The following is a 66,269-nucleotide window of genomic DNA, read 5'->3' as shown; positions in this document are numbered from 1 at the left end:
TTTTGGTTAAGAAACAAGCAAATGCAGAGGAAGAATTCAAAGTGAGACAAAAATCATTTACACATACACACCACAACCCAGGCATTCTGAAATTCCTAGCTCCTGGCTCCACAGCCAAAAGTATGGCAAGGCACGCAAAAGTGATGCTTATCAAAGACAGCCTCTAAAATCTATATCTGGGTTTTATGGTCTYCTGATGAGCTCTGATCACACCTGGTCTGCCTGCAAAGAGTGCTTGCTCCAACACCCAGCTCTGCAATTTACACCTGCTTTGGCCCTTTTCTTTTTTCTTTTTTATGTATCACTGCTGACAAAAATCTGCGGGCAGGATCTGCCCTTACTGAGGTTGTGCAAGCCTATCATTTCTGGTGGGTGATCTGAACGCTGATAACAACCTTGCCAGTGATGGGTAAGGAAGTGCACGTGCTGGGTTCTGCATTAAAGTTTGGTCATGCAACACCTTTGCGTCCAGCAAAATACTTCTGTACATCATTAAAGTTTAACTGGATCAGACCAAGGACACCATAAACCATAAAGATTTACTCTACAAAGTTGTTTCTTCATAAATTGGTAACTTCAATGGTGGACGGAAACAGCTTTTTGTAGGTTTTTGAATACCTTCTCACCTGTCTCATTAGTCAGCCTTCAAAATAGGTATAAACTTCCCAGACTTACCCATGAAATAAGTGGCAGTTTTGCAAACAGCACTTCCGAAAATAAAATCTTTTAGCAGATTGGGAATGAGGGTGAAAGGCATGCAGAAAAGGCAGAGCATCAGGTCGCTGACTGCTAGTGACAGCAGAAATGTGTTGGTGACTGTTCTCATCCGCTTGTTTCTTATCAGCACCGTAATCACCAGAATGTTCCCCAAAATGCTGAGCAGAAATATCAAACAATACAGGAGGATCCGAATTATCTGATGCAAATCTGAAAATTGTGACAAGAAAAGATCAGTTATGTAGTGCTCAACTCGGATTAATATCATATATTTCAACCTTTAATCAGAAGATAAAAGCCTTTCTGTATTCAATTTTATGAAGGTTTATGTCTTTACCAAAATCAGTGAAAGTGCTGAAATCCTAAAACATATTCTGATCTACCTGAATTGTACAGCATTAAACTACAACATAAGCAATGGAATGTACATTTGGAGAGTCAAATACAACTTCTTAAAGTGTGTACTTCTCACACTACTTGTTGTGCACCACTTACTCTCCATGTGAGTTCCTCTTTTATGCAAAAGTAAGAAAAGGTTTAACAATCAGAAAACATTTTAATACATGGATTTTTTTTCAGCCTCAGAGTTCTATAATTTCATATTAAATCACTTTCATACATGGTGTCAGATCTGATCCATTGTTATTGAACTGAGTAAAACTCATAATTCTCCAAGTCCTTACCAGAGATGTTTACATTTTGTGCTACAACAGCTATATATTTCCATTATATTCAATTTTGTCGTCGTTGAATTTTTAATTTGAAAAACCAGCACATACTAAATTTATGGCTGCCTGTTTCTCTTACTAACCTAAAATCAAGGATTTTGCACTCCCTTAGAGAAAATGCCTTGCATAGCTTTCTTTCTACAGCATCTCTATATCCAGCTAGAACTAAAACTCCCTGAAAAAAAGTCAATTTTCCCATACATACCTTTAGAAGGATAAGGTGCATCGTCCACACAGAAAAAAGTGTCATTTTCCAAGATGATATCGCAGAGGAAATCAGTAATGTTGGTACTGTTCCCGAGGAAGCTGCTGGCATCAATGATTTCCATCCTTCAGTATCCACAGGTGAGCTCTGAGGAAGGAGAAGGTGGGTCTGTAACTATCTGCCCATGCTTTCASTAAACAAACACGTTTCTGAATGAAGCCTTCAGGAGAAATACAGGAGAGGCAGCTGTGCAGGGAAGCTGTTCTGACTCTCCGACAGGAGCACCCTGCACACAGAGTCCTGTTCTGGCTGAACAAGATTTATTCCAGGGGCACACAAGGCAGTTCAGAAAAGCCACGAGTGTGTGCACAAACTCACTCACGTGTGTGCACACACACACACACACACAAACACACACACAAACGTATCCCCTCCGGTACTTTTTAGATCCACCCTCTTCTGTTACTGCACYACTGTTGGGATTATAAACAGGCTAGAAAAAGATTATAGCATTAACCCCTTGCAAGATTGCTTCTACTCACGTCTCTGCAATATTTGTCAGTYAGTGTGTTATGTCACCTCCTATAAATGAGACCCAGTGAGGGATGAGAGTCATAAATCTCTCTATTAACAATATTTAAAATTATAAGAGTAGCTTAATTAAAGGRCAGAGAACAGAAAAACGTAGTGAAGATTTTGCATTCCTTACATGGAAATGATTCTTGTCTTCATATTTTTCAGAGTAAACTGAAGATAGGGTAGAGTCAGAAAAATAAAAGCAGTTACATTTATCTCTTTTGGTGAAGTGCTAGCTTCATACARAAGTGCTGTGCATGCCTGATCCAAACCCCAACAAGTCAATAGCAAAACTGACTAATTTCACTTAGTGGATCGAACCTTCTGAAAGTATATTAAAATTGTCAATTAATACAAGCAGAAGCCTGCACATTTCCTCTGTGCTAGGGTTTGTATATGAATTGCATACAAACTTGATAAAACAGATAAACCYAACATGGCACATTAGTTACACATCAGTGTAAAGCACAAAGATCTTGATGGTTTAAAAGTTCTGCTCTTTTAATACATAAACATCATCCTCACTGGTGTTTTCACAGAGTCATGGGCTTTTAATTTCCAATCTATAACTTGTTCATGGCCAGAAATGCAAACTAATATTAGAAATTATTCTCTACTATAAMTGAATGAAAAATTAATTTCACATTWAAAATCTCTTTTACTTAAAAGCAGAGCAGAGCAGTAACAGAATCTGTATTCTTTACAACAAGTCCTGACCCCTCAAAGCTGAAATACACAGATTGGAAACCCAGGGTTTCTTTTCCAGCCTTGGCAGTTTTGCTTTATGGTATGAACAGGAAAAGGTACAAAGGAAAGTAGATTTAAAAGTTACATGTAAAGCTCTAATTTCTCAATTATCCTGTGTACCTCTGGGAGTCCTGGATGCAGCTGGCCTCCAGTGGTCTGTACCACTGCATGGTCCCACTGACCATCTTGCTCTCAGGGGGTGAGATGCTGGCCAGGCTGCACRACACTATGACAAACGCTGTAAAGCCAGTGCAGGTCTCTCGCATTGGTCTCAAACGTGTGTGGGATGGGGTGAAGGAGCAGCTTCCAGGACAGCAGGAGCCCATTGCAGTGTCAAGACATCCTTGCTAAGCACACACGAGATGGGTGAAGCCAACGAAGCAGCAGCCACGGCTGGAGGCTTCATGGAGTGGGCAAGAAGGCAAATGGCAGCAGGCTGCCCCAGACACAGCTGGATTTGTGTGCTGTGCAGACACAAAGGAACTGAGAACACAGTGTTGGGAGGCAGCGAGTGCAGCACGGGCTTGAAGGGTTGAGGGATAAGTACTGAGCCATGACTGACTCCAGAAGGCACTAATTTCAACCAAAAGCAATTGCAGAATGAGTGAGGGAATGATATCCTGTGCAAATCCCAACAACTGTGGAGTTACTCTTTAAAGAAGCTGGATCAGCTGGATCACAGCTCAGGACTCTGAATTTGTAAGTTACAGCCCTCCTCTACAGATTTGTCCAGACCATGTGTCCAGAGATTTGTATCTGTTATTAGAGCCCTCACCAGTTTTCCTTCTCTGAATGCCAGGCTTACAGACTGGCTCGCAATTCCAAGGGTTTWGTTCCCCTGGAGTCTTTTTTAAACACTGGTAGACATTTACACAATTTTTTTTCCCCTGGCAACAACGTTGATCTAAACAATACATTGCACATCATAGTTAATAATTTYACTATTTCCTTTAGAAATTCTGGATGAACACCATCTGGTCCTRGGCTGAGCTTGATTCAGCATCTGCTGGTTAAATTGCCACAGCAAATGGGGAGGAATTYACTATGAACTCTTTACTCCCCTTTTGTGGTGGATTTCAGCATGAAACATATCAAGATCAAAGACTTTTGTTCTTCTAGATTTTTTTTTTTTTACATAGATTTACTAAAATGTACAGCCAATAGTCCTCATGTTTGGAGCTGCTCTGAGTTGCCTTCACAATATMATTTCTCCCCACTACATTTAGGTAATTGCCTGATAGATCCCTCTCCATGCAGATCAGTATCATCTCATTGTCTCCCTGTACGAATCAGGAGAGGAAAAAAAAGGAGGTTTTAATGAAATGCTTGCTCATGGCAAATGTAATTTTATTATTGAGGAGAAACAAAAACCTGAGTGTCTGTCCCACTTGAACTTAATCATGCATTATTTGGGATGTTGAAAGTTTTAGGCAAGAACTTCCCTTGAGCTGGCTGCTTCATTAACAACACTGCTTTATTAATAAAATTGTTTTTTAATTAAGAAATCATTTACGTACCTTAATATGACTGGGTAGATGGTTTGGACAAAAGCATATGAAAATAGTTTTCCCTATGTTTGGAGGAGGCTGGCTAATCCATGATAATAAAAGAATCTGYCTGKTTTTTTTCTTTTAATTCTAGTMTTARWMYKTYWTMYMCTGTAATGTCATATACTGAACACACKGGCTTTGCAGCCAAAACAGTTGCTGTGCTCTGTCATTTCCTGTTATGTGTTTGTATCTTTTCTCATCCAAAACTAAACCCCATCAATTTAAACTCACCTCATTGTTTTTTTCCTGAAGAATAATCTGTTCTGTTTTTTTCAGTAATTTGACAAAGATATTTACTTCATTTAAATTGAAAGGCCACTTGTAAAATGATRAATTTGGAAAAGCATATCTTTATCTGGTGTCAAACTTACAAATAGTTTTAGTTTTGTTGCCAGGTCTTTTTTGTTCTGAAAAGTCAAATAAAATAAACTAATTCTAAAAAAGGATATGAGGAAAGTCACGGTCTACCTCTGTTCTCACTTGCCAGGTTTATGCTGGCATTAGGGCTCTGATTCAGTGGGGTTACTCACAGGGGCACCAACTGCAGGGAGACCGGGACTAGACCACACTTTTGGAGAACACAAAATTCTCAGGAACACATTTATTGTAAACTTTTTCAAGGTGATCTGAGACTGAGTCCTGTCAGTGTCTCACAGTAACTGCATTTAAAGAATTTATTTCACACTGCTCTGAACCCAATAACATAAGAATGAAATTCAGTTCAGAGCACCGTTTTGTACCATCCGTGATTTCTGRAATACCATTTCACCAGCCCTAGATGGGATCAAAGCCAAACAAGGCTACTGCTGCTGCCCCTGCAGTGCTTCTGCAAAGGTCACATATTACATCACGTGTTGCTTCATAAATCTCTGGGAGACTCCACGGGTCTTCAGCGATGAAAGTCKGTGTATGTAGGTCATGTTGTTATCTAGACACATCTCCAAGTATCTTTTAAATTGTTTGGGGGTGACCACTTTTCATTCTTTTGAAGTGCCAGTTCATAGGGTTTGAACTGCCTGGATGTTTGCAGCCCCAKCTAGCTGACCCAGCTGTGAGATGCAATGCAGCTGGTCCTGATGCCTTCATGGGCATCCAGGCAGCCTGTCCYACCACCTTCCTCAGCAGAGAGGAAATGAAACCTCCCAGGTGAGGGCTGTGAGTTCTGCACAGTGCTCAAGGCTCTCTGATGACAGGGCTGAACAAAGCATATTGTCTCTGTAAATCCTCAGGTCCAGTTTCCTATTCATGGTAAAGTTTCTATGGGCTTCCAGGATGAAAGGGATTTCTGCTCCAGAAATTTCTATGTGAGTGCTGTTTGCGATTTAGGGAAACTGCTTCAAAGAAATTTGAGTAAATCKTGTGTCTAGTGTAACATAAGATGTCATAAAAATCCTTCTGACATCCTGTGACATTACTGAAGTCTGGGCTGAGTCATTATCCACTCATTCCTCCCAAATGGTTTACCGTGAATGCTGGTACWCATGTTGGTGTTCCTCAGCCTGTCACAGAGTTCAGCTGCATCTYCTCTCCCCACACTATTAAAACTATTAAAAACTGAGGACAGAAGTTACATCAATGCTCCCTGAACAACTGGAGCTGATCCCTTTCCTTTGTGTCTTACCATAATCGATACACAAATGTTATGAGGAATGAATACACACCCATGAAAGAGGAACACAGATTTTTTTTAAAAGGTGCTTGTTTTGCAGGCATGATGTTGTACAAACCTTTTTGTTCCTTCAGCCTATGAATAGTAGTTTGCTAGAAAAAAAGCTTTCAGGATTCACAGAGATGCAAAAAAATAGCTCTGCATACCCTTATACTGTGGGTATATTATGTGCTAGCATCCCTTGCCARGTAACCTGCATCAAGGTCCAAGAGATCAACATTTTTTTGATTATATTAACACCATCAGGTGCTGGTACCATTAATATTCTCCTTTGAGTGTATCTTTGCATACTAGACCAACATCAGCCAAAGTCAGAATCCATCACAAGTTCTAAGGCAYTGGTCATCTTGAGGCTTTTCTGAGGTACAGTCATGACATGGTTTGTAACAAACAGATAAAAGATCAGGGCTTGCCACCAGAAGAAACCCCAATAGATTATAATGTCAGCAACAAAATGGAATAACTCTTCTTGACAGTACTCAACTCCTTAACAAAGCTCAAAACCACAACAGGGGGCTTAATAAACCCCCACCTGTAACAGCTGAGAACCACTGTCTTTTATTTTAAGATCCCAGTTAAGCACATAACAAAAGAGTCAGAACTGTTTTACCACAAGAAATTTTCATTAGTATATCTTACAGAGATATTACAGTATATTARAGAAATTATTAATATTAAGCGCAGYCGCTGTGAGGTTCAATTTAAAGATGAAAAAATAAAGCAAAGTATTTGGCACAGGCCACTCAGTGGGAGAGTGGAAGAGTTGGGAAAAGCAACAAAGTCTTTTCAGCCTGCTGCTGTGTGATGCTCTGCTCTCAAAAGAAGCCACRCTATCCTCATGATGTTAAGGTCAAATGGATTTCCACATTTCCACAGAATTAGATAAAGAGATGCTAGTTTCACAACACCAAATAAGTAATTTAGAGACTGACTACGCAATTAGCAGGGAGGAAATAGAGAACGTCATCTGACGCATTATTGGGTGAATTGGTACCAGCATGTCTGAAGCCAGGGCTTTAAGTTTCCAAAGTTTCTGTGTCTTACTATGTGCAGAGAGAAATTACTTTGTGTTCCATGACATCTCATCGAACAGTAAGGTCAGGAGTATCAGATTCTGTTGATGATAAATTCCTTTAAGGTAATACTACTGAAATTTGTTCACTGGCACCTGAGTTCCCAAGAGTCATCTAACCCTTTTTTTAAGGAAACCCAAGATATTGGAAGCAAGGCAGGCATTGTCTCCATTAGACAAATACTGAAAATTACACTTACATAAGAAGAATAAATTTAATCAGCAATAGTGATTCTTGAAAGTTTCTGGTTTTTATAGGAAACATAAACTTCCTATGAGTAGTCATTTGTTTTGACATAAATTTACGCAAGTCTGCGCAAGAAATGGAACAAACAATTTAATTATATTTTGCTGAATTCTCTGTTATTCAGTAACTGAAGAGGGGCACATAGCCTCACATTTTAAAAGGTAACTACTTGCTAAACCTCTTTTCAAAAACTGAGTATGAATTTTAGTAATTTGGAACAATTCAAAACATGAAGTGAAGGTAAGGAACAAAAATTTTAGAAAGCATTGCAAAATGTCTCTCAATTAGAAGACCCATCTACCATTATTACTGGTACAACAAAGACAGCTACTGTGCTCTATAAACCCCTACCAGCAAAGTCCGCAAGGAAACAACACTTCTTGAAAGTACATAACCAAAGTAGGATTTAGATCTAATAAAAAGAAAAATGAAAGACTATGTGGTATCTAGAATTTTGTTGGTTTCCCATTGTCAGGATTTTGCACAGAAGGGTACTCAGACAGCCAGACGACAGGTTGTCCCCTTCAGATGGTGGGCTTATATAATGGAAGCACGATTTTAAATTAGGCTCATGGCCTGTGTCTTGTTGTACACAATTAAGTATTTTATTGTTTGACTCTTGTTCTTTTACTGTGACAATCTCCAGGCCGGTTTTTTCGGTTAAATGGAACTCTGCTAGCTGGCAGTTGGGACTAATTATTGAACCCTGTAAGATGAGGTACAAGGAGACCTTCAGGAGCAAAGATAAATTACCCCAGCTGAAGTTCTCTTCTAGATCTTAATTTCTGGAATGTTTAGATTTATTTGTAAATTAGCTAAATGGTCTTTAGCTATTTGGACTTCTTTGATAGGTATTTTAATTTAGACTGAATTTTGGACTTCTTTGATAGGTATAACACTGTCCAATAACAGTATGTAGAAAGTTGCGAGTTATAATTTTCTGAGAAACTGAGAGAGGTGGGTCAAGCCCATAGTGGTAACAAACACTCCATTTTATTTCAATTAYTGTGCTAAGTTGTCCTGGAAGTATTTGATAGTGATTCCAAAACATTATTCAAATACTGAAACACTGAAAATAATACTTTCCAGAATTTCAGCACAGATGGGCTGTTAAAYGATAGTATTGTTTGCCTTACTTGCCATGCTTTTGTCTATTTAATCCTTACGAAAACATATTCTGAGTAACAATTGCCATAGTTAGTTTGGACTATTTGCTCATGTTTATACAATATTACATAGTGCAGGGAGTTAATGTGACTGAAAGTATGTAAGTTTTAAATGAATTTTCATTGTTTAGTGTGTGCTTACATTACAAAAATTGTTTTAAATCTGCCAAGAAGTCTCAGCTCTCRAAAGAAGGGAGAAACAAAAGTCCAAGGACAAGCTCTGCTCTGAATTCTCTACACTCACTTTTCTGACTCTTTGAGTCAGATTCAGTCAGGCTGCTGTGCTGTGCCCAAAAATCTATGGTTTTCAAATCAAGCATATCAGAAGCTGGATCTCTGGGAAGTAATTCTAATATATAGAAAAGCTACATGATACACTCTCAATTCTGCTTTAACAAACATTTGAAAATTTGCAGTTCATCTGGATGATTTTTTCTAATATTTTTGTGTGTGTGCCTGAAGTCATTATCTCATATTTACAATTGCATGCATTCTGGTTGGTCCCTTTCTGGAACCACTGCACTGGTGCTATGTGTGCTTTGTACAGACAAAGCAGAGCAAAACAATCACAGATCATACACAAATTGTGGCTACCGTGTGGCTTCTTGGATACCTTACTTCTTCACAATGTTCTCCTTTTATTCTAATGCATCCATTTTGCATTTAGAAAATGCATCCCTGCAATGTGGGAAAAATGAATGAATTGAAGTAGGAAAGGTATTTCCGATGACATGACAAAAGATCAGTAACASAGTTTTGTTTTTACAAGCTTTGCTTACTGAAATGCCTGGAGCGAGTAAACCACTGCATAATGAATCCAAAGTAAAGCATTTTTCTACTTGAATATTTGATTATAAAACCAGTATCCATATATATATTTTCTCCTCCAAATCCCTTATCAAACTTGTTCTACAGGCAATTTTAAGTGTTTGTCTCATCCATATTCTTGCTGCAAACCTCGCAGACATATCAGGAAAAATTAAAAAGCAACTCTACATTTTAAATGTAGCTTCCTTCAAAGATCATCAATGATAAGTTGCATTGCTTTATGACTGCTTMCTTATATTAATGACTGATAGTCTCAGCTATTGTTTTAGGTGTACCAGTTTAAAAACTTGTCTCTTCACTTCCTTTTTTTTGCAGTAAATACAAATTATTTCAACCCTTCCTAAGCCTTTTAGCACATTCAACTCTGTGAATGTTTTCTAATTTTCCTTCCTGGTCTTTCTGGGAACATGTTGCAWTATAGATTGTAAGATTCAAGCCTGYATCCTGTTAATTAACAAAATAATACAATTTTTTAGGTACTACCTCTGTCCTTTTTTTGATTTAGCAGATTTGTTATGCATTTGAAAGATTTTTTTTACAGAGCTCTAAGCAGTGATGCAAAACAGAAAACCTAACTGAATTTTTATATTTAAAATTTTTTGTTTTAATGTGCAGAGCTTCATCTGAAATCAAATCATTTGGGTTTGTTCGTGCTCCCTAGAGCTGTGTATAATATTGTGGTAACATTTTTCCTCTAAGCAGATCTATATATTAATTTGTATGTTTTGGGTTTATGAAAGTATTCTGCTACTCAGTGGCTCTGAATCCAGCCTTCAGAGCTCTGCTTCACATAAATGTGCTTTTCCATCTCACTGGTTCGCCCTTTTTGGGGTGATTTTTTGAATATGTTGTTATMATGAACTTAGTTACACAGGAAAAACTTGATGATTTAGTCATGTTCCATATAGGCAAAATTCCTGTAACAGGCAGTGTTAGTAATCAGTATTTCAGATCATTTTCTGCAATAATGCGTTCCCGTATATAAACAGAGAAACAGTAGAAATTTAGAAATTAGGGCTCAGTTTCACATTTTGACTTATCTCTTTTGAACTAATACAAGACAACCTCAAGTATTTCAACATAGGATTCTTCAGGCCCCCACCACGGCCTGAGATCTATCAGAGAAGATTCTATTCCATAGTTGGTGATGATATTTAATCAGAGCCTGCTGTTCCCYTTTGATGATATACAGCATTTATCCATACAGGGAAATGAAAGCACCATCAGTGGAAACAAAACTACAAGAAACTTGTGAAGGTTCTGCTTGCTATGCTCTGCTCATTCAGCATTTCTTTTCTGTGGCACTTCCAGCTGTCTTTCCAACAGAGCAGACATCAAGTTAAGGAAGCAGAAATCAAAATAAAKGATATCTGAAAAATCCTTTTAATGGAAGTAAAAATCTCCATGACCCAAACTGGAGTGTTCCTTTGAACACTTACAGTAGCTGGTTAACCATAACCATTACAAAAACCCTTCAAGAGTTGCTAGTTCCTCTTGGTTTATTCTTCACTTCTGAATCTTCCATTTGAAAATTTATCAAACAAGGAAATGAAACAACAGAATAATCCTTTACATGGGGAAAAAAAAGAGAAAAGAAGGATTAATCCACTTTTTCATCAAATCTTATTCAGAAGAATAAAAGGTACGCAAGAAGAGATTCTTGTTCTGCCACTGACGTTTATAATTCTACCTCTTAATGATTAAGGAGAAGGCAGCTATGATCTAGAYACTAAATAATGTATCCAAGGTGGTCTGCTGGTTGTTGAAGACTTGCAACACACACTGATATGACTGTGTAGTAAATTGTATATATTCCAGGCAGTGAATAGAAGTATAACAGACTGCCTTAAAACATTTATTACATTTTCCACAGAAGACCAATTTCCCTACTGCAATATGTAGGATATAGCATCAACAAGATATTTCAGTGGAATCATGCTCAATATTRTGCAACAAAGAAATAGAAAATTAGAAGGTTTGACATTTTTCAAAGGTAGATATAAAACATCACCACACATATGTTTTTAGATATTTTCATAGAATCATAGAAATGCTTGGATTGGAAGAAACCTTAAAGACCATCTAGTTCCAATCCACCCCTCCAAGGGCAGAGATGCSACCCACTAGATCAGATCATTCCTRCTTTTAAAAGGAGAATACTTGTGACAGACAAGACCCAAGTTCTGCTTGCATTTAGRTCACATAGACTCACTTGAGACAATAGGCTCAAAAGGAACACAAAATCTCACCCAAGCACACCTACATACTGGTAAACTCTGACATGGAGATGTTAACTAAAGATCTACTGAGACAGTTTTGTTTTTTTTTTACTGCATTTCATCCTTACAGACCAGTTGGTTAAAGTTTGTAAAAACCTTAAAAGAAATAGCTAAAATAAGCTGCTATGTGTGAACTGAGAAAATGCTTGTTCATGAATGCTGAATCATGCCTTTTAAAAGGTTTGGGGAAGTACAATAGCTGTGTAAATTTCCCAACAGGTGAATATACAATTTGGTCTCAGGTGAATGTACAATTTAAAGATACAATATATATATGCCATGCCTGAAGTGCATGAACTACAGTGTATAAACTGTATCTGTGATTCAGCATGTGTTTCTCTTCAGTGTGTATCTAGATCAAAAGATTCCATTTTGGCTTTAAGTCCAAGAAATCCTACATCAGCATAACTATATCTTAATGCATGTTAAGTGCACACATGGGATTTCACCAACCAGAACACACAGAATGCTACTGCTAAAAYCCCTGTCACTTGACTAATTAAATAGAACAAATGAAAAAATGGACTAAATTGAACTTCTGAAGCAACATGAAACTCCTAAAACGAGACTGATAATCTTTGACGTCACTGGTAGTCAAAATCTAGCTCTCAAGTTCAGCCACATGTTAGAGAAAATATATTACTTCTCATAAAGAACAACAGTCTGCAACAAGAGATGTTTTCTGTCCTGATAAGTGAAGATACATCATTTAAGCWTCCCACATTCTTCAGATTGCATCAGTGTTATTAGGGGGGGGAAAAAAATCTCATTACTCCACGGGAACTGATTATTTTAAAGAAAGTATTGAAACTTGTCAAAATACACAGTGTCACTTTTTGGACAGTAATTTGAATAAAGTTTGAAAATCAGAAGGGTGAGTCACTGACAGAACTTTCTTCTTTTGTCATACCTCTGTTATCAGCTCCAAACAATTTATCATGGTTCTGACTGCACAAGGAAACCAGTGGATATTATAAAGGGGAGTTGGCAAGATTGRCCCATAATAGAGATTAAAGTTTAATATACATTTGTCTAATATAAAAAGTGACCACACCGAATAAAAGACTGAATATGATGTTCTCTGCAAGAATCTGCTTGGATGAGAAATGTATTGGAACTTGGCACTTTAGTTCACAGGTGAAGTTCTGCTAATATCTTGAAATGGAGATTGGGATTATGGATTTTAAACCCTCATGAATTAAAATGGTTCCAAGTGGAGAAAGAAGAAATGAAGTTTTGGACAGGAGCAGCTCTTTAGATGAAAAAAAACACTAACCAACTACATAAAAAATCCAGTTTACCTGAGAGGGGATAAAAGTACCMTGTCTGAAGAAAGGGAGATTTGGAGCGTTTGGGGGCTAAGGGAGGGGGTGTGTGGCTTTTGTTTGAGTTTGTTGGGTTTTTTTCCTCTAATGTCTCATCCCTTTGTGTTGGTAGGAAACAGAAAGTTGTTGGGTTGGGTTGTTGTTGTTTTTTGGTTTTGATTTGGTTTTGATTTCCTGTTTGTTTGTTTGTTGGTTTGTTGTTTTTTTTAACCTGGGTTTCTGTGGCACTTGGCTGATCTGGGACACAGATCAGATCTGGGACATGCACCTGACCCAGACTGCCCCTAGGGTTTGCCCATGCTGTCATCCTCCTGGTAGCATCTCATGTAGCACAAAAAACAGGGAATAACGTACAGATCGACACAACATTTATGACATATATTATCAGGCTGAATGCAGTATGCAGCTGTTCCTGAATAGCAGTAACTCCCTTGGCACTCAGGATACAAAGGAAAGGCTCACCTACAGCAGTAAATCCCAATATTGCATGCTTACCCCTGTTCCACACCATGCCCCGTTCCTTTTTATTGCCAGCACTGAGTGCATGAAGACACCCACCCTCAGCACAGATAAGGGGGCACTGTTCCCACTCCAGGCCCCCTGCAGAGAAAGCAGCCCTRGGAGGATGGAGACTCCATGACTTGGCATGTCTTGCAGCAGCAGAAAGGTGAATGTGGGACCAGGGCAGCGTGGTGAATTGCAACAGGGAAGTGTCCTGTGAGCAGTTGACTGCAAGTGTCAGGATTTGGTTGATCGCTGGGATTTTGTGATTGGGACTGTTGGGATTTTATTGGCCTTGCTGGGATTTTGTTGACTTCCCTCATCCTTTATCTGTCATCCAGCACCACTGCCTCGTTTGGTGATTCCTGCAGGCAGCCCTGTTTGATATGAGGTCAACTARCATAATACATGGAAAAAGCCAAGATGACTATGTAATTTTTAATTTCCATTGCCAAATTTTTGATGCTTTCCAGACCTGCCGTGGCAGATTAATAAAAGACACTTGGGATACCAGAATCGAGTACAGCTAAGTGAAGTAACTTGACACAAAACACAGTAAACAAAGGTATAACACTGTAGAACACTGCAGCTGCAAATGGAGGAGGAATAGAAAGGGGAAGAGAATTAGTGTTCAAGGGTGTAAAACTGAGACAATGAGAGGGAAAGGCCAACAACCCAAAACAGAGAAACTGTGACATCCACACCAGACCTCCTGATAAAGCCAATCACCTCTGGTATGTGGCACTGGAGATCATAAAACCACTCTCTACTRAGTGTACTGCAGTTGCTTACTTGTCATTTAAAAGTAAATCATGATGAAAAAGCTGTAATTGTCCAAAACTTATCACACCAACCAAGTTAAACCAGTAGAGTGATATCAGACTAAAGCACTAGTTGGGATTTCTGCCAGTGCCCRTTACTTAAGTGATATTTTTTAACAATGACCCTGTATTTCTCAAGCTGCTATGCAGTACACTCCTTGTAAGGAAACAAAAAAGAAGCACRCACTTAAGCATGAGATTTCTTAACTAGATATGGTAGGGATACAAAAGAAGCTGTTAACAGCCCCCAGTAATATTCTGTAAATTATCTCTTTATATTGCCCTTCTTTTTAGCTCCGATTGGCATTTACAAGAAGTAAGTTTTCCCACCCCTACAGGAGATGTAACTGACCAAAGGGAAATGCAGTGGAAGGAAAACAGATTGGAAATAGCCAAATAAACAGGGAATGAAGAGTGACAGATGTGCATAAGCAGATGTGCACCTTGGAGCAGAGGTGGTCAACTGCAGAAAATTACTCATCTGCAGGTGACATTAGATTTTTGTCCTGTTTTCTTGACCTATAGAGATCAGGATGGCTTTTGCAGGCCTGCAAAGTCTTATGCATTACACATGAAACTCACCCGATGAATCATTTCCCCATATTCCCCAGTAGCAGGGGAACACACATTTCTAGTCAGCAGGTGTTGTGGCTGCTGTCCCACCCCATGACCTGCCGTGTGGCCGAATGTGGCACCTGCAGATGACAGCATGGAAAACAGTCAGAGACCGCRTTGTGCCAGCAGTARGAAMRTACCCAACCTGTGAGTCCTCACATRTCAAGCAGCTCTGACAAATAACATGCTCATCAAAGACAATGTAGGATTGCCATCCCTGTGGCAGTCCWCATGTTCTCTCATAAACTGGAAAGGAAATTGCTGCTGAGGACTGTGCCAGACAAGGAGGGAGAGCTTTCTCTCTCTTGCAGTTGCAATGTAAAACTCTGGACTTCAGCTATGGACTCACAGAGCTTATGGTCAGGGTCRTTTTCTGCATGTGCTTTTCTTAGCAGGTGAAGCTCCTCCCACAAAAAAAAAAATTATCTTCATCAATTTCTTAAAAAAATAACCAACAAAACAAACAAACCAAAATGAGGAGAGGTACTCTCTGCATGAGAGTATTTTCTAGAATTTTTTATGAACTAGCACAAAAAACTATTACACTTATATGTTTATTCAGTTTGGAATGTAGACAAAAATTTTACTAACTCTTGCAATACACAGAGAAAAGAAAACGTGCTCACTGTTGTCCCTAACTTCATACATGTATGYAAGAAAAGAACTTAAAGAAAACTTGATGTAAATCAGAACAGACATTCAATGCATTAGTAGACAACCGGGCCCTTGATCTCCCCATGCTCTCTGTAAACTGAGAAGTGACCTCTACTCAGTATTTTGATTAGCATAAGCGACTTCTTCAGGTTTCCCTACAGTCCATTAAAGAACTTTCTTCTATTATTATTCTTCTTTAAACTGCATTTTATCCAGAAATGCTCACAGATAAATCAGAACTGGTAGCAGACAAATAAATTCAGGTACATATTCATACTTATTATATCTAGTTGTTTTTTCTGTTGACAAAACTGATGAGAACTGTCATTTTCTCTGTTACTCCTAACAGTAAAAAAGTTACTCCTGATGTTTCAGAATCTTGAAACATTCTTTGTTTTACAGAACTGATCCTCAGAGTTGAAAATGCATACTAATGCTTGGCTTTGGYGGTCAGTGATCAGCTTTTCCATGTTGCCTCCTCTCTTAGCTTATTTGCTAATCGCTMTGGGACTTTTAAAATGAGTATTTTGATTTAGTAAATTAAATTTATTCACCAAAAATTTTATTACACGGTTCTGTTAGTGATTCACATAGGAATAGATTTTCCCAGAAGGGCTACATAGATTGAGGTTCCTTCATGCGGAGAGGTTCACATGGTGCCACACACCTGCTCTGCCCTAATGGGGACTGCGGCGGCTCCCGGCACCGAGCCTGAGCCAATGCCTCCCTCACCCTGCTGAGCAAACAAGGGGAAAACACAACTCGCACCAGTACGGGCCGACTTGGATCCCTCAAGAAGCTCACAGAAACTTGTACTCGGGGTGGAGGAACCTGCGCATAAAAAGGTTTTTTATCCCCCCCGGACGCTGGTCACCCCAGCAGCTGAATCCATACGCTGGAAGCAGCACTGGGCGTCTCGTTCTCTTCCTTTCGTTCTTTCTTTCTYTCTGTGCTTATATAGTAGGTCAGGACATAACAATTTCCAGTACTTTTCTAATAAAACGTTCTGATTGTTTGCGGACCCTCTGACTTTTGCCGCTCCTTTCGACCGAGAGCGTTTRCGACTCTTGGGGGCTTCCCTCCCCCTCAGGGCGGGGCGGCGGCGCCGCGGAACCTTTCAGTGCGGCGCCTTTTCCCGGCCGGACGCAGCCGCGGTGGCGCTCGCTGCCGCCGTTGCCGGGTAACGCGGCGGTGCAGCGGCGAAGGCGGCCCGGGCGGCCCGGGCAGGCGGGGGCCGCGATGCTGGACCCGGAGCGCGGGCTGTCCCTCACCATCGCCAGGGTCGTGCAGCGGCTGCAGGGCTCCAGCCTCCACTCACAGCTGGAGCGACAGGCCCGGGTGAGCCCTGACCTGCCGCTGTGCCCCCACGCACGCCTCCCTTYCCCGCTGCCCCTCCCCGGTGCTTTGTTCCCGGCCGTCATCCCCGGGCTGTGTGGCCTCCGCTTGGGCTGGGGCTCCGGGGCCTCCCCGCACCACTCATCCCCTCCCGCTTTTCCTCCTTCTCTCCCTCCTCTCCCTCCTCGGCGGGGCCAGAGAGCAATGTGTTTGGTTGCTAGAGCTGTGTTTATTGTGTCTCCCCTTGGGACCCAAGGATTTCGCAGTGAAGATGAAGACTATCCGTCTGAAATCTCAGTGCTTCAAATATAGGTCCTGAAACGAATTGCTTTTTTAATCTTTAATTTGGAAAGCTTTAAATTCCACCCTTCCTCCCCCGCTCCCCTAGTGCTCCTGAGAAAATGAGGATTTGGTGAAAGGAAGTGAAAATAAATGAAAAAACACTCGTGGAAGTACATTTTAGTAGCTGAGAAAACAGTTGCTTTTTTTTTTTGTATTTAATAACGTATCTGCACTTGAAGCCAGATTTTCATATTTCAGCTGAATTTAATTTAGGATGTTTCAGATTAAAATTGCATCAATTTTCATGATCATAATAGTCATGGTGCTGTAACGAATATTGTGCTTTACTGAAATATTTTGGGTTGGGTTTTATAAAATCTTGGGTTTGGGTTTGGGTTTTTTAAAAACATTATTTAAAATTATACACGTTGGTTTTTTTTTTTTTTTCCTAGGCTACAATGTCCATTGTCCATCAGTTCTGTTGTGTCTTTAAATGAAACATGCTTTTCCTCTTTGAATGTCCGTAAAGCTTTCCATAGTGAGTGGCATGACTGCCTGTCTTTTGTCGGTTTTTTTTTTTGTTTGTTTGTTTTTTTTTAATCTAAATTTGCTGATTTGGTCTCTAAATGCTTTTATAAATTTGTGTCTGCTTTGCTTCTGTTGACAGGGCTTTCTAAATATTTGAGTAAGCAAATGTGCGTGACTTGAAGGGGGCTGGAATTACGGAGGAGATGATCGGCTGGGTTCTGCTAAATGTTGAGAAAATGAGTGTCCTAAATAGCCTTACACGAGGAGTGGAGAGTCAGACCTTGTCCTCAAAACAGGCAGTGAACAGGGCCCTCTTTTAACAACTCTGTTACTGCTTACAACAAACCTGTATGACTCCCTTGTGCGTGCATGCTTTTATCCCTGTCTCTGGCGGGGCATGATTCCACAGTCATTTGRTACTTTGCGTGGGGTTTTTTGAGCTAGGAAGAAGCTTGGTGTCTTCAGGACTTGGCARGGTGTTTAGAAGCTGAGTGGCTGTTTCATGGACCCATTTTGTCCAGGTGGACACCAAGGACCTGAGCAGTGCTCTCCCATGGTTGTGTTTGGGGTCTGAAAGGACAGTGAGGTGSCTAAATCCCTGCTGGACTCGAGAGCAGATTGGTTATCATGGCTTGGCAGAGTACTGTTTTACAGATTTCTTGGAGAAGACGAAAGAAGTGTTTATATAGGTCAGATGATCATTCTAGTCATATGAAGTGCTAAGGGGAAAGAAAAGAAACAGGGCAACAAATATTCAAGTTGATTCTTAGAGCTGTGTTTGAGGGATTTGTAATAGAAGGTTAAATCAGAGGTATAGTTCAGTGTAGTGATCTGAAAGTTTATAGATACATCAACAATGGGACTTCTCAGTCAAATTAATTATCTCTTAGAGATCATAGTTTAAATTAGTAGGGACTAAATGTACACTGTGTTTGTCAGGAATCTGTGTGTTCTTGATATAGAAGGTTTTTTTATTGGCCTTACATGCACTTATGTTCTTTCATGTACGGAAGACTTGTTATATTTATAATGCTTGGATAGTCATGTCAGTGCAATACTGAGCAGTTGCAAGGGCCCTTCACTCAGCGGCTTTTCTTGTGCCCATCCTTTTGCAGCTGTACAGAATTCTGAAGGTTTCTGAATTTTGCTTTGCTCTACATTAAAGTAATGCTTGATTTTCCTCCCATTATGCGGGGTATTGCTGGATTGCATTTTCAATTATGAAATCTTAGCTGTTGCYGTGCATCCCACCCAAACTCCTGTTTGTTGGTAGGATATGATGGGTTTTTTTTTGTCTGATGGTGAACAATGCGCCAGGTTTGATTTTGGTCTGCACCAGTTGTGGTTTTGAGGGGTGATCCCCTTTTAGGGGATTTTAAGCTATTTTGGGAGATGCACACTGTATTTTGACAAGTCTTTTGAATCAGTGCATCCAAACAACTTGTTTGTGTTGTGGGTCAAGATTAWACTGCAGTTATATTTCACAAATTTTCTTCATCCCTTAGCATAGAAAATGATGTTGCTGATATTTGTTCCTCAAAAATATTTACTGTCTCTGAAAATATGAGAGTCAGAATAGATTGTAAGGTCCATTATAATATTACAAACACTATTTTAACTGTTTACAAAAATTACGTTTTGTAAATTAGTCTCTTCTTGTCTAGAATGGAGAGCTCAGAATGAATGGTTTCATTTTGGGGAAAACACAGTATTCTGACATTATTTGTGAGAGGTGATAGAGTAGCCCTGTGGTTATGAACTGATCAAACCAGTGCTTTGCTTGGCTGTCACTGGGAGCCTGAGCTAGTGTCAAAGGCTGTGATACACAATCTCTTTGAAATAACTTTGGCATGGGCATCAAATGATTTGCTGTCACAGCTTGACCTCTGGGGATACCACGATAATCACATTTTTATCTCAAGGATTGAAGGAGAGGTGGTGTCACATGCTTGTAAGTGATGAAGAAAAAAATAAATAAATGTTGGGTTGTTTYTTGTAGGTTGAGTTTTGATAATGTTACTGTACTTAATAAGAGAGATTAATGCAGGAAATAGTGTTATTGTGTCTATCATTTGCTTTGGAATTTCTTCTGAACGTGTTTTGTAGTGTGTTTGAAAGAAAAGAGTAACAGTTACAGAGAGACAACATATTAGTATGTTTTCACTGGGTGGAATTGCTGCTGGAGCTAGTGGAATAACAGAGGAGATATCTCATTTTCTGGGCACAACTTCACTGTGCAAGTTTATAATCAAATTTGTTTGTTTTTATCTTAATTTTTGTCTTCCCTTTCTGAATTGTAGGTGTTTTTAAGGTAGAGATTAGAAGTGGTTAGAAAAACTAAGACATGGGCATATTCAAGGACAAAATGCAGTTTTAAAATGAATTATTTTGTGAAATCTTGCCAGAATTCTGGTTTTGGGGAAAATCTATGTCAGTGAACTGACAATAAAAATGAAACTATTCAGAGACATGAAAAAAGTGCTACCTTTTTAGCACATTTTTATTTGCAGACAATTCAGAAACTTTGTTTCTCATAATGATTGAGGGAACTTGAGTTTTATTAATAATTTAAGATTAATCAATCTTAATTTTTGTCCCATGCAAACCTCTAATAGAAATCAGTCTGAGAGTTGCCCAGAACCTCTAGTGACCAGGGGCAAATGACAAGTAAAGTAAAAAAAAAAAAAAAAACAACAAACCAACCAACGAAAAAAAGCTTCCATAGTTTATTCCTAAAAAATGTTTCTAAAACAGGAGTTGACAGTAAAATTAAAGATAGATGTTCTAAATTACATTTTCAATGGAACAGGAGAGACTCACAGTGGAAGGAGTCCCCCAGGCATTGCCTGTGTAGGGGTTCTCAGATCTGTTTCTGGTGGATGTGTCTGAAGAGGAACAACCTGAAGGGGCATTTGTAAAAAAGCACAGTAAGGGCTGTTTAAGTAGGCTAAAAGGGGTAAAGTAAGAGTTAGATTCAGCCCTGATACCCTATCCCATCCCATTGTAGCAATTAAGTTTGGGAGTGAGAGTAGACTGTAGGAGATTCCTGAAGGTATGAAGAAGGGTGGAGAGGAGATGTCATGATCAGAAGCACTGTCCAGAGGAGGGGGATCTGCCATCATTCTCTGAGCAGACCTGGGATAGAACCAGAAGGGTTTAAAGACAATATTGGTTAAAGTGAGAGGCAAGGGTCTTTGCAGGCCTTCAGATGGGGCCAAGGAGGAGAGGACTTGCTTTGGGAGTGCTAAGAACATTGGAGCTGAAGTAATGCCTGACTGTGCTTCTAAAGAGAGCATAGGGAAATAAGCTTAGAATAATTTATGTGGAGTGAATGGTTTGCAAGATATCTTAGTATATTGTTTTCATTACTTCTTTCCCAAGTTAAAAAATAAAAGAAATTGATGCCAATCTCAACTTAAAAGATCAGATTAAGGAGGAGAATGTTTCTGTGCAATATAGCATTTATTTAATAAAAATTAGCAAACAAATCTAGGTTTAGGAGTCATCATAGAGAATTAATGGYTCATTTTCCTGCATTATATTTAACAAAGGACTTACTATCCCTGCTGATAGAGCTTGTACCTTTGTTTTGAGTGGTTCAGCAGTAATATTGCATTACAGTGAATTTTAAATTGAATGCAGTTGAGTATATGTTGATCAGATTATGGAGTTCAGAAACAGYGGAAGCTTGATTGACAAAATAGTACATTTTTTGTAATGTAGGTTCTGTGCTTTTTCTTGTGTGTGTAATTTATTTGAATATAAAATTTTATATTCAGATAAAACCAAGAAAATTTATGAAACATTAAAATTACATCATTAGGCTATGCCCTCATACCTTGTAGCACAGCATAACACTTGAAGCTGTTTACTCCTATATGAGGCTGATGGAAGCTCTCTGTATCTGCTAGGTTATTTTTACTTGCATAAGAAAGTTCACARTACTTTTTCCCTTAGTGTAGTTTGTGTAGAAATACATGGAAAATTGTCAAATTCCTGACACCTACTGGAATTTATTTAGTTAGGCTCAGAATGATTSTTCTTTCGGTTACAGAAATGTATAAACCAAACCCAAAACCTCTCSCTTAAAGTTGCAGGGTTTTAAGTTTTTAGTAAGCATTTATGTTGAAATTGTTCTGGTTGTGCTTGGAGTGTTTTTAACCAAGTCAGTTTCATCCTGAAAAGGTCCAGTTATGGCAGAATGGAGTACATAAGGAGAGATGAATATTTATTAGCTTTCATTGAATTTACTTCTTCTAAAAATGGATTATATTTGGGCATTGTGCATTATTGTAATTTGGGAAATAATAGCCATAAAAACAAAAAAACATTGTGCACTWGTGCAAAATCATAATGAACAGTAATAAATGCTTTGAGAGGGTACATGTTTATCTAAACAGAAAAGGCTTTGAAGGGAAATTACGGTTGATAGCCTGTAAAAATATTTAGATTGTGAAAGTTATTTGCAGAACTGTTTGCAGCAGGATAAAAATATGTGTTCACCTGATGCAGTTCCACATTTCAGTATAGTTGGATCACTTCTCTGCAGTGTTTATTATTGTTGAGAAAAGAAATAGTYTAACACAGGAGTTATGCTGGAACACTTTGTTCTGTCAAGCCTCTTCGTTGTAGTATGTTGCTGGTCCTCTTGCTATTTTCTTATACTTCTTTGAGGGCTGTGTTTGGTGGATCATCTTCCCTCTTACGTGATCAATGCTGCTCCAGTCATGATGACTAAATGCCATTTTCAAATTTAGATGCTAATCTGCAAATAGGTCGAKCTCTGTGTCAAGTTGCTCTGTGAATCATACTATTTCCACCAACGTTTTTATTTTTCTGTTGTGTTATCCTTTTTCTTGCTTTCAGACACATCATTGTTGAGTGTCTGGATTTTCTTCCATCTTGACATCTAGGTACAGAGAGTGTACATTCAGAGTATCGTTTACCATGGTGACTGCCCAGATCTCAGCAGGATACCTTGCTGAAATCAGAGGCAAAGATGTACRCACAAGATTGCTAGTGCTGCCTTAGCCACCAGCAAATTTGGCAAAATTTTGAAAGTCTCCAAACTATCCTACTGTTTTGAATGGCTGAAGAATGGAGTGTGCCAAGGAATGTTGTAATGATATCTTGTTTTATGAGGAATGTGCAAGAGACAGATSGGTCTTGATTTGCAAGAAGTTGACCAAGACTGTAGAAAAACATAGATATTCAACACCTGGACCTTGGTGCCCTATCCATAAGAAAATGCACAATGCTAGTTTGACAGGGAAAGACTAGGCATTAACATTTATTTTTAACATTTATTAAGAATAATTTGTTACTTCTTGTTGAAATGTGTTACTTTTATCCATATTTTCTTTCAGGGCTCTGTGTTGGCCTGAATCAGCCTCTGAATATTTGACTTCATCCCTGTTCTAGCTGTCACCCTTTGCCTTCATGGATTATTCCCCTATATTGCACACTTAATATTGCCTTGCTTGTTATAGTCTTCCTATAGTAACAGATATTATTTTTCTTATAGAAGTAAGACACTCTTTCATCAAGATGTRTATATTGAAATTGCTAGTTCTACCTAGGGGTTTGCCACATTTTTTATCATGCAGGAAATTAATTCAGTTCATGAGTTTAGGTCTCATCAATGTGGGTTTTTTTCTCCAATAAATCTTAGCCATGCATTTTTATCTGTGTAAATTTGTCATAATGCTTTTTATATAAATAAAATTTTGTCAACATATTTTTCATTCAACCAAAAAATCACAGGGTATGAAAATGCCAATGAGACTAAGTCAGTATGTTGTACGAAGCAGTTTAAAACGAACCAACCCTCCCTAAAATATAAACACCTAGATGTGTTTTGCAACACAGTACAACACAGAAATTAGTTAAATCAGTTAATCCAAAGGAAAAACCAGATTATGTGTGAGACCTGGGCTAGTAGTTTTGGAGCATCAACTCTGCTAAGTCCCGTTGATTCCTCAATTTAGTTCCCATAAACACCCATATAAATTCCAGAGAGGGACCATACTGTTAAATTACAGCAAAACAGTTCTGAAGAGTGTTCCTTTCACTTACCAAAATCAGTATTTTTCCTTGTTACACAGAGCTAGAGGGTGGTCTCTGTTAGAGCCGCCTGCACCTGCTGGCTGGACCGTTTGCCACATTCTCCTTTCAGATATCTAACTTCTGATTTGAAAACTGATCAGCAATCCAGTGGGCAATGAGTTCCTAACAGTTTTTGTGGCTCTCTTGTTCTGCTTAGCACTTAAAAAATTATCGATCGTAGTACAGAAGTAAACAAAAGGGAAAGTATAAATGGGAGGAGGCTTTTCGAGTTGAATCCTGAATTGGCAAAAGTGGAGACAAAAGTGACCCCATAATTTTTTGGGGGGACTTTCACATTTCTTATATGAAAATTTGTCTCGTAGGGCTTTTTTTCAGCCAAGAGAAGAAAAAGAACACAGGAAATATGCTTGAGGTAGATGTTTTGATAAATTATGGATTAGCCAAGGAATATTGGCTGCAGCTACAGCAGGGCTAGGAATAATGAAATTGAACTTGACTGAGTAAATGGGCACAACGAGGTGAAGGTATCTGGTGGAGGTTGATGCACTAATGTAATTCTTGGAGAAAATTTTCCCCAATGTGCTGTCCTGTTTCCTTTTTGACTGCCTTTCTGCTGCATAGAGAAGAGACATTGGATCTCATGTTGTGCAGCTGGGGAGCAGGCTCTATTGGGAGCATTGGCTTACAAGAAAGACCTCTATTGCTCTTTTGGCCTGACAGGGAAAATGGGAAGTATTTTGTGGACTGAACTCCTTATTGCCCTATGCAATATRCTGCATCAATTTCCCTAATTTCCAGGAATCTCCAAAAAATCTCCTAAAAGTTATCAGTAGGGGACTGTCAGAWATTCCTTAATAAGCCAAGAGCTCACAGGTGTATGAATGGCAGAGAGCTAACATATTGTTCTGATTGTACCTCTGTCATTTCTTGCACTGTTTACAGTGTCATGACAATTAACCCATTTTTGGTAGATTGTACAAGATCCTTCTTTTTCTATGTGATTCATCATCTGTCAAGGAGTTGTATTTGTGAGCAGATTTTTTAGCATATATAAAAAGCATGTGTWCCAGACCTGACAGGTAAACACCCTGTGGACCTTGAGGTTAGAATTAGCCATATTTAACCCAAAGTTGAACATTTACAAAAGGGTGCACAGAAATTTCTAAGGAACAGAATGGCAAAATCTGYCCTGCTTGATGTTTGTTACTTTATTTAAAATTCCTATGGGAGAGGTACAAAACCACTTCCTTTCAGCAGAAAAAAMCAGCAGTCTGACAAATGTCCAAAAAGGACATAAGATTTTCCATCGAAGTAGGTTCAGAAGGAATAAAATACTCCTTGAGTTTTTTACATAAAAGGGTATTTTGTGAGCTGCCCAAGAACTCCCATGAAAATCTTTGTTTTCCTGACATTAGCAATGGTCCTTTCCCAGCTTTTACCATTGTGCTGAATGCAATATGTGTTCGTCATTTGCTATGAGAGTTATSCAATTCACCACACCTTATAGTCTGTGCTTATGATGACCTTTCTTTCTCAGAAACATGCTTACAGTTTCTTTGCTATTGCAGTCCATAAACCAAATATAAATGCATTCCTTACCTGTAATGGCAAGGGGACTTGAAATAAATGCAGAAGTGCTGATGCTGTCAGTCTCTGCATTATTGTCCATTTGTTTTTTTAACTAGGGAAAATGGAAAGGTTTTCTGAAAATTCTGCATTGTGAATTCATCTTGACCAAAATTTCCAGTGCAGAAAGACTCCTTTCTGTGTATAAACTGTAAGGCAAGTTATAGGATTTTGGAGTTTTAGTTGTATGTGATGGACTTAAAGCATGTCATGCTGTCATCAGTGCTGTTAGGGCTGGCAAACTGCACAAGTTGGTGGAAGATTATTTTTTATTTCAGGATACCTTACTGCAATAGAATCAGTAGCTAATATGCCAACAGCATATTGTTGAGTAAGAGATGCTTGATAAGAGATGTTTCACATTTCTATGTAGATGATAYGGCCATATGCTTCTAACATATGCCTGGAGCTGGCATGGCTATGAAGTAAGTTGCACAAAGATTTTCTGGTGTTATTTTCAAATTATCAGCCAGGGCTGCTCTTTGTTTTCTAAACCTTTAGTTTTATTATCTGGTATTAATGAGCTATTGCTGTGTACCATGCTTAGGAGAAAATGTATTAGAAGGCACTTCACAGAAATTTTTGAGTGTCTTCTTATTGTCCTTATGGACCTTKGTGATGCATTCATTTTCTCCTCTTAGTCTAGCTGTAGAAGGAGATGCTGTAGCAGCTGGTCCTGCTGTTGCTGAAAGATCTGCAGCACCATCTGTGTGGTAGTGTCATGATAAGATTGTAAAGCTCGTTAGTTCCTAATTACCTGTGTGGAGAGCATTTCATTACAAGAGGTCATGTATACCCAGTAGTCACAGCTGCAGTGGGGAATGTTCGGTGCTCAATCGTTTTTTTTTTTTTTGTTTGAAAATGGCATTTCTTATCTGGAAGAGATGAACTGWGGGAGGTTAAGTCAGAAATTATGGAATGTTTTCAGTTTTATTTTTTCAGTTGAAATACAGTGACTGCCTTATAGTTTTTTACATGTGCTCCTTATGACCAATTCCTTAATGTGTATTGTCTGGCATTTGTGCTAAGTATGTGGGATATTTGCTTAGATTATTAAACATACGTGTTTATATGCCTTCGTTCCRTATTTTACTCCCTTCTTTTCCCTCCTTCCCCACATACACCTTTTAGCACTGATGTAAAAGGAAAAGGCATTGAGTGAGAAAAGTTAAMTGTAATTTTTGCTTCAAGAGCCACTGCCCAAGGAAGCAGTTTGTTTTGTGTGTAACCTTAGGCATGTTTATTTCTTACTTCGTAACTTAAATAATGTAATTTCTCTCCAGTACTTGATGCTTATTTATGTATTTTTCATATTAGGTTAGCCTACACAAACCAGAAATTAAGCTGGAATCACTAAAAGAGGATATTAAGGATTTTCTCAAGACTTCAGGTTTGTAATACTTCATTGATACATTTTTGAATAGTATAGATTTGATGTGAGGACATATGTGATATAAGAGATTAAAACAGTAGTTTGTGCAGCTTGGTGTGTTGTCACTGACAGTAGCCAAGAAGCAGACATTCAGTGACTCCAGATTATTAAACCAGATAGAGAAAATTAAAAGGGAAAATATTGTTGGATTCCATCTGCATTTTGAAAAACTTACCATGCAAAGAAGTGCTTTTATAATTTTATAAGATACTGTTTGGTTGTTTTTTTTGGTTTTTTTTAAGTTCTGAGTGAAATGAGAGTTCAGTCACTTCTGAAAATAGAAATTAACTTTCATGGAGATACTCTTGAAAATTTTACCTTTAATTAAATTTCCAATTTGCATTGGAAGTTGTAGGCTATGTAATTATAATGTGAGGATTGTAATGAAAAGTGATCTAAAATTTATAATAATTAGGAACACTGTATCTATTAATATTAATTGTTGGTTTAATAAAATTATTATTGGATCTGAAAGAATAGAATGTAATTTTTTAACCAAAACCGTGTTTTAATTATTTGAACAGCAGATGGAAATAAAGAATGTTCAGTCTTTATACAGGTTTCAACTTGCAGTTTTCCTATCTTAATTAGATTAAGATTTCTTTGTCTCTTCCTGTCTGTCTGGTAGGTAGACGTGAACTGCGACCAGACATAAAACTCCAGTGCCTGCRGAGCAACATCTGATTCATGTTTCATTTAGTATTAATTCCTAAAGATGTCTTCTGGTTGTTTTTCTATTTTAACAGGTTGGGAAAAGAAGCTTCAGAATGCTGTTTATAGTGAACTCAATGTGTGAGTTTATTTAATATTTTTACTTAATGAGTTCTACTCACATGATTTACTTTTGATCCATTTGTATATATAGTTGTATGGTGTGTTACTATAATCTGCAAGATCTGTCATAGCAAGGGTACCTGCTTCATTTCTGTTTTCAAAGTGCCATTATTTCTTTTTCATACTAGTGAAAATATTGGACTCAAGTACGTTTTAAAGAATGAGTGAAATATCACATTTTGTACTTACTTTAGTGTTTTCATTTTGCTTTACATTCAAAGGTACCAARGATCTTAATACAATTCTTGTGTAAATGAGATAGTTGCTGCAAATGAGTTTTAATGGAAGAGTTTTTCACAGCATCACAYGTATTTGTTGTATTAATTATTTTTAAAAATCTGTAARATATTGCAGGCTTACCGGGTCAGCACTCATCATGCTTGGGATATGGTTATAAACACAAGAAAATTTGTGAAATTTCCTTTTTATTATTGTTCAGCAAACTTTGGATTAGACTTCTGGGAAGCATAACTTTTCTTTTCATTCTGGCACAGTGGAAAGGTGAATTTCATAACAGATATAGCCATAAATGCAGCTATAAAATAAGAAATGTGTATGCAAATCTATTTGTGCTAATTTAAATAAACTTGTTAGAGTTACCAGTTTAGCACAATGTGTCTTTAGCAGTAGAGGGACTTAATTCAGTGAAATGCTTCCATCTGTTAGTGAGGATTCATCTTCATCATATTTTTGCAGGGAAAAATATTTACCTGTCTCTAGGGCTAATGCACGGAAATAAGCAGCAAAATAATGAAATTAGCCCTGGAAAATTGAAATTAACTATGAACACCATGATTTCATGAGCACTGTGGAAAAGCCAAGAAACAGCATTGTTGAAATCTGTTAGTTTTGATTCCATTCTACACTCTGGGACAGAGTAGTCCAGAAAAAATTTGCAGCAAGTACAAGAATGGGCTATTGTGAAAAATGGGAAGAAATTTGTTGAGGGTTTCCCAAAAATGTATGACAGGAACTGATGGAATATATTTAAGCAAATTCAGATTAATTATTAGAAAAACTATATGTAAATTTTGTTTCCTGAAAGGCATTTGAGACATTTAAAATTAAGCTGGATAAAATGTTTGGAAAAAACTCATTAAAAATAATCTTCACTACTAAATGATAAATCAGTGTTTTGGTTTAGTTTTTAATTTTTGTTGCAGCTTTTATATTTTGGCATAATGCAATTTGTGACTGGATAGTCAACTTTGCTTAAGTCAACACCTCAAAGTTCAAATTAGTTTGGACATGTACATGTTCACTATTGATTTTTAAAAGGAAGTATTAATAAAAAAATGTGTTGCCTCTTGAAAAAATGTAATGATTTGGAGAGTGAAAGTTTCTGGGAATGATAAAGATGGCATCATGGGAAGGGAATAAATTTTAAAATACCCGATTTGTTAATGTAATTTTTTGATTTTATTTTACAAATATGTGAAATTGTAGGGGAGCAGTATTTTTAACAAGAAAAGCTCATGTTGAAATGTTATTAATTCTTACATATTGTTACCTTGTTTGTATCCCCAGAATGGATGAGGAAGAAATACTTCAAAAATAGTACTTTGTTTTGATCAACCTATACTTGTGTTTTTACAAGTGCTCTCATGAAAGAAGTTTTATTTAGGTTTACAAATACAGGATTAATTAAGCAAAATAAAAAATCAGAATATTTAAAGTTTACTATCTTTTCTTTAAGGTTTCCTTCGCCCTGTCATCCTGCAGCACCGCCTGAACATATYAAAGAGCCTTTAGCCTATATGAGGAAAGCACAGGTTGGTGGTTATCAATTTTACCATTCATATCAGATCTTTAATTAGACTGTTTGAGATTTACTCTGTAGAATGTTATTGTATTTCTAGGTTTTATACCTTAGGAAAAACACAGATTTGTAATTGCATCAAAGTTAATTGTAATGTTGTATATATGACATTTTACATAAATGCAAAAAATGCTCAAGTAATTCTCCAGCCATGAAAGAAGTAGGATATAGTGGCAGGCAGGTGAAAAATGTAGAATAGAGATGATGTGAATATGTCAGAGAAGAGAATTTGGTTTATTGAGAAGAAGAAAAARGGTAGCTATAGGTCACTTCACTTAGGGTTGCAAAAACATTTTTTTGAAAAGACACAGGCAGTTTCATAATAAAAGATAACAGGCTGCAGAGATCTTCAGAAAGAAGAGATATATTTAGTACTTAGAAATGTGAAAGGAAGATAAAAAATATAGAGCTAAGGAGCTTATGGCATATTGAATGAGAATAAGACAAACTGGACTATAAAGATTAAATGAGGATTTTTTTGTGTCAGTAAAAAATATTTTTGCTTTGTTGGTTTTATTTCTTTGCCAATATATGTCATTTGGCRTAAAAAAAAAGAAATCCACATAAAAATATAAAGAAAAAAGAACAATTTCAAGAATATTATCTAACCAAAACGTTTGAGGTAGGGATAAGAGTGTATTTAACTCAGCTGTGCCTAGAAATACATTGCAGTATTCTTTTACAAGACACTCAACAAATTGTGTTACTTTTACAGTCATATTGCTGTTTATTCCACTAAGTCTTATTACCCTCTCCTGGGTTTCAGTCTTTAGGATTTGGGGGTAAAGATTGCTTTAACCAATTTTTCTTGTGTGGTGTGAAATGTAATGTCACAATTTGCTGCCTGAAAAGAATTGCTCTTATTAGTTTATTCAAAAACTGCAGAGATACAGTTACATATGTATGTTTGTGTAWACCAGTTTCATAAGTTACTCTTTTACAAAAGTGTATGCAATGCTTAGAGTAACTAGTATTTTTAGCTGTATATAGAAAGGCCTGTTATTCCAGTAGTTTAAAAATGAGCAGGAGAAGTCCTGTCTTTGCTAGTTTCAAAATCTGATAGCCCAATTTCAAAGAGTCATCCTATGAGTGGGTTAACCCTGTTAGGCAGCTCAGCTACTCACTCACTTTCCCCCGGCAAAACAGGAGAGAGTCAAAAGGGCAAAAGTGTAAAATATTGTTACAAAGACAGTTTAATTGGCAAAACAAAAGCTACACATGTCAACAAAGCAAAACAGGAATACTTTCACTGCTTCCCATCATAAGGCAACTTTTGTTCCCCACTTCTTTATTAGGAACATGATGTTGTATGGTCTGGAATATCCCATTGCTCACTAGGGGTCAGCTGTCCTAGCTCCATCTCCTCCCAATTTCTTGTSCACTCCCAGCCTCCTTGCCATTGGGGAAGCATTAGAAACTAAGACCTTGAAGCAATGTATGCACTTCTCAGCAACAGCTGAAACATTGATGTGTTATCAACACCCTTTTTGTCACAAATCCAAAAGACAGCACTGACTACTGTGAAGAAAATTAATTCTTTCCCAGCCAAAACCCTTTCTTGAAATAGTCTTTTGATAAAGACTTATGAATCCTTTCCACAGAGAAATAATGGTAAATGATGATTGTTGTGAAATAGTAATAAATACTGAGTTAGGGAACTAACTTTGTCTTTTCTAAAATCACTGAGATACATGCAGGTGTTTGATTTTCAAGATGACAYATTTATCACATAGATAATGGATCTGTAGGAAAACATGCATCATCAGATCAATTAAATCACAACTAGGTTTTGGTTTGTTACTGTTTTTGATTAAAAAGCAATAAACAATGTAAAAAGCTTGCAGAATCAGTGTTTCAAAGATTTTATTCGTTTAAAATTATTTGGAAATAGCTAAAATGCAAGTATAATGGTTGCTACTATCTTTTGGGAGAGAGATAAAAAGTGAAAACTTACCAATTTACTTCCATAGGTATTGAAAAACTAACTAATGTTTTGAAAGTGAAAACTGTTCTTGTTTATTTGTAGGTAGATTTTTTTTTCCTTTTACTTTATTTTTGTTTGGCATGACAGTAGTTGGATAAAAGTATTTTGGTGCTATCATCAAAATTTGTCCCCATAGAAAAATGTTGTCCATATAAGTCATATTTGTTGTATGCTATTTTTATTAGGTCTTAACCCACAACAGTCATTTAATTTATCAGTCACCATTTAAGGTGATTTTGTTTCCATTGTTACAAATTTGTTACAAATTTGTTGTTTTGTTTCCATTGTTACAAATTTATCCTTTTATATCTTAATTTTTCTCTACTTCAGATTTCTGGAAATAAGGGTACTATTCCCTGAAAACGATCTTTGATATTTACTTGAGTGATATTCACTGGAGTGATATTCAGTCTTTTTCTCCTCATATTGGTTCTGATTTCTCATAGGTGGCAGACTAAAGTTTTTACATTGCTGTCTTTTCCTACCTCAAAAGAAAACCAGATTTCTAGTAAAGGATAGAGCATTAATGGCAAATGAGTAGTAATGTTGTAAGTYGTAGAATCACAGAATGGTTGGGRTTGGAAGGACCTTGAAGATCATCCAGTTTCAAYCTTCCCTTGCAAAGATACCTCCCACTAGACCAGGTTGCTTGGAGCCCCATCCAACCTGTCCTTGAACACTTTGAAGGATGAGGTACCCAGAACTTCTCTGGGCAACCTTGAAGGATGAGGTACCCAGAACTTCTCTGGGCAACCTGTTCAGTGTTTTACCAACCTCACATATCTGATCTAAACCTACTCTTTCAATTTAAATCCATTCCACCTTCTCCTATCACTACATGCCCTTGTTAAAAATCCATCTCCTCCCCTTCAGAGGGGCCTTTAGGTAYTGGAAACCATTCTGTGATTCTATTACATTGTTTTCAAATTGCAGTACTACCTTCCTCAGTTTCAGCTCTTTTACTGAATGTTATAGTTGTAACCACAGCAATCCTAACAGTGGGTTTTCTTAGTATTAAATTGCTTCATAGGACTAGAGGAGTCATCTTGTTAAATGTATTGTTACCATCARTGACTTTATGAGCTCTGTCTCTGCCTGTTATTTCAGTTAAAGACAGTGCATTCTGTTTCTGCTCACTTCAGGTAACTGCAGTCCTGGACAGAACAGGGTATCTTGCTTGAAAAGGCTATATAACCCTCACTTCTGTTTTGACTTTTTTGCATTTATTTTAATATCTTTTACTGGCTAGACTCTTAAAAGCTGAATTTTGTCTTTTATGAGTGTCTATAGGTGGTTTATTACTAACATGTTGCACCCCCAATGCAGTAAGTGGATTAATGCCTGGTGTGGTAGTTGTAAGTCACACCAGGAATGCTGACCTCCATTGCTCCTTGGAATTAGATGTTTCTTGCTCTTGCAAAACTGCCATCTGCCTTTTCCATGCTTCTTTTCTGGGTTTCATATCTTTAAGTGTATCTGTGCTCTTCCCCTCCCTAGCCCACCCCACCCTGTTCTCCCTTAACTATGATGSCATTGTGAAATGATACTACCAATGGTACCAAACTGAGTGGAGAAGTTAAATTTGGGTGTGCTGGAAGAGTGGGATAATAAGAGCCTTATAATGTACAAGCACAGATGGTCTGTGGGAAAGCATAAGCCAGGAGTGCAGCACAGGCTGGGATCTACCTGGCTGGGTAGCAGCCTGAAGGAAATGAACCTATAGAACCTGATAGACAGCTCCATATTTGTGCACAGTGGGCTGCTGCAGCAAAGAAAAGCAACAGGATGCTGGGTTGCACCAATGTGAGCAGAGCTAAAGCAGTCATTATTCCACTCTACTTAGTACTTGTCAGGTCACATCTGGAATACTGTATTCAGTTTTGTACAAAAAAGGATGTGTACAGACTKCAGGGGTCCAGAGAAGAGCCACAGACATGGTCAAAAAAGTGGAAAACCTGACATGTGAAGAAAGGCTGAGAGAGCTGGGTTTGTTCAGCCTTGAGAAAAGAAGTCTTAGGGGAGACCATATCCCCATGTTCCAGTATTTMTAGGGTGGCTACAGAGAAAATGTAGTCTCCATTTTACAAAGAGTCCCATGGAAAACATGACAAGTAATGGGTGCAACTTACTTCTGGGGAGATTCTGATTGGACAGAGGAGGAAAACTTTTAATGTTGTGAACAATCAGCCATTGGAAAAATCTCCTTAGGAATACCACATTGGACACTTAGTATTTGGCTGGACACGAGGCTGGGCCATCTGGTCTAGACTATGCTTTTATCCAAAAAGACTACCTTTAACTTTGTTTTTGCTACTACTACTGTGTATTCTCTATTTCCACTTCCTTATCCTAAATGGACTAATGCTAAAGTCTTCATGCTCTCTCACTTATTATTCCTCTAAAAAAAACCTCACTTCCTAGCAAAATAGTAAATGTTTGATACTACCCCTCTGTGAGAGATGAAYTAGTTTGTGGCATGGTGTTGTGTAATTGCAGCATTTTAAAGGAATTTAAATATGATAATTCAGTTAAAGTAAAATATACAGAGTGTGATAAAAAATACGCAATTTGAAAAACATTTCTTACAGTCAAAACAAAGATCTGTCTTGTTTACGCTAAAGAAAGTGAAGGGATGACTGGATCGTGAGGAAAAAATTCTCRTGAAAGATCGCTATTTTTTTGATGGAAAAAGGTATAAGAAGATCTTGTAATTGATCTTGTAAATGCAAGCTAAATTGAACACTGGACAACGTATTTTAATTTTTTTCAACAGAACACTTGAACATCTGCCCTTCCTTTCATTTGCTTCCTGTCTAATAAACTGAAGCCTCTTTTGGACAGAACTTTTGAGGAGCTCGGTTAAACAGTAACTAACTGTTGTAGAATTTGTGTCTAGAGCAAATTACAAGTAAAAAATAGACCTTAATGAAATTAAGAGGAGTCTTTGCATTCATTTGRTCGAGGCCTGGCTCATCATCCACAGAAAACTAAATTAAGTATAAAACCCACCAGTGGTGCTATAAGCACGGAAGCAGGGTACTAGGTCTGTTGACAAGGAAATCAATACTAATTGGCATTAACTTCAGAGTAATTAACCATGGATTAGGCACTATTGAAGCCTAATGYAGTGGTCAGAAGAATCTGATTGCTTTTTAAGCTGTCCACTGAAGTATTGTCTACTGGTTTTCTCTGATCAGAGAACTAGTTCCTGAGCATTATGTTAGAAGAACTATTTTTTTAAGCAYTGCAGAATACCAAATTTCTAACTTTCCTTAGTTACTGACAACATCTAAGATTTGTTTTGTGAAGAAAGACTGCCAGCCTCTTCATATAACAGAGTGGAGAAGGCATTTGCAGTACACGGTTGATTGACCTCTTACAATTGTTTGAAAAACTTGTTAAATGTTGACCTATAAAGAAGCTTGATCATTAGGCATATATAAAAATCAGCAATTGTGAAATACATGCTTTTTTTGAGATCTGAAATATGAACAACTATATTTTCTGGCTCTTTATTGTGTTGTAAAGGATGAAATCGATTTGATTTATTGCTATAATGTGTAAAGAAGCTTGTAAATATTCCCTTCATGTTTTTTCAAATGTCAGTCAGTGACTCTTGCTATCCTTCTATATATATCTGACTTAAAAAACCCTGCCTGTTATCACATGGTAAATTCAGTTTTCAGGAATAAGAAATTCCCTATAATTKATGTTTTGTGTGTGTTTTAGGGAAGCTGGGAGAAACGAATTCTGAAAAGTCTGAACAGCATGTGCACAGAACTCAATATCCCGCTAGCACAGAAGGTAATGTATTGCTAATTTTCTGTTGTCAAGCTCACATTTTCTCTGAAATTAACCTTGTCTTGCACACTTGTAATATAATCTTCATTTTACACATGCTTATCAAGAGCTGTAGGTCCAGTATCTAAATAATTTTAATGCAGAATAATTTTCAGAGATGGTGGCAATGAATGCATCAGCTCAATTTGAAAGAAAATAAAGGCTGTAGGTAGATTTTCCTCTTTGCTGTTGCAGTAATTATCCTGTTGAGGGAGCAGCATGTTGGAAAGCCAATWACTGTATTCATCGCTCTTAGCAGAGCATGTTGTGTGTGAACTCAGCTGTGTAAGTTGTGCAGCCTGTGTGTGATRCAGATGTACTTTGTGTGCAGAGAAGGCTGTAGTTTAACTGGTACATAAAGAGGGTGAGATACTGGTACATTGCTGATTATGTTTGTCATTCATTCTAGTCTGGGACTTTTTTTTTAATTAGTATAAAGGCTTTAATTTTAAAGATCATGGAATTAGGAAGTAATGTTAGAATGTTACATTCATTCTCTTGTTATACATCTGTGATAGGTGGCAGAACCTGTATGGGTTCATCATGAGATAAGGGATGCAGCTGTATTTCTTTTTCATGACTGCCAGGGACAGGATCCTGATAAAGTCCAACAGCTCCATGGAATGGGCAATAAATCTTCAGTAACATGAAATTGAGTACTAAATATCCTAAAATTCATTAGTRAACACCTGAAACTACTTAATAGGCTCCTTCCTGGAACTGGTACTTGGGCTTTCTATAGTATAGTATACCTTCCGGCTGGGGATAATTTGTAAGCAAATAAGTTTGTATTGCTATTTTGTAAAGTGTTGCACTAATGTATGCTTGAAATAAAGACATATTTGAAACAGTCATGTTTTTATTCATTCTGTTAAAAAAAAAGAAGAGATACTTTTTTGTGCCTTTCAGAGGCCTGTAAATGAACAAAAAGAACTGCTTAATAAATGGAATGAAATGGGCACTGATGAACCAGGTAAGGTCAACTGAATTTATATGCATTAAATTTTTGTACATAGAAAGGCAGCATGTGCATCTTGGTTACTAGTCAAAGATTAATCTAGTCTTTTCAAGGCAAATTGATTTTGATTTTTTTTTTTCCATTGGTAATGTGTCATTTTGCATAAATAAATACTTATTTTGTTGTTAACTTCATTTCAAGTTATTGTATTAAGTTGGATCATCACTGAGAGGTTATTGTATAATACTCTATATTCCAGTGTTTTAGAGATTTATTCAGCTAGGACACAGCTCCTCTTATTGTAAACTCAGGCTAGCAGAAAATGTTCAGAACTATGGGTAATTAAGCTCAGATGTTTTCTTGGCAAAAGATAAAAATAACTCCTGCACAGAATGATCAATGATATTATACTTTGGGAGAGCAAGGCTAACTCCTGTGTTAGTTTATAGCCAAGTTTCTTAAAAAGGATTTTGCAGAGGTGCTGGTTTGTATCGCAGTAACACCTCTCTGATGGCAAACACTTTTCATGGATTGTTTAGGACTGCTCCCCAGTTTTCATTTAACAGCAGTACGTATAATTCAACAATCTAAGCTGTTAAAAAATACCCTGCTGTTGAATTTCATATCTCTGCCAAGTCTGAGAATGGTTCAGTCTAAACAATTGCTTGGATTAAGTAAAAGCTTCCTACTGAACTGACTACTGTTCACTTCATGGAATCATAGAATGGTTTGGTTTAAAAGGAACCTTAAAGAACACCCCCTTCTTCATATATTTGGGGTTTATAAAACTAATTCATTATCAGTAGCACAATCAAGACAGAATACGTGGTGGTTGTTGCCATGATATTTTGCTGATGTTGTTTTGATCTTTGCTCTAACTTATTTAAATTGCTAGATTGTGTTATAGGTATGGTGTATGGTTTTTTTCATCTTTTGTTTTTAAAATATTGTCATTGAAATCTTCAGATCTAAGTCTTTTCCGGCCTGTTTATGCACCTAAAGATTTCCTTGAGGTAAGCATCTATGAAACAATACTCAGCCATTGGTTTGAATCCATTATAGAATTCTGTGTGAAGTGTGAAAAATAATTTTTAAGTGTATTTCATTCTAGGTGTCATTTATAGYAATGTGTCATTTATAGCATGTTTTTTATGAGCCCATGTTTGGTTTACAAAACAAAATGCTATGGTCCCTTTTTTTTAACTGCAGTTTTAAATTGTACYTGTGATAAACTTCTCCATAGCATAGTCTGGGCCCAACCTTTTTTCTTCTGAGAGCAATTCTCAGCTGATTCTGTAAAACATTTTATGTTTTAAAATCCAATATATTAAGCGCATAAATCACAATATGTGAGGCTGATAGAYTGATAGTAGATTGCAGACCTGTATGCAGGTGAAATTGTAGTCATCTAGGATGGCTGTAAAAAATCAAACATGAAACAGAACTCTGGAATTTTGAGGCTTTTGTATGTAATCAAACTGGACCATTAAAAAATTGATGTCTGTGGAGTCTTTAAAGTCTCAAATATCAGTATTACTCATAATATGACTCAAGCTCAGAACATCACAGTAAAATAGAACCTATTACATATTACTCCTTTTGTTCAGTTAATCAAAATAATGTTGAAAATATTTCATTTATTTTGTTTTCATTATTTACTGACAGGCATGATGTGTTTTTAATCTTGGACCTGTAAATCAATCCATTTTTTTTTAGCTTTATTCAGTGCCTTTCATGATTACTGTCTTTTTCTTTTATACTGTTTTCTTTCCAGTATTTGCAGTTTCTTTAAATTTACAAGTCTGAGAGTGAGATYATATGGTATTAGAATACTTACAAGAGTGAGAATTGTAGCGGTACAATGTTATGAGAAAATTTCATAAGAGTTGGATATTCATGTTAGAAAGAATCTTTGCAGTTCAACATCCCATCAAAATCTATACCATGGAACAACAGTATGTAAGRGACTGTAAATTCCTTTATAGATCACAGTTACTTACCTTGACATGAATCCTTGTCCTTTAAATTTTATGTTGGTTTTAGGTTTTCAATACTGTTTTTTTTTTCTTATATGAAAGAAGATACTTTGATATATTGTTATTTTGTAAGAAATTATTTTAATTGCAAATTATGTAGCACTTTTATTGGAAGCTCTGTAAGATTGCCAGTGTAAGAAGATGGATAAAAATTCTTTCAGAGCAAAGTAATATTGAAGAATATCCTGGATATTGTAGCCATCAAAAATAGACTGTTGGCATTGGAATAGCTCCAGTGAGGAAGTAGATTTTGGTCAAGACATTACTATGTAGCCAGCACGTATTTGCATATATCAAAAATTATCTCTGCTTTTTTATTTCATAATTCGAGCTGACTTTTCAAAGTGGAATACATTAGCTTGCTTAAAATTTTCAATCCTTTTTGATTTTGAAAATGTTGAGATAAAATTTAATAATTTGGTTCTATGTATATCGGTTGTGGGAAATGSTTTTATGCTGATTGTACTGTTTGTAATGCTGATTATGTTGAGAAGAATTCTGAATGTAAGCAGGAATGACAGAGCTACAATTTTTAAGGTACTGATGAATCTTCGAAACCCAAATTACGAAAATGGAGAACAGCCTAGTTTCAGAAATCATCTGGGGCTAATTCAGGTTCCTTTAAAAGTTAAAGATATTCCAGAATTGGTAAGTATATTCTTTTTCTTGTAAAAGGTTTCTGTAAGAGTTATTTTTTCTTGCTAATGAAAATTATTYTAAAGAATAAAAAAGAATATTAGTATCATCATAACTTTCTCCTTTTGAAAGTGAAAATCAATCTAATTATCTAGTTAAAATACAGAGCATAGAAAAGTTGTATGAAAAGACATTTTTAATGCAAAATAAAACATAAACAGAAAATTTTCTCCTAGTAGGGAAGCTTTCATTTTATGCAACACAATTTTAATTTGTTTCTGCACATGTTATTCACCATTTTTTGTCTGTACAAGAAACTTCAGATTTGTAGCACTTCTTAATTCCTGCTGCACAAGATCAGTAGTCTGACAACAAGTCAGCTTCTGAATTTCTTTTTAAATCCCTTTATTGGCAGGTTGTAAATGAAAATAAATGTCTGAGTACTAGTGTGTTGTAATTAGAAAATAGGAGAATTTTTCTGAATACTTCACAGATGAGCCTCTTGGAGATTTTATACTAGTAGAGAGACTTTCACCTGGGCTGGAAAAGAAATGGGAATTAGAGATCCTTAACCTGATCTTTCCTTCACCACTTCACTACATCCAGGTGTAGCTCATACTTGCCATGCAAACTGGGCCTTATAACAAAAACTAGAGAAGGAAATGATGTGAGATTCTATTTCAAAGGTATACATTTAGAAGAACTTAATTTGGTTTAGAAAATACTCACATTAAGCCCTTCAGAAGCAATCATCTCAACTTATTTAAAGAATTAAAAATTGTTAATTATTTTTTTATATGATTCTATTTCTTTTTAGAAAGAAGACTTTAGTGAACTAGGCTTAAATATAGGACAGCTAGGTATTGATGATTCAGCACAAGTGCCTCCTGGTAAGCTAATGYCGTGTTTCAGTCATTCAAACAGAAYACAAATTAGTAGAATACTTTGCAATTATAAAAAAAAAATTGTGTATTTTTCACATAGTAAACCAAATAAATACTTATTCTGTAACTATGATTGTAGTAACTTCTGTAGTAAAATGTAGCTAATAATAGAAAATACTGCATGTATGAAGAGTCAGATTTAGCGAAGATTTAAAATGATCACATTAGGTTGAGAATACATTAATTTCAGTGTATTTGAACACTTCAGGACCTAGAAAACCTGTTTCCAAAAATACAGAAATTATCAGTAAATGTCAATCCAGCTAACAGATAGGCATATGTATATATATATATACACACATACATACAAACATATTTAAAATAACTGTGGTCAAGAAAATATTACATGACATATCCATACATTAATGTTCAGTTTTAAAATGGTCTTTCCACATAAAAATGAAAATCATTGTAGTATCACATGATTTTTCTTTTTTAAATGGAAACTAGATCAATTGAAARTCTAGGTTCATGTAGTGTAGTGCTGCTTTGATATTTGTGTTATTGAAACACAAAATTAGTTTTTGAAAAAGGACTTTGATGCAGGTTAACTTTTAGTGATGTTAACAGTAAATAGAAATTKAATGTAATGGCATGTGGTAAAAATACAAAATACATTATCAGCTGGAGTGGCTTTTTTCCATTTCTTTTTTGCCATTCCTTTCTGTGTCTTTATTTTCTAGAGTTCTTTGAAAATGAACATGTACGTATTGGGCAGAAAGGTATGGATCTGTTTTTATCTATARCAAACTGCATTTAATGAATTTGTGTCTTAATTTGCATGTATGTCTTAGAATTTTAAGAACTTAGACTAGCACAAAGCATTATCAGTAATACCATTGTAATTTGGTATTGATAGACAATCACTAATACTGTTGTCATTTAGACAGAGACAGAAAAGCAAACATTTGCAGTAGCTACCAGATAAAAAGCTCCACAGATACTTCAATAAAAACAAAATAGGAAGCACATAGACATATCTTTTTGGTGACAACTTAACTTATTCTACTACTGAATTTCACTTTAAAATCAAAATTCTGTGGACACCCTTCTCTGCACACAAAGTTCACATTACTGTAATGGGATTTAGGCCTTTGTGTCTGAACATTGTTTTAAATGATCATTTGCAATTGCAGAATATGATACCACTTAGCCACTGTGGAAAATTCMTATTTGTCTCTACTGCTTTTTCTGAAAATGTCCCAGGATTGKTTTTGTAGGTTAAGAAATAACCTACAAAAGAAAGAACGGGAAAGATAAAATAAATAATAATTTAGTAGTTTAAGTTTGCTTATAGACAAAACATACAAGGAAGGGTTGAAATCCACCAATATTTACACATTACTGTATCTTCTGATTCCTGCTGAACATTAGCACCATCAAAGGAAAAAATAGGCAGGATACTGAACCAAAAGTGCTCCATCTTATTTTTCTTCGTTGCATGAACAAAGCAATGATCTTTCCTCCTTGCTTACTTCTTTTGTTGTTGTCTTTCTGTCCTTCACTGTCATTTTCTAATCCAAGAGCAACTCATTAGGTACTGTCCACCTCTCTGTTCTTTTCCCATTCTTGCAAATCAATGACCTTTTCTGGACTTCTCAAGCTATTCATTCAACTCCACATTGTCGTTCTTATTCCTCATCTGTTGTCTGTGCAGAGCAGCTTCAGTCTAGAGAAAACTTCAGCTTTTCCTATATAAAAAGACTAAAAAAATTGTAAAAATATAAGTTAAGCATCTTGACCATAAACTGAAATCCCAGTTCATTTCTGTGGGAGTCCTTCTGCATGCTCTAATGGGTGTTMTGAATTTGTTTGCCGCTGAGGTATTGATTTTGCTTTTGTAATAGATGTATTGCCAAGTGTGAGAATTTTATTTTGTTGTGTTTAATAAAACCTATCTTGTATATACCAAAGCTTTTTAATATTTTGKATGTCAGTAAGAAAAAATAAGGTAAACACTCATGAACACTGAGATTAATCACAGTATTTCTGAAGTCTTATAGAGAGYGTAGGAATGTTTTGGGATTTTTGCCCTCTTATGCAGGAGCAAAGAATCATAGAATGTCTGCATTAAAGCTCTGCAGGTTAAACAGAAATGTGGTAAACTCATCTATTCAGAATTTAAGAGAAGAGGGAAGGAAAGAAAAATCAATTAGATAGATTTCTAATTCCAAACCTCATCCTTCTAAGTCATATCAGGGCAGATATTGTGAATTTCAAATTCAGTGAGATATAGAAAAGCAAGCTGTTTCATAGACACTTCAGAAAAATTAGAGGATATGGATTTGGAAGCTTCCAAGTAGCAGTCCAACACCTATTTAATATCAGGATAATAACACATAAACTTCTCAACTCTCTCTCTGTCTAGTGAAAGACATTTTGGGTATGAGGGTRTAGTTAATCACATAACCTTGGTGGGGGACACTTTAACCAGATTACAATAGCTAAAGATGATGTCTTTCAATTTTATAGATTTAAGTAGGGATGAGATAATCTCCTCTGTGTTATGTACAGTWTTGTATTCAGCATGAGGTCTTCATGACAGAGAAGCCTGAAGCTTCACAGCAATGACCCATATGAGCAAACCTGTCAACAGCAGAGTATTTGTTTTATGTCAATATGAAGGCAAATCAACATCTTTCAAGAAAGTCTTCATCCTCTAGAGTAAATATACCAATAATAGAGACATGACAGTACACTCTGGAATGGAAAATTCTGGCCCTACAGTTACCTGTGAAGATACTCACATAGTTAACATGAAAAGAAGGGAGACAAAAAAAAAAGCCAATAAGTGGCAATCTCCTATTTGTACTGAGATACCCCTCAGAGTTGAGCAGGAGTATTTTGTGGCTGTAAATGGCTGCTTGTTCTGCACGATTCCAGCTTATAAACTGCAACTAGCCTTGATATAGTCACGTTTGCATACTAAGGGCTGTTTTATGACAGAAGGTAGTACAGCCTTGCTGATTAATACCAATTGCCTTGTTTCCCAAGGAATTGCTTTAAAATTGCATTGTGGAAACCAAATCTTTTCAGTGTTTTCCTATTAGRTAATGCTTACAGCAAGGTAAGCCAGTTTTTAAAGTTAAAAATTAAGGTGTTTGATAGAAGTCTTACACTGCTTCAACTCTTTACCTGCTTTGTTTCTTATAGTTTTAGCAGAGCAAGATAGTGCTGCAGCTCAACAATATGTTCGTCAGGGATGTCCAACAGCACTCCGAGCTGATCTGTGGGCCCTCATTCTTAACATTTCTAATCAGCCWGAGGTAAGGAGCAAAGGGTGAGTAAAATGGCAAGCCTAGATGAGAACACAAATGTGCAAGCACGTGTCTTCCAGTGATTTTTTTCCAAAATACAAATGCTCTTCTGTGACTAGGTTGTCACAGAAACTGATAAACATTGTATGATTTTAAAAGCTCYGTGCTGTGAAGTCTTTGCTACTCTTCCCAATTTTTTTAATAGATATGTGAGCAAAATACTGTAGAACAAATTATTCASTTGATCGGACTGTCTCCTGAGATTTTCTTAARTGTTGCTGACTTTTTTAGAAGGCRGCAAGAAAAAAGATCTGGAAAGAAGACTGAACCTCTCTTTATCTTTGCTAAGTTTTGTAAAAAGATGATGCATTTTTTCTTTTTCCTTGTTATTGACCCTGTCATCATATGCATGKACATATCTTATAAATTGACTTATATATTATGGCATATACTCTGCATATGTACAAGCAAAAAGAGAGGAGGTAGTAAGATGTGGGTTGTTTCCATGTTGCCTTGTATAGCAACAGCTTTTCATCGTACCTTATCTTTGATTCGAGTCCTCAATAATGAAATCTTTTGCAGTATCTGAAGCCATGCCATAGTCATTGTATTTAATATACCTTAAAAAGTTAAATCCCTCTCTAAGTTCTTTGCATGATTGGGAAAACTTTGATGTGAGGCTTTTATATGTACATAATATTTTACCTTATGWTAAATTTTTACACACTTAATAAATTATAATTGTCAGCTATAGATGAAAAAGAAAAATAAACTATGTACTCATACATTATTCTGAGACTGAATGCCGTCGACATTTTCCTTTAGGAAACATTCTGCAGGGTCCAGAGCCTTGAGACTGAACTGTGTGCACAGAATCAGTGGTGAGACAATACTTTGTGATGGTGCAGAAAGAACTCTAGAAATATGAGAGCAGGTGGCTAGAAAATGGTAATGATAAGATCGAGACAAAGTGGTAAGGACAGATAAGTGATGCAGACTGGAAAATTAGTCTACTATTTTGAGACTGTTGAAATAAAGGATTGAAAAACAGTGAAATACAAAATGCACCCTCGCTTCCCATAAGAAATTATCAAGTTGGGACAAGGTACACTGTGTTGAGGAAAATAATTTAACCTGTGAAGTAAGTGTCTACAAATGTGTTTTTCTGTCATGCAAAACTGAAACTGTTMTTCTAATGTAACAGATGTCAGAATCTTCTGTCTTCTTTTCCAAGACTATTTTTTKCATAGCATTTGTTATCCTGGGTTAGAAGACAGATTATCTGAGTGAGATCTAGCAGACTGCCCATGGATCAGGTCTGACAGCACTGGGGTTACCACAGCTATGTCATAAGCTGATTAGCYGTGTTTCAGTTTAAGCATTGCATTTACTAGTGTTTCACAGAAGTAAGCTGTGACTACTGCCAGAATGCTAACACCCTGAGATTCTCTTTTTGCACAGACTGAATACATGGCTTTATTTTGTGTAAAGTATAGCTAAGCAGTTTCCTTATAGATGTAGCTGTTTTATGATCTCCTGAATTTCATATAGACTTTATGGATTTATTTAACACTTCTTTTCTCTACCTCTTGGGAATGGTTTCTCTGCTGGAGTTGAGTTACCYGTTTGCAGACATTCCTTGCTGTAATATTTCTGATTTGCAGTTTAGGCTCTATTACATTTATAGCKGTGTGAATCTCTAAATCACATGAATCATGAATTTCCTTTCTTTAATGTAAAACATTATGAGGATTTGCTATGGGCAGCATTGTGTGTGCTAGCATCCAATATTGTTGTTTGGAAAATTTTAAAGTGAAGCGCAGCCTCTGTACAGAGCTAATGCACAGCCAAGCAAGGGATGAATAATAACAATCTAGCATTGCAATCATAAAAATGATAAACTGTGAGCTTGGTATGCAGGATTATTTAGAAATGTGTAAACAYATTGCCTGACAAATTGTTTCTTAGTTTTCATTTGTAATGGTACACTTTAGAGGAACTGTGTTAAAAGAGCCTTTTTAAGGTTGCAAGGACAAACATTTGAAAGGTGAACAGTGTCAGAGGTAATATTGCYTGTGTAAACAGTCCAATTTGCTGTATATGTATTTTAATCATATGATCWTGAATCACAGAATCACAGTTATTTCCTGTGGGATGTCTGCCTCATTGCACGAAATGGATGACACACACTTACCGAGAATCTGTTTAATTTTTTTTTCCTTCTGTTCGTAGTGTTACACAATTGTTTATTCTCTGCATGCTACTGAAACAGTGCTTAGGAAAGAAATTTCTTCATTATCTGGTGGACTTTTTCTTCCCCTCTATTTTTTTTAAATAATAGATGGAAAATCTTAATTCTGAAATTTCCAGCATGCAKAAATTAATAATTCTTTGCTTTGCTAGAGTTTTTACTGAATGTAGTTTCCAARGTTTAAAAACTTAATAAATGGGTGAGATGATAAGTTCATAACAGAGCATTATGTATATCTGCATTATCAGAAGGATTTTTTAGATTATGATCAGTAGCCAAAGGTCCCCTCTGTACCATTCGAACAGCAGAAAGCCCAGTTATAGTAACAGACTGCCACCATATTTGGCTGGAGAAGGATGTACTTTACAAGTAGATTGCACAGGTCTCTGGTGAAAGGATAATAAGCTTTGGACCCTCTTCAAGAATTTATCAGGAGGGTCTTCTTTAAACTCTTGTCTATTTTCTCTTTCTGTAATCTGGTAAGGTTTTTGTTTTGTCCTTGTTAGATTTGAGAGGCAAATATAACAGTGCAATCCCATGGCAAGGGTAACTGAGAATGGGTCATGTCCTGCCAGCAGTTCATCAGTGAGAGTAGCTCTGGTGCCAGGGATTTCATGACAGGGCATGGGTGGACTGTGCCGGCACAGAGGCTGCTGAGTATTGCAAACTCTAATTTCAGAGAAGGTGAATCACCAGTTTCTGCTTAAAGTAGCTTTGCTGCGTTCTGCTGCAAGATGCTGTTCTCTCTTACCTATAAACTCKATTCAGAACTCCTCTATGCTCTCAAGTCAATATGAATGGTTTGGGTGAAATTTTGGGATGTGGCTTTRTAAGGTCAAAAAGGCTGGTCACTGCAATCCTGAAGTGTACTTTGTTTCAATTTGGAAAGATGAGTATATTGGGAGGTGTGGTACAAATAACATGTAATTTTCAGAAAAACTGCAGTCTACATAAAAATGCAACAGAGTTTTAAAAAGGAAAAAGTTTACMAATCAATGTTTCATGAAGATTTAGCAGACAAAGAAGAAATGTTGAATCAGTTGAAAATGGTAAGATTTTTGTTTTGTAACTGAAAACATTTTAAATAACGTAAGAAATGTAACACGTTTTTGGACACTCCTGAAAGTTGCTAGTAGTGGAATTTCTCATCTGGAAAAAGAAATRCAGCCAACAGACAGTAAAAGGAGACTTGAATCTTTTTTAAAGGCTGAGTAAGGCTTTTAAAATCTTCCTTACTGTGTGAGAGACTGATCACCAGAGAGTCCTGTGTCTTGAAAGGATTTAGATCTAAGGAATAAATGTATTAATACATTAATACATTTTAGGATTTAGATCTAARGAATAAATGTATTAATACAGYATCAGTCACAAGCCTCTTGTCTTACTAAGAGATATGGGCAAGATCCTCTTGTAGCCAAGGTTTGGCTAGAACCTGGCATGATTCCCAAGCCTGGATTCATTTTGCATCACAACAATCACAATTTAAGAGAGAATTAATGGCAAGTAATGGGTTAAAATCTTTATTCCTAGAATGGCTATAATTGTGTTTGCTTTGCAAGTCCTTTTTTAATATTTTCTGATGTGTTTCCTAGATTTGTTTTTTTCATGAGTTCTATTTTGAGTGAGCAGCTTGTCCTTTTGGTTTTCTTAGGCTCAGAATGGTTTGGGTTGGAAGGAATCTTAAAGATCGTCTAGTTCCAACCCACTGGCCATGTGTTTTGGTTTTGACTTCTTTGATTTTGGTTGTGTTTCTTTTTAATATTAGCTTCTTGTGTTTTTATATGGACAGTCATTGGAGATGGCAAAAAATGGGTATTCATTTGACAGTGTTATATTTGATTAGACTACTGTATTGATGCATTAAAATTATGACCCGAGTATTCAAATAGTTCTCTGTAGCCATGAAAAAAAGAATGCTTTAAGTGTGTACTATTCAACATTCTCTCCCTCTCAAAATTCCATCTTACTTCCCACTTGTTCCTTAAATTCTTACACTGGACTTGTCCATTTATCAAAGAAATCAGCAGTAAATATGTAAAGCTTGGAATATACAAATGTTTGTGTGGTGTCCATATAGATACCTTGAAATCAAAATAGTTTTGATAGCTTTTAGTGCAGTTGGAATGATCTTTGGGATGGCTGATTTAATTTATCAATTAGTTCAATCAGAAACTATTATTCTACTGTAGGTGTAACAGCAGAGAGGTATTTAGGGATTTGGRAGTTACATGTTGGCAGTGTGATATTTAATTCTATTTTTCCTTTGCAAGCTCTTTCTAAGAAGGAAGGGATAGAATAAGTAAAAGATTCTTCCCCATCATTTCACCTGTGTGTATGTTCTATAGACATTCAAGAAGCAACTGGAATTTGAAACAAGGTCCTAGTTCTTTGTGTTCAACTGTTCTTTATATATATTTTTAATTTCATCTTTGCACAAATTGAAACTGTTTACAGGTTCATACTAGTTTAATGTCAAATATTTGGAGCAACTCACTAATGCTTAAAGATAAGAGAGAGCCTATTGGTGGAGAGGTGCATGAAAATAGAGGTAACAAAGAAACAAAACCTAATGATTTTGAGCATTGAAAAGGTTTTAGGTGTAGAGAACCAAAATTTGGAAGATATGGGTCTTTGGTTTGAACTAGTCCYTTCATTCTCATTTTATTAATTATCTGAAGGGAAGGTCTTTTTATAATGTCTCAAATCTCAATTCTTAGGGCTTAAACTGAAATAAAACATGATAGATGTTTCATAAATATGCAGTGCTTTCTTTTCTGTTGAATACATGCTGTTGTTTCTTCAATTGCTGAAAATTAATTTTTTTAGTTTAAATTCAGTTCATGTCTCAGACAGATGATGGTAATATTTTTAATTTTAGGACATCTTGTATTATGAACAGCTTAAGTCAAATGTGATTCAGCATGACCTTTTAGTGGACAGCCTGATTTACAAAGTAAGTAATTCACTAAATGGTGAGTGATTTATATGCTCATCACACTGGTGTCTTGTTGKTTTTTTTTTTAACAAGGAAAATACTCGATGGTTTGGTTTGCAGGAGCRTAAAAATAATTAGTGTGAACTTTTTATTGTGAACTCACTCCTTGTGGTGTCTTTCATGTAAGACATTTGAGTTGAACCATTAAGTTGTAAAGAAATKGTATCTTCATTTGAAGGAATAACTGAGTTTGTGAGAAAGAGCCAACAGGGTGCATGACTGCTTCCATTTCAAGTTTCAACTTTGAATACTTAATGATCAAGTTAATATAGTATTTTTTAATTTTAAAATATGGAGTCTAAACTTAACTATAGGTCTTTGAGTGAAAGTGAAACTGTCTTCTATTTCCATGTCAAGTTTAGCCTTAGTGGAAGTCTGAAGCAAGGTCTTTTGGCTTCAAGTTCATGTATTTTTTATTACAGGATGTGAAGCTGACAGCAAGCAATGATGACTACTATTTTGTATTCGAGGATTATTTATATCAGGTATGTAACCTTTTTTTTTGTTAGAAAACTTGGGAGGTATACTCCTGTGGGATTGTATCATCTTTGGAGAGAGGGCTGCCTTTGTAAGGCAGAGTACAGTGGGACAGATACCTGTGTTTGCTGTGTTACATGTACTTCCCCTTCTGAATAACAAACTTGTACACTTAAACAGGTTAAGCAGGGCAAGTTTCTAAAACTCCTGCTATGAAGGACCATACACAATGTCTTTCCAGTGCAAACTGGAAAATACGCCAGCCATATTTTTCCCCTTTCCAGGTTTGCAATAAATAACCCCCAACAATTAAAAGCTTGATGAACAGAGAAATTAAGACTTGAAAAATATATTCAGGGTTCCATTTAAAAAAAAACAAACCTTGCTTTACAGTGACCTACTTCAATAAGCATAAAAGATATTGTATTAACATACTTTTAATTTAAAGACATTGATTCTGTATAAGGTAGTGATGGGTATGTTTGCTTGTAGGATTGCTCCTATTGCAAAGCTTTTCTAGCAATCAGGAATACAGCTAATTTATAAAGAATTATCTTCATTGCTGCCTATCAAATGCCCATAAATAGAAGGTGATTACATCTRTGAATTTCCTAATGTGTAGCGGCCTGCAGTGTCAACATAATGATCATGCAGCAAACTTTAGCATTTCTACAGTGCTTTTGATTTCATTAGTCACATCTGTTATGTTAGCCTTGCTTAATTTTTTGATTTAGAGCTATGTGAAACTAAATAATTTCTTCTTTGATAGGAATGTGTAAAACTGCTAGTAATTTAATTAGGCAAGAAACTGTCTTTAATGCTGCTTAGTCCATATAGGTATAATATATGCAGTACTAGTTAAGCACGCTATTCAAGGATGTGTGCAAATAGTTTAGCATACTAGCATTTAAACATTAGTACTTAACACTATAATCTTGTGAAATTGTGACCTTTTTTATTTTAAAATAGGTACAGAATTAAGATCCACATCAGAATTTGTTTCAAATTTTTTTAATTTTGAATTAAAATTTGCAAACTGTCAGAATAATGACAACTCAAACACTGATATTTGTTCACTACAATATTTACATGTAAGAGTTTTTCTTGGTCAAAGATGATCATCATTGTAACACTGTCTTCAAGCTGGGATGTGAAAATCTCATTCCTATTTCTTTTTCATTTATTATGTAGGCTACTATGGTTTTAATTAGTCTTTAACTGACAGTTCCAGTAGGTACAGGATTACAAACTATGAATAAGTATGAACTAGCATATCATTTAATCTTTTGTTTTAAGACCATCAGAAATTGATTTTGTTTGTCATTCTCAATATATAACCCAGTTGAACGTTTTCAATTTTTTTTTTTGTATCTCCATTGACTAAAAGAATAGTTACAGAATTAAAATCATAAAAAAGACTAAACTGTCTTTAGTAATTTGAAGGAGACTCACCAAAAATCTTTGAAAAATTATGTGGCTGTTTTTACTGCCAGGCCTTGAGGCGGAGAATATCTCAAACTTCTAATTACTCATTTCTCTAGTTTGGTTTGCTATTTTGTGGTATTCTTCAAACTCTACTCTAGAAGAAAGTTATCCATTTTCCATGATAATTTCTTCTTCCAACCTAATTTGCAAGTGCTTTCCTGCCAAATTATTTTGTTCTATATCCCCTGGAAAATTCTGTAGTATGAGTCACTGTGATGTGGGGTATTATTTATTGATTTAATATTATAAATGGAATTAAATATTGGCTAAATAAGATAGATAATAAAATATTAGTTTAAATCAGACACATTATTTTTCTGTTTGCACCAGATTTATGGCTTTTTTTATGACTTGTTACTGTCTCTTTAAGTTTTCCAAGTCATTGRGTAGAGTGTATCCTTTTTCTGTATGTTGTGAAATAGATAAAGTATCCATCAAAACAAGAAAATTTGGGCTTAAAATAGTGATGTTGATATTTTGCTGGATTATGGTACCTCTTTACTAGCATGCAGTCCTTTTCAGGAAGACCACTGAAATGATGTAATTTATTTCCTTTAATATCTTTTCTTTCTTTATCCCAAAGTTTACATATTTTTACTACTTCTCCATAACTATTGAAATAAAATACCGGTACTTTTGATAAAGTAATTCCATTTTAATAAAAGCTTTGATTTTGGATTTTTTTCTTTCCCTCAGTGACTTGAATTCAGAGGTTTTCTTTTCAGTTGGGTTGTAAATGTCCACTAGTTTGCCATATATTTCTGTACTTGAAAAGGGGTTTGTACCATTATCTTCATTAGCACTATCATTTTGTTAATGTAAAAAAATAACACATGGATTAGTAAATTTGCAAATTCATTATTTCAGGCCAGAAGTTCAATTGGAATACTTTAATCTTACATCTTGCATAATGAATACATGCAAACAACCTCACCCAGAAATTTTTTAGATATAGTCATAACTTAGGTTTGAGCTAGAGTCTATCTCTTAAAAAAGATGCAGAGTCTTCATTTAAAGATTTCCAGATGCTGGTACTGGACACTGTATTTCTAAAAAAGGGGGCCTCAAATGAAGGTTACATTCTTTCCCCTATGAGAGAACATAGTTTATGTCCTTTTCAGATTAGTTTCTCTTTCACCTCAGTTAACATACACATAGAATTACATTTGCCTGTGCATTGTTATTGTCAGTGACATTTTGGCAGCTATGAACATGATTGTGTGTTGCACAAAAATAATACTTAACTTAAACTGTTTGAGATAAAGAAAGTACTCGTTTTTAAAAAATGTTTGTATTTGAGAAATAGTTTAGAGCTTCAAAAAAGAAAAGTTTCAAAAAATGACCTGCTTTCCATAAAAAAAAAAATTTAAAGCAATAATATTCAGATGTTTCATTTTGCATGTTTCCTTTTGACAAATGCTGATATGTGGAAGATGAGTGCACCAATTAGTGGGAAGGAAAAATCCATTAATTTTTATTCACAATAAATTATGTAATGAAATACCATCTTAAGACATTTCTACCTTTTATACCTTGACTACAGTTAAAACAAACTCTTAAAATCTTCAAGAGCAGAGTAACCTGGGTTCAGCTAGGGTAGAAYTAATTTCGTTTCAGCAGCTGTTACAGTGCTGTGTTTTGGATTGGGAATGRGAATGGTGTTGATAACGCACTGATRTTTTGGTGTTTTACTAAGTTGTGTTTATCCTAAGGACGTTTTCCTTGTCTCATGCTCTGCCAGTGAGGAGGTGCACAAAAGAAACTGGGAGACAGTCCAGCTGGGACTGACCAAAAGGATATTCCACACCACAGAGCATCATGCTCAGTATATAAACTGGGGGGAGTYACCTGGAAGGGGGACCAATCTGGGTTTGGGAAGGGTCTGTCTTTAGTGTTTTTATTRTCATTATTATTATCATTTGCTGTTATTCACTCACTGGATGTTCTTATCTCAACCTACATGTTTTACTTTGATTCTCCTCCCCATTCCACCGGGGTGGAGAGGGAGAGGAAGGAGGCTGAGCAGCTGAGTGATTGTTGWWTTCCAGCTGGGCTTAAACCATGACACAGAGGGACTCAGGTGTGCAAAAGCCAGCAGTCAGTTGAAGTCTGCCTTATGTCTGCCCTCTTGTGTAGCTTCTTCATAGTGCAGCCTTTCAGTGCATGAAAACACGATGATTTTAAAGTACAGTAATAATTACTAAATTTTTTACAACTCCGCTTAGGAGAGATTCTTAATTGGTATTTTTTTTTCTATGAATGCTTTTACTGTTTAATTTTATACTCAGTGAACAGTTTTTTTCATTTATGTAAACAATAAATGCCAAATATATTTTACAGTATACAWTGTGCATTTCTGAATACAGTATACAAGTGAATAATCTGTTTTATGAAAGAACTGAATTGCATGCAAACATTTTGTAAAGATCCTGGGAATGAAAGCACATGTAAGTTCTTCCACAACTGCACACATCTGAGAATGTAAATATTTCACTTGCTTTTTCACTTCATAAGACATCTCCAGGTCACAGTAACTGAATAGAAAAACAGTCTAAAAGGTGTAAAAGCAGCCAGGTGTGTGCACAGTCACTACTGTTCTGACAGAAGGGGATAAACACCTGCTGAGAGGGAAGGAGGAGGGTTGAAGAATGTGAATATATTACTGGTTACAAATGAAAGTGAATGTGAAATTACAGCAAGTTCAAAGTGAGCCTGGAAATTTGAACAGGAAAATAAACTGAGTTGGTGAGAAATACTGTTTAAGGCAGGTCCTTAAATTTGTTTGACATTGCTTTGATTCAGTTAGTCTGCTGCCTTTCTTTTCTGCAGGTGTTACTGTGTTTTTCCCGAGATACATCTGTATTGGAGCACTTTACTTACAGTAGCGCCACCCCACCCAAATCATACATACAAGGTAAAAAGAGTTGTTTTAAAAAAGATCATGTAGATTTTTGTTGACTGCTGCAGTAATACAGTATGTGAGTTTGCTTTGTGTTCATTATACCTAGTAAACTACACTTAAAAGAATGTTAATAAAAACTCTGTGTATCCAGTTGACTTCTGCACCAATTCTAGTATGACGGTTTAGAAGCTGATCACATAAAGGCCAACATTGCAATGTTGTTCTTTTCCTCCAGTTTTCTGTGTATAATTCTGCAGTATTTTACCAGAAGAAATGAGACACAACTATGACAATATACTAAAATCTTGGCAATGTCAGCTTCATCAGAGCTAGAAATTTAAACAGACAATATTGTCCTCTGCAACTTCAATAAATTTAGCAACTGGAAGTCATTGTAGAATGTTGTCTTTTCAAAGCAGTGAGTTTTGCAAAACATATTGCTGAAGAACTGTGGTCTCTGTTCAAAGGTGTGGGAGAGTAGAGCTTAAGTGCACTTAATATTGATTTTTTTAAAAATCATGGCGTCTTCTGGAGGATTAGCTTATTTTTGTATGTTTTGGATTTGAGGTCTCATTATTTTTCTTAAAAAACTTCAAATTTCTTGATTCAGTCCACTTGCCTTGTCTGCCAACTTCTGGTGCCATTTCTTGGATGTTTCCATGCTTCTTAGAACCTCAAMTGCCTTATTCTTCCCATCTATTTTTTCACCTACTACATTCCCATTTATTTCCTTGGTCCCTGGTGCTTGTGTATTTAGCCAAATATGATCCCTAAGTACTTTTTTTAATAGGACCTCTGCTGACAATTTTCTTTTTGCTGCTTATGTCACTAAAAGTAATGTTTGGTTTTTAATTTTTTTAATTCCTTTTTATTGCTTCTTTTACTCTCTTGAACTGAATTATGGAATTTTCTTTACCTACTCCTTGAAATGAGCAGATGGTGCACATGAGAGCAGAACAGCAGTGGGATCCCAGGTTTTGCTTCAGGTACAGAGCCATGGCAGCCCAGAAACACATCTATGGAGACCATCCTGCATATTCCTAGACAAATCCTGGGAATGATGTTGCTGATACCTAAATCTGTGCAGTGTAAATCCAAAAGGCTTATATGTCCTATTTTTAGCTAATTTTCCAAGAGATGTGCTTTATGCTAAAAATACTCTCCTCCCAGATTATAATTCCTGACTGCACAACAAACAAATTATTGAAAGGAAAAGGAGGAAATATTTTTTAGTTTAATGAAGCAGCTCATTTGCATAATTGGAAAATTTTGGATTTTGTTTTCATGGGGTAGTAAGCAGGAGTTTTGCAGCTTAATTTTTATTTTATTTTAGTCGGTTCATGCTATAGAATAATATCAAGGTCCAGATTCCATCGAACCTGACAAAAGTTCCATGTGCTAAATTCTACTGTGACAAGTGAACACAATACACAGAGATTAAAAGGATCTCAGAAYATTTTATAAAATTTCATGTAATTAATTAAATTCTTAGTTGAATGTTCTCATTTTAGAACTAAAACAATTGCTAGTTTTAATTAGTTGTAATTATGCTTAATAACACTTTTATATTTGTGAATAAATTGTTACATTTTATAAGGTTCTATAATTAACATATGGTTTTGTAATATAATGTGTTCATTTTTCAGAGAAGATAAAGTTATATGGTCAGTCTCTATGATAAGTGATTTTTGCGACTTAAATCTTTTGTATCCAGCAGAATACTTAAATATTGGGGTTTTTATCAGAGCATTCATCATCCTCTCTGTTGCAGACCTAATGAAGCCTTGAATATTTTTGATCTGTGGTTGTGTCTGTTTAAATGCCTTTCCTGTCCCTAGGTCAGTCTGCCCTTYTTTTCTCCTGGAGCTTCACTGTCTTCAATATCTGTAGCAAACACCTTTAGAACTCCTAAGACACACCCAAATAAAATCTCAATTAAATGGCATTGCTAACGTTTTCCTCCTCTTTTTTGTTGTTTGTCATCRTTTATTGGTGCTGCATTTCAGTTTTATATCTGACATACCTTTCCTATTGCATTGCTTGCTTGTTTTAGACAGTGCCAAATGGTCACTAATGTAATTAGTTGCAATTTTTGTAAATGTAACTTAAAATCTACTTTTAAAATTTAAATTATTTAAATCTTTATACCTTTTCACAGCTTAATCACATTTTCTTTTTGGTTTAATGGTTCACAGGAAAACTTGGAATGGAAGAATATGCTGTTTTCTATCCTCCAAATGGTATGAATTATACTATTGCCTCCTCTAGTGGTAGATTGGAAAGATACAGGATTTTTTTCTCAAAAATGTCTTTTCTGTTGCAAGTTATGTTTTGCTGTTATCCTGTGAAATTCATTAATTTCGAGGAGTAAGCTGGAATAAAGCTACTCCAAACCCACATTCAGCCTGGTGTTAGTAGTCACAAGCAGAATTTGTCTATTTGTGTGGGACGGAGAAGGAAARCAACTTGTGGTGCAGAAGCTTGTATTCAATCTTATATCAGCACTTAGAGGATTTGAATGATACATGCTGAAACTGGCTAACCTCCCAGCTTTTCAGTGCTTGACAAACCACACCCTTTTCCTTTCAAAATGTGTGCTCATATTAAAACTTCCAACACAGCCTATCTGTGTAATTTTAAATKAATATCGTTGCTGTTGTTATAACTTCAATTCTTAAAATTTTTTTCAGCTCTTTGCTTGAGCATTTCAATCTCTATTGAATCCTTTCCCTGCATTTGTATTTTAAGTTCAAGCTCTTTGCTCTTGCTTTCAAGGCCTTAAATCATCAATCTTAAATCTGTGTCTCTGACTTTGTCTTTTATGTCTTCTGTATTTCAGTGGAGTCAGTTGCGGCACATACATTTGTTTCACTTTTTTTCATGTTTGCCTCTGCAATTCCTTTGCATGGCTTTGTAGTCATGAAACATTGTTCTTACAATCTTTGGCCAAAGCAGCCTCCCCTTACCAGTCTTATATAAAATCTAGTGAATGGGGGCTATGATCAGCTGGAAAGGAGGACAGAGCTGTCATGCTTTAAACTGCCAAGTACTGTGAATGTCCTGGGCACTACATGAATTACTAGAGATCTTAGCCTCCTTTTATTCCTACTCCATTCTTGTCAGTGCATGACATTTATGGGCTGTCATTTATCTGAAATTAGATTCTGATATCAGCAAAGCTTCTGTCTAACAGCTTCATGGAAACTGAGCTTTACTTTTCTTTCTAGGAACTATAGCTTGTGTTTAAGCATGTAATTGGTTGTACTGATGGAGGTGATATTGCCCTTAAGAATTTACAAGATGGAARTGTATGAGGGTGCAATAACAAGGAAATACTTTGTTCCTCACATAGGCAGAATACAGTTTGGCAACGTGGAGGGGGGGGGGAATATTTATTTTTGCATGGATAAAGACGACTATAAAAGAACAGAAAAAATATTTTTGTTTTGTAGGTGTAATTCCTTTTCATGGCTTTTCTATGTATGGTAAGTGTGACTCAGAAACTAAAATCCTCAGGATTGCTTTTCCCCATATTGCAGGTTCAAGCTGTATGTACTTTCCTGCYGCTTTTAAATTTGTGTATGTGCATTTATCTTTCTTTGTGTATGGAGATTGTTGTATATACTTTTAAAATTTCAGGTGATTTATTTACTTATATTACAGCTTGCTGCCATGTGTGAATTCCTTCTTTGAGAGCTTAGTTGAGCTAAGTTATGCATCCTAATGTATATGAACAGAGGGATAAAGTTTACCAACGAAGTGCTCTTTCCTTGTGTTTCATTTCTGGGTAGACCATGTACCCATGAAGAGAGTTCTTATAAACAAGAATAATGTGAAAAGCCTGTTGCTCTATACATTTGTCTGCAAGAGGTGTTAAAAGAGCATTACATAATAGAATGGTTGTGAATTTACTGCACAGAGGAAAGGACAAATATCAACAAGATTTTCTAGAAAAAAGCAGACAAATCTCCTTTGGTCACAGACGTATTGCAGCTATTGTAGATGTACTCCAGCAATGTGAGAGTACATGTTTTGGCTTTTCAGGTTTTCCTTTTGATTTATTRAAGGTATTTTTAGCATCACAGGGCAAGCAGATTGTAAGGTTATACTTTCAATGCTATGTTTTGCTAATACTAAAGTTTAATGATTTCACAATCATTAAAATAATGCAATTTAAATATAAAATGCAAATTTGAACCTGAGTAGGGAATCTGAAGTCTTTGAAGTAATGAGCTCTTAAGTTACAAACTCTTCCTTAGGGACTCACTAGGAGGCGTTCACTTGTTCCATGTGAACTGCTTTTCAAAATGTTTGGATTTGACTCTGCCCTTGAGAACAGCATCTCCCTAACTCGGGTGTGAGTTTTCCTCCCTCCCTTCTGTCCTCACTCTTTGCACAAGCTCAGAATGTGCTGGCTCTGAGAGGGAGGAAGGGTGAAAAACAAGGCAGCAGAAACATGGTAATGTCATTCAAGGCTGTGTGTATGGTGCCTGGGACCAAGCAGAGCATCTTCTGTATTTCRTGCTGTGCTGCTATATGAGGAAGTATCTGGTTCCTTATGAAAATCCTATACCCTTTTTCCTGTTTGCTTGCATACACTGTCAGGGTGCCAGCTGTCGGAGGCTGTTCTATTACCCTCTTGGACTTTATGTACATATGCACGCTGACAAGTCTTCCACCTCCATCTTCAAGCATTTAAAACATARACATGGGTAACACCCTCTGCTTTTCTTACCCTTACAGAAATACACCTTTCTGTGAACATTTCACCCTACCTTAGCACCCCAGCTCTCATACACAGGCAGCATTTTTTTTTTATTAAGCCACCTTCTCTGATATCTAGATATGAAGATTAAAATTCACACACACATATATTCATATATATATTAAAAAGTTACATAGATATAGGTGTATGTGTATACATACTTACGCAGATCAATGTGTCTATATCTAGCTTAGTGTAAATAAAACTGAAAGGGTAGGTAACTGTGGAGATAGAGACTGTAAGTCTCTTAAAATGTAAGCTGTCAGCTAAAATGAGTGCACCTGTACAATGAAGCAGTCAGTATGATGAGTGACCAGATCAAAAGGCTGTTCACAAAAAGGTATAAGGACAACTGTCTGTGAAAATGCATTGAGTGTGTGGACTGTCAGCCTCAAAGAACTGGTTATGCTTGCGCAGTCTCAAGGAACTGGTTATGTTTATGTTATATAAATATAACATTTATCTATATGTTAGACTTTGGCAAAACAAGAAAAGTTTGAAAGCTGCTGTTTTACAAATTTAGTCAGTTGTTATTTTGAATCAGGTGTACTAGAAGACTTCTAAACACTAAACTACCAAATGTCACTGGTTTACAGATCTTGTAAGAAATAAACAGGTCATATCGATAATCAGTGTGTCATACTTAGTGATGTTATTGTGGCAACCAAAAACTGTCCCTTTAATATTTTCATTTTCACAATGTCTATCTTCAAGCAGTCTTACAACTTGGGCATAATTTAGAGCTGGTCACTGGCYCCATGACACATTGGAAATTACAGACAGTTGAATCAAGAGCTTGCACTGTTCAGCATCCCATTGCCCTACACCCCAGAGATGCTCTCCTTACAGCATATTTCTTACAGTTCAGGGGCTAGCACTGTAATAAGCAGGTTCTAATTGGTTTAATTTTTTGAAATTTGTAGAAATAATACCTAGAATGTATCATACTCCCTTTTTTTACTTTTTACATTAAACAATAGACTGTTATGGAATACTTCTTTCTCAGTAATTGGTTTAGTACTGTTTTTATAAATTGTGGTACTGTAAGTTACTTGGCTTTTCCTCATACTCCATGCGCTTAATCATTGAACTCTTTTAGCAGTTTACAGTGTTGAGTCAATTATAATTCTTTTATTCTTTCAGTTGCTCCACTTTGTTTTCTGTACCATGAACCTTCCAAATTGTATCAGATATTCCGTGAGATGTATGTGCGTTTTTTCTTCAGACTCCATTCCATCTCTTCTCATCCCTCTGTAAGTTCATTAGGAATTAAATCCACTCACTTGATATTCTGTTTGCTACGGAATAATAATATACAGTAGCATGGTTTTCTATGTAATTGAAATGTATCCTTTTAAATATAATACAATATTTCAGGCAACCTTGGGAGAATTTTTAGGTAATTCCAGTCTGCGTATAGTTGTTTTCTATGTCAGTGTTAGTCTTTGCTATGGAATATCATTTACCTTTATTGAAATAATAAGTTCTCGTTCTATGAAGGTGTGGGGTCTTTTATAAGAGTCAAGGTTTTTAATATAAAAGGTTTCTCAGCTCAGGGAGTTCCATAAATATAAACTCATTTTCATTAATGACATGTAAGTGGACAGTGAAGTATTGTGTAGGGTAGAGGGACTAAAATATAATCATATGTGTAGAGATACTGTTTCAGTGATACCAAGTCAGTGTCAGTCTCTTTCAGTGTAGTATCTTGGTATGMCAGCTTTTTAGTACTACTAGATGTGTTTAAATAATTTGGCTGTTTGTGACCAGGAACAGCTATCTTGAATGTAGGATAGTTGTAAAAATTGGCTTGTCTTCTATTTCTGAAGAATTAAACAGTGAATATTTCTTTTACTTCAAAAAGTGCTGTAGAGTTATAGTACTTTTTGAAATTATTTTCTGGTCAAACAAAATCCTTTCCTTGATATGCCATTTCAAGGCTGTGTTTAGTGCTTTCCATCTTTAATAGCAGAGAAGGGAGTCAAACCAGAGTCTGTTCACTTCCATGGTAATTTTTTAAACAAATTTTAAAATTTGTTTATGTTTAACTTTTTTGTAGTTATCCCCATTGCTGTTTGGTTTTACTTATTAGAGAGATAYTTTTTCTCACATCCTTATTTTTTAGTGCAACTGTGATTGTTTCATCGAAGTGGAAATATTTCAAGTATGTCATAWTATAATAACCCACTAAGTCAGAAACACCAGAGTTCAGAGTTGAAAGACTATCAGAACATATGATGTTGCTAATACATACACAAAGTTGCAGGAGCAAGGCAATGAAGGTATTATCAGCAAGTGACTGAAGGTGTTGGAATTGCTTGTGCCTTTCTCACCTGCGTTGAATATTATATCATTAATAGTGTTCCATTGTTTGAATTAAAAAATTATGCATTCTTACATGCTGATAGTGTTTTCTCAGATTTGACAGGATGAGTGTTAGTATTCAGGATATGATCTTGTTTCTTTAGGGCATTGTATCATTGTGTTTGCTTTTTGAGACTCTTCTACAAACCCATCTGCCCCAACTCTTTTATCACCTCCGAGAAATTGGAGCTCAGCCGTAAGTGCTTCTTTCTGACTTGTTACAAATGTTGTATATTCATTGTTCTGAAAATGGTCTTCTGAAGTATTTTAAGATCTATGGAAAATTACTCTAAAGTATAAACATTTTTCCTTGAGAATCAGATGGAGTGCTTTGTCTAACCTATGTATCTGTGCTTTGTGCATTTCTTCTCTATGCTCTGTGAAAARGAGAGGAGAGTTGCTCTGTGAAAAATGCTCTATGCTACATTATTCAGCTAAGTTTCAGTAATTCATGTTGGATCTATGGAACTATGATGGAACTATGATGTATTTCCTAGGGGACAGAAGACACAGAGATGTGTTAGTTGCAGCAGAAGGTGCTGGAAGGGGYGAGAGAGCAGGAGGCTGTCATTCGGTAGTCAGCTCATGGCGCCAGGCACAACAGAACCTGATAACCTTTTTGTCTTAATTGGTATTCATCTTAATAGCATAATAGCAGAAAGGATAAAATATTGAGGGTGATAATAGCTGAGGATCCCTCTAATGTGATTGTTTGATCAGAATGATAATGAGAATGATATTAGTACTTTATCAAATGAGATGCTAAATAGTTTTATAATGGCTATTGCAAATAAAAATGTTGATTATTACTGCAGCAAGAGAAAATGGTTATTCTTCCTGGAAGGGAAATGCAGAAGGATAATGAAATATTTTCAATTTATAGACAATCTGATCAATATGGGAGGCAGAAATATAATAACCGTTGTTTATCACTTGTTTGCAGGCTACGAATTTCATTTAAATGGATGGTACGAGCATTTTCTGGTTATTTAGCTACAGACCAGCTCTTGCTTCTGTGGGACAGAATCCTGGGATACAATTCTCTAGAAATTCTTGCTGGTAAAAGTTATTTTTACAAAATGTGTGAAGTCTGTGTGAATGTAAGACAAATACATGTTAGCTTCAAAGCATTTTGTGATGAGAAAAAAATAGTTCCTCTTCRAATGCAGACAGCAGGTTACAAACATAGCAAAGCATATATCATCTAGAAAAATGGAATTGCAGGAGTATTTCATCTTTAATAACATATATGTCAGGTAATTTTTTTTTAATGGCAATGCTCAAAAAATGCCAAGTGCTCTCTGAACAGAGCATAGGATTTCCCCCCAGCTTCAGTGGTAGTGGTAAATGAATTCATCACCTTTCAYAAAATACAAGATGCATGGCAACTACTTCTACAGTACTTAAAGCAAYTGAGAGTCCCCCTGACTTTGCTGGCTTTCTTCCTTTGAAGTGGCATCTTTTAAGACACTTGGAAAATGTTGTACTTAAATAATGTCCTCATATTTATGAAAATTTAAGATGGAGGTTTTAGAGAAAACATGTCTTCATTTGGGTCAGTTTTTAAATACAAAGTAGGTGAGTAGAAGAGAAAAGGTTTTGGTTCCATTTGTGCATAAAAGACAGCTTGTCCCTTTTAATTAAAACCTAGTCATCTTAAACTCAGGCATTTTCACTCAGACTTTTCTGAAAGAATGTTATGTTTTTCCTGTCTCTTTCAAAGAGTAGCCAAAGAAACTCAAATGCAGCCACCTGTTGTATATTATTCTTCAGAATCAAAATAATTAAACTAAGTGAAAATTGATATTTGATGTCAAGATTAATTCTAACCACTACTTATCATGTCAGAAACTTAAATATTGGACATTTTCTTTCAGTCCTGGCAGCTGCTGTGTTTGCTTTCCGAGCAGTCAACCTGATGGAGGTGACATCACTGGCTGCAGCTGAAGTAAGGATAAGTTTCACTTAGAGGAGATTGAAATAGTTTCTGATGCTTTGCCAATARGAGTAACTTAAGCTTCAACATGGCACATGGTGCATAGTGCAAATCTTTCTGTCTAAATTCTTACCTTAGATAAAAAATAAGGAAATTRTGAACATGCAGTACATAATACTGTTTTCTGGAGTAAAAGGAAATAAAGGATATTTGCTTCAAAAAGGCAGTGTTACAAAATTACTTTGTACTATTAAGGKTTTTTTTTCTTTTTTAATATATCATCTGTTTTAGTGGGATATATTGTTTTTGAGATATTGCAGAGGTTTGTACTTTTTTCCTCAGTACRTTTTAATGGAGTTGCTTCTCTTCTGCAAATTACAAAAATTGTGCAAGATTACTTTGTCTATGTGAATCTGAAATTTCACTGTGCATACTGTCACAGCAAACGAAGAAAATGAAGTCATTAGAATGAAGATTGTTATTGTTTATATCTAGAACTTGTTAATTTATTTCTTTTCTTTTTTTGCAAAAATATGGTAGTGGATTTTTTTCCAGACTTTGAGAGTTTGTGATCACTTTCTTTAGGATTTTTTAAAAACATACTTTCATGAGAAGATATTGATTATTTGAGGCATTACATTGGACTTACTTCACAAGTACTAGCCAAGCCACAGGATAAGGATTCTTAATTCCCAATTATTTTTAGAAGCAAGTTGAAATGTTAGACCTCTTATTCACYCATGAAGCCGTGTATATTTGAAGTAAGGCTAAAGGCTAAAATAAAATTACTTGGGTAATATACATTGGGTAAACGTGTTTTTCCTTTGAAATGTTAGTAAGAAAAGTTATGCAATAAGGTACATAAACCAGCATAATTTGTTTCTAGTCGTGTCCATATCTATTATTGGCAGTATTGTAGTCAGTATTTGAATCTTCTTTGGACTTCTTAACTTGCTTTAAGGAAATTTGATTCAAATGTCAAATTTAACAAGCCTTTTTGATTTTCATCCTAGGCTGTACTTGCTGACCTTTCAACTCTRAAAGTTATGCCTCTTCTTCAAATATTCTTGTTTGCTACTGTCACTTGATMTGCTTCAACCATGCTGGTACAATATTCCAGCCTTTTTGGAGAAACTAAGCATCAACTATGCAATGTCTGCATAAAACCAAAATAAACTGTATGTATAAAATTAATTTTGAAATTATTACCTTAACATTTTCTAACTGAAAAAAATAACTGCAYGTGACTGTGTGCAGTGCATGCTAATGAATTTCATCGTAAAAGCAATTGTTATTACTTGGACATAGAGAATGACTAGCTGTGCAAGTAAACAATATGAATCACTGTCTAAAATGCATGTAATATTAAATTAAATAAAGTAAATGTAATTCGTGATCTGAGTTTTGTGTTTTTATTGTCAGACTTGTAAAACTCTTATTCTTTTAATATGAAATTACTTTTTCCAGGCTCATAGCTTAGAAGATATCAGCTCAAATGGTGTCAAGTGAGAAGATAAATATACTTGCAAGAATATTTTTTCTGTTTTTCTAAGGAAAGGATGGGATCATAACACCAGTTTTGTTATCCCTATCTTAGGTATTCTTTTCACAGAAATTTTCCCCATGTTCTTTCTCATGTTAACTGTTCCTGTTTATTCTTTTCATACACAAAGATGTAGTCACACATTTCCCGTTCATCTTTGGTTCGCTATACAGCTATCTCARGCGTCTGCTGAACTCCTACCCAGAGTCCCATCAAAGGCATAAAATATGTTCCCCTGCAGAGAAGGCCTGAGCATAGCTTCCTTCAGAACTTGTTGGAGCCAGTCCCTGCATGAGACAAAATATTCCCCTGAGAACGATGCCAAGAGTCCTTGCGCTGTGCCCCACGCCCTCCCTGGGAGAGTAGTGCTACGCCTTTGACAGTTTTCCAGCCTCTGTGATTCAACAGCTCAGGCTTCAGTGCAAGAGCCCTGCTCATATCAATGTGTSATGGATTGTCACTGCAGTCAGGCTGGCATCATCTGTTAGCTGTCATACCTTTTTGTGAGRTCTTCCTCACAAAATTTGTTCAATTTGTTTAATACCAAAGTTGGAATCAATAATCTGATTTGATTAAGTGTATCTTAACATCTGAAAAAGTCTCAAAGTCAAAAAATCATAATGGGTTATTTAATCACTGCATTTGCAGTAGCACTTTTGTCTCGGCTGGTTTATGTACATGCACATGTAGTACATTATGTACATGTAGTACATTATGTACATGTAGTTGTCATCGTTTGTCATACATACTGAATGTGTGTCAGTGAAACATGAATCCTTCATAGTTTGCTCAAAATTTGACAAGTGATCTAAGCTGTAGTCTGTGATAAGGTTATGAGCTTTATGTCTATGAATCCAGTTGTATTTGTCAGGAAAATGTAGTAAGAAACTTACTGAACTAGCCTTGTACATAAGGCTAATGTACAAAAAGGTAAAGTTGTGGATTCTGTATGATCACTTCCTATATAAAGARCCAAACTGCTTAGCAAATGCAATGTGTGAGAATATTTGGGGAAATTTTGCTCCGGATAACAGAGAAAATTGATGTTTTCCTTAATATTTGCAAGAAGTAGTTTTAACTGTTTAACTAGATGTTTTTCTATGCCATTTATTTTTTTAAAAAACATGACAGATTTTATCCTTTACATCAAATATTRCATTGTTTTATATATGGGAAATTAAGGCATAGAAAGATAAAGTGATTTGCTAAAGATTACAGAGTAAATTCCTTAAGGAGGTGGGCWGTCTGTCCTCTCTTGAATTTCTGTTCACAGTTCTGAGTACTCTGTTTGTGTATTAACCACAGGATTTTATTTCATCTTGAGAACAACATATAATATACATCCACCTCTAAAATGCAGCATTTTTTTTTAAATCTGTAAATTGCATAGTAGTTTAGAAATTATAATGTTACAAAGCAGTTACAAGGACCGTGGCTCAATAAGGTCATTACAAGGTTACCATGGCGTTTTAAAGAATTAAATAGGAGGGAATATTCCCTACAGGCCTGCTGACCCTCTAATTCCCTTCGCTTTGTGCTAGTACATGGTGCAGAATCTGAACAGTACCTTAACCTTTTCCAGATTGGGATTTTTTGAGCAGTATTTTCTCTTTTTTTTYCCCCCTCAATAGTTTTGGAAATGTTATAAGTAGGTAGAGATAGAGACTGTTGGACTCTTGTTTGAACAAGTAGTTCTGTGACTGACAAAATATGGTCTGTTGTCATCTCCCATCTCCATTGCATCCCMTCCACCATCTCCAYTGAGGTACTCAAACTATTCATGACMTGCAGCAGTGTTTCTCCTGATGGCTGGGCAGGGAACCTTGTGCTCTGGAGCTCATGAGGGTCCCTGCACATGTTCTTGTGTACAGGAATACTGAGCATACGTGCTTCAAAATGAAATTAAGAGGAGATTAAAAAATGAACCAGATCCACACCTTAAGCTTAAATTATATTGTTAGATTTTTATATATTTTTTAAAATCTATTTTAAAATGTTGCTTTTACTGAAGTGGTGGTTTGTTTCATGTTCCCCTCAGTTACTCATTTAATTGCAGCAAAATACTCCATTTCAGATTCTGGCTGATACTTGTATTTTTAATCTCTCTTGCTTAAATCATACTAATTTAATGTTTTTTAATTATTAAAATGACCGATTTCTATCTTGCAGCTAGATACTTCTCTTGTATAYGTAGGTAGTATAAATTATTTTAAGTTTTAATTCTTTAACTTTAGAAATCAGTTCAAACTTCTTGACATCTGTAGTCTCTTGTTT

At 36.0% G+C, this 66,269-nt stretch overlaps 2 protein-coding genes across 4 annotated transcripts in view; one reads left to right on the top strand and one right to left on the bottom strand.

Annotated features, from left to right (window-relative positions):
- The window catches only part of CCKAR (cholecystokinin A receptor), a 6,832-nt gene extending 5,058 nt beyond the window's left edge, over nucleotides 1-1,774 (bottom strand). Inside the window, exons 1-2 of the mRNA XM_057365046.1 lie at nucleotides 1,651-1,774; nucleotides 676-927 (exon numbers count right to left, since the gene is read on the bottom strand). Of these exons, the coding sequence (XP_057221029.1) occupies nucleotides 676-927; nucleotides 1,651-1,774 (376 nt within the window). The remainder of the gene's footprint in view (nucleotides 1-675; nucleotides 928-1,650) is intronic.
- A 15,118-nt stretch (nucleotides 1,775-16,892) lies between these two features.
- TBC1D19 (TBC1 domain family member 19) lies at nucleotides 16,893-63,841 on the top strand. 3 transcript variants are annotated; one of them, XM_057365043.1, is made up of 21 exons: nucleotides 16,893-17,038; nucleotides 26,855-26,927; nucleotides 27,716-27,761; nucleotides 29,500-29,575; nucleotides 35,336-35,410; nucleotides 36,356-36,419; nucleotides 37,371-37,417; nucleotides 38,978-39,088; nucleotides 39,894-39,966; nucleotides 40,704-40,742; nucleotides 43,174-43,286; nucleotides 48,407-48,481; nucleotides 48,946-49,008; nucleotides 53,315-53,399; nucleotides 55,583-55,627; nucleotides 56,840-56,872; nucleotides 59,296-59,405; nucleotides 60,621-60,712; nucleotides 61,460-61,575; nucleotides 62,394-62,464; nucleotides 63,466-63,841. In XM_057365043.1, exons 1-21 carry the CDS (start codon nucleotides 16,940-16,942, stop codon nucleotides 63,538-63,540), a joined length of 1,581 nt encoding a protein of 526 aa, XP_057221026.1. In that variant the 5' UTR covers nucleotides 16,893-16,939; the 3' UTR covers nucleotides 63,541-63,841. The 3 variants fall into 3 exon arrangements, with proteins under 3 accessions (XP_057221026.1, XP_057221027.1, XP_057221028.1); XM_057365044.1 differs by lacking the exon at nucleotides 40,704-40,742; XM_057365045.1 differs by lacking the exons at nucleotides 16,893-17,038; nucleotides 27,716-27,761 and adding an exon at nucleotides 17,288-17,347.
- Nucleotides 63,842-66,269: the final 2,428 nt, after the last annotated feature.

This window comes from Malurus melanocephalus, unplaced genomic scaffold (assembly GCF_030028575.1).
Source record: "Malurus melanocephalus ecotype Western Australia unplaced genomic scaffold, MMel_1.1 scaffold_47, whole genome shotgun sequence".
Taxonomy (NCBI): Eukaryota; Metazoa; Chordata; class Aves; order Passeriformes; family Maluridae; genus Malurus; species Malurus melanocephalus.
This window is presented reverse-complemented; position numbering and strand designations above follow the sequence as displayed.